We start from the raw sequence: 72,089 nt of genomic DNA, 5'->3' as shown, positions 1-72,089 counted from the left end.
ATTAACCGAGACGAATGCGATAGGCTATACGACTAGCAGGTAAGAAAGTTAGGCTGGATATCAAACCAGCTCGTTGAATAAATGTTTTCAGTCCGCGATAAGCATAATAGTGTCTAGAAAAATGATTAAATTCAAGGCTTTGGAAATCTTTTCCTCCGTGACTGACAGTGGAGACCATAACTCCGATGTTTATTTTTTACGTTGACACCCCGACCTAAAGCGCTACGCGATGTGCAGGAAGTATTGAACGCATATGCAATGAATTATATTAGCCAACTGCAATGCCCATTATTTAAATAATACAATTCTATAACAGAAGATAAGTAAGAAATAAAGGCCTGCCCCTAATACAAGCCTGCCCCAAATAAAGGCCGGTGCGCTGTGCAGCCAATGCAGTAAATACAAGCCCCGGCCACTATTTGAGGATTTACGGTAGTCCTTCTTCTGGGGCCGGTATTTCAAAACTTGTAATCCAGATCAGAATGATCCGGATAACCAAATCCCCCTGTTCTCATCCACGGATCAACCTGATCTATCCCGGTATTTCAAAACTTTGCCAGATTGGATCAGAGTGATCCTGATACCAGCAGATTGGGATGTCCAAATCCGTCCCACCCCCTGGATCACAGACAGGAAACAGGAAATGGAGCGAAGATTTGAGCAGAAACAGGAGAGCTAACACAACTATTGTCTCTAAATTAAAGTATAATCTTGGTCAGTGTTGATGCGTCCTTAGACTAGATGAAGGGCAATCATTATATTGAGTTAACCAGTTACGTAAATCATCACAAAGTTGAAAGAAGAGCTCGGCGATCTCTAATTGAGCAGAGTTCGCGCTAATGCGAGCTAACGCTGCTCCATTGACTCCTGTGTTAAGGAGCTAACAAATAGGCTAGCGTCTGTATGTTGCGGTCCACAGACCAGATTTGAATGCATCCACTCGCAAGGCATTGCGTGTAGATTTTAAATGTGTTGTACATATCTTTTTATGAAACAGTTGTCAACAAAAGGGACAGCCCTAAAACCTTAATATTAGTTTTTCTTTTCAGATGTCTGTGGGAAGAGAAGACATTAACACAGACCTGCTCCAATTGGCATAACCTTTTGAGTTTTGGCTATGAAAATTAAGTGTGTGTGCTGAATGCATGTTAATAAATAAATTTGACTGATTTCAGTGGATTCTTTTATCGGTAAGTATAACTTAACAAAAAACTGTTACTTAAATAAGGCATTCATATTCAAACTTTCGCTGTGTTTTCTGAAAAAGAAAGGAAAGTGCAACGAAAATAAACATTGATCAAACATCAGTGAATTACTGTATCAAACAAATAACTTTTGGAGCAGTTACACCTAAACTGTTCAAACCTTTACATGTAATCTCCCTCAAATCCACCTCTGAGGTGGGATCAGGGTGATCCTGATTTTAAGGATCAAACTGATCCAGATTTCCCACTTAAATTTTGAAATACTCAACAGCAGTGTTTAATCCAGATCAAAGGCAAGATTGGATTCCCAAATCTGAATCTGAATATTCAGGATCAGATTTGCTTTGAAATACCCGTTTTTAGGATCTGATCAGGATTTAATCCAATCCAGGAGGATTAATCCTGTTGGATCATTTTGAAATACCGGCCCCAGGGGACGGTTACGAAGGGAGGGGACAGACATTCTGAAGTCAGCACTAATGAGAGACACACTTGAACCTAAGTCCAGTAACATGGGAACCATCGTGCCTTCAATCACACCTTGAACATAAGATATTGGCGTCTCACATTCAATGCTGTTAACAGAGTTTTTAATTACAGGGTCACTGTCGCCAGTGTTGGTCGGGGAGTCCAAAGAGAGTGCAGCTGGCGTTCGGCCCGCAACATCAGCTACCATCCGTTTCCCTGGCGGTTGTGCTGGTGGTCACCGTGAGGGGAGAGGAAGCGCACGCCCCGTCTCCTAGGTGTCTCCTCCTCATAACGTGTGTGGCGGCCTGGGCTTGAACTGCGTCTCCCAGGTGACCAGGCAGGACCAGGACTTCCATGGCCGCGAGATGCCGCGAATGGCCTTCGGTTCCCACCAGGTGATGGGAATCCCCTGTCCGGTGATCGGCCTTGCTGTAGCTCGTGGGAAGCTTGTGACTGACATCCGTATCCACCACAGGTGCAACGACATGGGCTCCTCCCTGATGGAGAGCCACGCCACCCGCATGTATTCACCTTCAGCCGCAGCCGCTGATTATCCTCAGCTATCAGTTTCATTTCAGTTTTCATATCCCTCATCTCTTCAGTCAGGCTGTGTATCGCTTTGTGTAGGCCCCCATAATCAGTTACTGAGTGAACAGAGGCTACCTGTCCTCCAACACTGGTCATGCAGCCAGTGACTTTAGCAGCATGGTCTTGCTTGACTGCCTGTCTGCCATTCTCACACCGCTCAGCAATAACCAATGCTTCTTCCATATTTGTAGCTCCTTGTTCGTGACACTTTAACCTCAGATCGGCATCTAAACCAGCGAGGAAACGGCGGAACTTTTCCTCTCTGGTGGCATGTTTTTCATAATCTGAAAATGCCTCCGCAACAAGCCGGCTGATATCGGCAGCATAAACTACGAGACTCTCATGCAAAGCACGGGGGCGGGCAGAAAGATTGGCTCTGAAACGGTCCAAATACTGCTTTCGTCCGAAGGCTTCTTTAAGTCTCTCTTTCACAGCACCGTAATCAGCCTGGACTGCAGTAGGAAGGCTATCCCACAATAAAAATGCAGCTCTGCTCAAACGAGTTGGAAGAATTCTCACCAGTTCGTAGTTATATGTTCTCTTCTCATCCCCTTCCACGAGAGTGTGGACTGCCACTTCAAACTGACGTGCCCAGCAGAGAAAACTTTGCTTATCATCCTCTCCAGAAAAAGGAGACGGTAAGTCAATCTTCACCCTGGCTGCCTGGTAATCTTTGACCCGTCGGGTGTCAAACAGCAAAGAATCCTCTTCTACTTTGCACCACATGTTAGCTATTATTATATATTATTATTATAATTTTTTTTGTATTCTTCTTCTTGCCGTCTGTATTAGCCTAAAATGGTCGTGCTAAGCCAGACAACGGTTAGCTAATTGCTAGCAGATTACACAATACAAATCCACTACACTCTAGAAAATAAAACGACTATTGCAAACAAAACGAAACTATAGACTTCATCAACTTTTTTTTCTTTTTTAACCGCTGTTATTTTAGTTCTTTCTTATGTAACCACTAGAGTGCAGTAGGCAGGGTTTTCAACCGGTGGTCCGCGGCGGTATTGCAGGGGGTCCGCGAATAAAAAAAATAAAATAATAATTGCTCTGATATTTCAACACATTTCCAGATTACTCTTGAAAATGTCTGAAATAAGAAAAATATGTCTAAAATAATATAAAGGTGATTCACGCTTACAGAATGTAGCCTTGCACCTATCCAGTCTATAGCCTGTGCTAAGTTCTGGATAAGTTGCCAGACCGAATTTCCAGAGCTTGCTGCAAAAGCAATGAGGTGCAATTTGCAAACTTTCAAACTACCTGTGTGAGGGCATTTTTTTTTTTAAGAATAAGTACAGTGCAAGAGAATGATATGAGACTGTCGCTGTCTACCATTTCGCCACAAATAGATAGGCTGTGTGGACTTCACCATGCCCAGATATTACACTGAAACGTGTCCCCTCTCCCCACACATGCACGAACGAACGCAAACACGCGAGCGCGCAGGCACATCAGTGGGCCGCGGATTACTTTCTAGTCAGAATGGTGGTCCCTGGGACAAAACCAGTTGAGAACTCCTGCAATAGGGCATTGTTGCGATTTCACGGAATCATGTGGGAGTGTCTTTACCGCAACAAGACCAGGAAGCTGGGCTCTTACCTGTCAAATTGCATAGGTTTCTCACGGATTTAAAGCTGGCCACCTGGTTTGAAGAAGTTGGGCTATTCTATTTGTTTGGTAAAGACATATTTTAAATATAATAACGTTATGTTGTTGTATCGACTGACATCATAGTACGTGCAATTGGGCTATTTATGGTGTGCATGAAGTGGGCGAACTCGGTTATGAGTTAGGATAGTTTGTCTGACGTTATATTACTTAATGTTTACACATCATGCTTAGGCCTCCTCCTTTATTCTTGAGTGATAGAATGAATAAAATCAGAATCTGACTGATTATGATTATTTCTGTGCAGAACAATGGCTGTTTTCATGAACTGCGTCGTGGTTTTGGAACTGAAGAATTTGCCTTTCAAGGAGAAGCAGAAAGTCCGTTTGGCCGTTACAGACAACGGGGGCAGCCTGTCCTATGTGGTCAACAAGCAGGTCCGGTCTCTTTCTGTGGCGATACAAACAAAACGGCTGTTTAACTTGCTAACCCCCCGTCATAACGTGGACATAAACATATCATAACCTGGATATAAACAAGCAGGACCTTTGTCATGGCTTGTGCCATACAGGCGTACTGTCTTAATCATGATTAGTAGTTGTTGTGAAACTTCTCATGTGTTGGATGCCAAATCAGCCAATGATGCACGCTGTTATGTTATCAAAACTTCTTGCCATGACAGTTATTATAATGAGCATTGTCATTACTGGAAATAATATGTCTAATACAGACAGAACTACCTGTTGTATGTTTATACTTCTGTTGTTGTTTTGACAATTTAAACAGTGTAAAGTCTTCTAACTGTCAAAAAAGTGAATGTCTTCTCCATCTGTCTGTAAGTTCCCTATCTGTCTGCACATATGTCTCTCTCTGCTATCACTTACCTTACAGTGTACCTTCATAGTGGTGAGCAGCCTGGAGAATCTGAGCAGCAACCGGCAGCAGAGTGCTCAGAAGCACCAGGTCCCTGTGGTGGGCCTGGGGTACGTGCAGGCCTGCCTGGAGAAGAAAGCCCTCCTACCCGCCGTAGATCATGTCCTGGTCCCTGTGACCCCAACACCCTACCCAGCACCCACCATCCAACCAGGTATGCCACTGCCAACTTAAACTCTCTTTGCAGTGTGTGCTGTATGCAATAGCTAGGCATCGCTATTCGCTTAAACTCTCTCTGCAGTGCACACTGTATGAGCAGTCAGGCTTTAACTCTCTTCGCAGTGCACACTGTATGAGCAGTCAGGCTTAAGCTGTCTTTGCAGTCCACACTGTATCAGCAGTCAGGCTTAAACTCTCTTTGCAGTGCACACTGTATGAGCAGTCAGGCTTAAACGCTCTTTGCAGTGCACACTGTATTTGCAGTCAGGCTTAAATTCTCTTTGCAGTGCACACTGTATGAGCAGTCAGGTTTAAACTTTCTTTGCAGTGCACACTGTATGAGCAGTCAGGCTTAAACTCTCTTTGCAGTCCACACTGTATCAGCAGTCAGGCTTAAACTCTCTTTGCAGTGCACACTGTATCAGCAGTCAGGCTTAAACGCTCTTTGCAGTGCACACTGTATGAGCAGTCAGGCTTAAACTCTCTTTGCAGTGCACACTGTATGAGCAGTCAGGTTTAAATTCTCTTTGCAGTGCACACTGTATCAGCAGTCAGGCTTAAACGCTCTTTGCAGTGCACACTGTATTTTCAGTCGGGCCTAAACTATCTTTGCAGTGCACACCGAATGAGCAGTCAGGCTTAAACGCTCTTTGCAGTGCACACTGTATTTGCAGTCAGGCTTAAACTCTCTTTGCAGTGCACACTGTATGAGCAGTCAGGTTTAAATTCTCTTTGCAGTGCACACTGTATCAGCAGTCAGGCTTAAACGCTCTTTGCAGTGCACACTGTATTTGCAGTCGGGCCTAAACTATCTTTGCAGTGCACACCGAATGAGCAGTCAGGCTTAAACTCTCTTTGCAGTGCACACTGTATCAGCAGTCAGGCTTAAACGCTCTTAGCAGTGCACACTGTATTTGCAGTCGGGCCTAAACTATCTTTGCAGTGCACACCGAATGAGCAGTCAGGCTTAAACTCTCTTTGCAGTGCACAGTGTATTAACAGTTAGGTTTAAACATTCTTTGCAGTGCACTCTGTATCAGCAGTCAGGCTTAAACTCTCTTTGCAGTGCACACTGTATGAGCAGTCAGGCTTAAACTCTCTTTGCCGTGCACATTGTGTGAGCAGTCAGGCTTAAACGCTCTTTGCCGTGCACACTGTGAGCAGTCAAGCTTGGCAATGCCAGAGTATGGAGGGATGAGTTCCCAGTGCTCTGGGATTGTTTTCTAAAAGCTCATTATTATTTGTTTAGGGGGGAAGTCTTTGTATTGCCAGTAAACAGCCTGGGGGGATGTGGTCGACATGGAACTAGGGCAGGTTGGCCACATTTCAATTCCATTTTATAGCAATCATGTAGATCAGATCATAGAAACAGAGCAGAAAATCACAAAGGCCTTTACCAAGAGGAAGGATCTTATGGTTCATCTCTGGCTCTGGGTGTGAAGTATGCATAATTACAAGATGATATGTGGTGTGTGAACTCATAATTGTGTTTCTGTCTCCCAATGTTTATGTGTGTGTGTGTGTGTGTGTGTGTGTGTGTGTGTGTGTGTGCGTGTGTGTGTGCGTGTGTTTGTGTGTTCTAGGATGGACCCAGTTGTTGGTGTGTGCTGGAGCTACAGAGTGCTAGAGGAGAGGAAGGCCAGTTGTTCCGGGTTGTGCGCTCCATGAAACAGGTCAGTTCAAAGGTCACCTGACCTTCATCACTGTCCTGAATTCAGTGTTTACTCTTTGGGTTGTGGACATGTCTGTTTCTATCTGGAGTCTGTTCATATTCATTCATTGTCTGTCTGTCCGCCTGCCTACCTAGACTGTCTGTCTGTTCGCCTGCCTACCTAGACTGTCCGTCCGTCCGTCCGTCCGTCTTTCTGTCTGTCTGTCTGTCTGTCTGTCTGCCTGCCTACCTGCCTGCCTGCCTGCATGTCTGTCTGTCTGTCTGTCTGTCTGTTTGTATGCCTATGCGTGTGTTTCCATTGTGCATATACTTGTTTGGTTTTGTGTGAAGGGGGTGTGTGCATGTTTGATCTTATTGGTGTGTGTGTGTGTATATGTGAGTGTGAGTGTTTGTCTGTGTGTGTGTATATGTGAGTGTGTTTATGTGAGTGTGTGTGTGTGTGTATGTGTATGTGAGTGTGTGTGTGTGTGTGTATGTGTATGTGTGAGTGTGTGTGTGTGTGTGTGTGTGTGTGTGTGTGTGTGTGTGTGAGTGTGTGTGTGTGTGTATGTGAATGTGTGTATGTGAGTGTGTGTGTATATGTGCATGTGTGTGTGTATATGTGAGTGTGAGTGTGTGTGTGTGTGTATATGTGAGTGGGTGTGTGTGTGTGTGTGTGTGTGTGTTAGGGCTGGGCGATAAAACGATAAAAATAATTATCGCGATAATGACTTCCCTCGATAAAGCTATCGTAACATTAATTCATTTTCAATAATATCGATAATGTCTGTAATGATATGTGATATTTGACTCCCAACCACTAGGGATGCACCTGGGGCTTTGTACATAAATAGAGCTTGAATGATCTAGAGAGACAGAGATAGTAGGAGAATGAGAATACCTTGTTTAATGAAGGCACGTTTATTTGAAAATAAAAAGTACTTATATAAAGTCAGTTGTTGCTTGAATAAGTAACATCACATGTGTAGATCTCAGTTTTAGTTAGTGTTAAACTATAGGTATTGTTTAAATTCTAAATTAATTACAAGAGTCATGTGAGCCCATGTGAGCCCATGCGCTTAACCCCGTGTTAGGGGATTTCTCTTGACACTGCTAGTATCATGAACAATTGGCTTAGGCTTGCTGTAATAAATTAAGTTAAGGTCTGGTGTCTTTTAGAATGCTAGATGTGCAGAAAAGGGAGTTAGACTCTTAGTCGCCATGTAAATGAATGTCTTCTCCTTTATGAATATTACAATTTGATCATTCTGATTGGATTTGGCCCAGAGCCAGTAAGAAATGAACAGATAATATTATAGGATAACTGAGGTCTATATAAAGGGTTACACACTTTTGTATCATTAGAACGACTACGCGGGTCCTTCTCTTATTGTCTAGACTTTGACAATAAAAGCTTCCAGCTCTTTTCGATCAAGCCTCTGAGTCTTCCAAATTACTTCGCAGTACCTTTTTTGGCCACCACATAATCTTTGTCGACCTATCGAAGGGACCTGATCAAGAACAAAAGCCTTGGGGGGAGCTGTTCGCCACGTGGCTCTCGCTGGCCACAGCGCGCAAATTAATTAGGTAAGAAATGCATATTTTTTGCTGATTAGTGTGGCTAGGGAGAAGCTGGGTGGGGAACAGCGCTCTTCGGGTGACGTTCTCAGGCAAGAATCCTAATTAGTAAGAGGCTCATTGGAAAGAGCTGGAGGTATTTTAGGAATTATATGTTCTATGTTGTATAACGTGTATGTTTTTTTCCATAATAGGTTTTGGTATGGGCGAATGAGTGTAGCTCATCGTGGTAAAGGTAAGGGGAGAAGCGTGATGTGTTGATAGTGTTTAGGCCTCCACTTCGCAGTAGGAGTACAATGCTACATACATAGACGGTAGTGTTAGTCTAAGTTGGGATGACTTATATTTTTCTTTTATGATAATGTTTTGGTAAGGTTGTGGATGTGCAGGTTGGAGAAGAGCTCTCTGCGAGTAAGAATGTGCAGATTGGAGAAGAGCTCTCTGCGAGTAAGAATGTGCAGGTTGTAGAAGAGCTCCTTGCGACGTGAGAAAGTGAGTATGAGTCACGAGTGAATGATATAGCCAGTGGAAACATATGCGGATAATATAAAATGAGAGGATCTCTCCGTGGTATGTGCGAATTGGAGTCGGGATCTCTTCGCGAAATATAGTGTTGATATGTGTGATTTAAGCCTAGCCTATATAAAGTATACCGTTATGATCTCTTCGTTGAATAGTGTGGTATTTGTGTTACGTGTTTTTTCAAAGAATGACGATTCTGTGAAATATTGTAAATTGTGATATTAAGCATTTAAACTGAAAACAAGTTAAATACATTCAACACATAAGGTACAAAACACAAGGTTGCTGGGAGATAAGATTGATACATTTCCTTAAGCAACAGACATATAAACACCACACGCAGTTGTTCAGTTTTGAATTGTCAATATATCATATGAGAAATTGTCATTGAATATTCCTTTAAAGGTAATTTCGTGACTGGTAAAGAAAACACGTAAAAGACGTTGTTGTAATACGAAGGCCTATGTTACAGTAATTGTGAGAGAATTTGGGTATTTTGTCATACAGTTTGAAGGGGTATTTGAGAGGTGTTTTTTTTATTAGAGTTAAATACACAAGATAAAAGAATAAATTAGGAAGTTAAATTGATGATTTAAGTCAGAGGACTTGTATGATAGTATTTAGAACATTGTAGGATGTTGTGATTATTTCAAAGTTGGTAAGAGAAATCGGGGAGTGGGAATAATGAATTGTATGTTAAGAAAATTGTATGTGGAAAAACATTGTAATTAATGTTATTTGAAATGTTGTAGGTTGGCCTTCCTGCAATTCATTTTGGTTTCTTTAGAGTTAAGTATTAAGAAGTTAAAAAGTATAAGACTGTGGTTATTGGGATTCACTTTTGTGCGTGCGTTGAGAGGTAGAGAGAGAGAGACAGAACTGTAGGGGAAAAAAGGTTGGGGCCATATCAATCATACTGACACATGAGTCTGTGAGAGAGAGAGAGGAGAGTAGCGCATAGCAGAAGCCGAGGAAGGAGGGGTTGATAAAGCCCACTTGTGTTAAGGAGCAGAGAAAGGAGGGGCTGGAAGAGAGAGTAAAATCATTGAGCGAGGTCTAAGCAAGACTTATTTCTCAAAGTACAGTAGTATAGTTTAAAGTATACGGTTGTAGTCAGAAAAGAGAGAGAGGAATAATTATAATACATAGATCTGTGGTAAAATTTGAATTCAAAGAATGGCTTTGGTAGATGCAGGACAAACTCCTTTGGAAGAGATAAGTAATTTGTATTAGTCGGAAGCAAGTGTAAATGAGAAATTAGGCGTTAGCGCTGCATTTTGGTCTCTGGCTGATGACAATGATAGCGGAAGAGGATTATAGACAAAATTGAGACAAAAGATGAGCGCACCACCAGATAAGACTAGAGATAAATTTGAAGAAATGAACAGAATCTGGTTGTCCCGTCATGTATCAAAGAAAACTGCGTCATTGACAAAGACTATGAGAAGTTTTGGGGTAAGATAGATAAAAGAATTGATTAGTGGATTTGTGATGGAAACAATAAAATAGGATTGCTCGAAGGCAGGCATAGGCAACTTGATTAAGGAAATTGTGAAGGAAGAGACAGTGATTTTTAATGCTTTAAGGCCAGGAAAAGTAGGATTAGGACAAAAGATATTTGATATAATGATAAGGCAATTAAGAAGTTTGTGGAGAATGCGGTGTGAGGTGTGGAGGTGTCTGAATGTCGGGAACAGTCATAAAAGGGAACACTAAGTAAAAAACAGTATAAGTTAAAGTAAAGAGTATTGATGAGGATCTGTAAACAGAGTACAGATTTCCACAGCCAGAGTTGTTAACACGAGTGCTGCCATTAAGGTTTTAAACAGCAGTGAAAGGGACAGCACACAGTCCAGTAGGGAAAGGGTTGAGATAATTCAATAATAGAGTAAGGACAGAGGAGGCAGTAATTTAGAAAAGGGGAATAACCAGACATAGCAGAACAATGCTTTATAACAGAGCTGAGAAGAAATAAGTTCTGAGGGAAGTGTAGATAGAAAGGAAAAATAAAAGTCTGCACACATACAAACTAGTATCAACTTTGGGGACATCAGGTTGTGGCTGGGCTGACCTCTATTACCCATTTTTTGCAAGAAAGTGCTCCAATAACTCGTCTGAAAAGAGAGATGGAAAGAAAACATCTTGCTTGGATCTATGCCTAAGATCTGAATTCAAAACTAACTGAACTTTGTGAAAGGGACAAAGAAAGCCTGTTCCAGTGTCTGCTCAATATCCCAACAGCAACCCCTCCCAAAGAGTTTTATGGCACCTCAGCCTATGAACAATCAAACTGGACACAGCCATCTCGACAGTGGCAGCAGCCCTCGGAGGAAAGGGCCTCAGAGGAATAAGCAGAGGGAGAGGGGGTGAAGGGAGATGGCAGGTTAAAGGACTCCGACATGACCACACTTCTGACAAGGCTCAAGGACGCACCTGGATGTGGTAGGACGGGGAAATGCTCAGCCATGAATTGGTGAAACCGGGGGTCTAGTTTCCCTGTAAGGGGGTGTGTAGTAGGCCTATTAGAGGGACCTGGGGTATTCTACAGTTCCAGTATCAATTAAAATGAATGGGAGGAAGTAAGGATGCCCATATTAATTTAAAATCATACTCCTATTAATTTGTTAGAGAAATATGTGGTTTTCCGTATGAGAATTCAAATTGAGTGTACCTAGGCTGGACTTTCTTTGACTAATCGGACACCACGCCTCACCATAGTTCTCCAAGCACTTCCCACACAGCAAAATGTAAACAAACCAAGCTGATAGAGAACTGTACTGCAGGTAACACTATGGTCCTTCAGACTCTTGTTACACCAACAAATACACAGGTTTAGAGTAAAAAATCCATATTGATAGTGAGTATAGCCATAATATGTCATATATAGATAGGGTTAATAAGGGGTTTAAAGATGAGGTGATGCTCGACATAAACACTTAAAACAGATTTAACCAGATATGCATTTAGAGTTTGAAAAATAGACGTGGTAAACAGGAGAGAGATACAGAGAGAATAGAGAGATGGAGAAAAGACGAGTAGAGTATTGAAAGTTTCTCTTATCAGTATTCTTAGTTATACAGTTGGGTGGAGAGTGATAGAGAGAAGGGGATCCTCTGCACAGGCATCAGTGAAACGTAGAACTAGGCCATTGTGGATATGGAGTTATATGGCTTATGTTAATGAAGAGGAGGTTTGGAGGAGTTTAGGATGGCTGGCTTGAGACAAAGGAGGATGTCAGTGAGAACACATGTTCCAGTCAGGAGTCACAGTTCAGGGTGTTTATTGGGAGTTTCGGGAATATGAGTTGGACTGTATGGATGTGTGTAGTAGGAAGGTTTGTGGATTGAAGGAAAGTGTATGTGTAAGGAAGGCTTGTGTGAAGGTGTGTGAGGAAGGTTAATATGTGTGGTTTATTGGTCAGATAGGCACACAGGATAAGTACATGCAGCAGTATTCAAGTTGCTGTGTCTCTGAGTAATATGGAGGGATGTGGCTGTGAGTCTGTGAGGGAGCAGGGAAAATGAGAATCTTCCAAACAGTAAAGGTTCGAGTGAGGAATTGTGTTGGTTTTATGTTAACACTTAAAAGTATATTTGTAATTTATGTGGTTTTAAGTGTCTTGTACAGGCTTGGCTGTAATATCTACACTAAGTGGTTTTGGTTGAGGAGCAGAAATGGCATCAAGGGAAGGTATGCCACGGATAATTGTACTTTCAGTGTGTGATGGGGATGAGGAAGAAATGCCATGCCCTGTGAGATATTGGTTTACTAGTGATATATCTTGGTAAAAGTAGGGTTGATGTAGTATGAGGATTGTGAACATCAATGTAAGCCTTTGGTTATTATTATATGACTAAGGGGGGTCAGCCTTTATATTGTTAATCAGCCATGTGGGCTTCGGTTGTTTGCCACACAGGATTCAATAATTACTTTGCAGTCAAACTTGTACTTACTGTGAATATGTGATGAAACTAGTTTAAGACCATTTGACAAAAGGGGATTAACTGCGGGCATGATACAGTATGAATGTACTATGATGGCCACATGGTAACTTCATACATGTTAATAGCCCTGTTGTTTTGTACGCACTTTGATTTTAAGTGCGTAAGGGGGGGTATACGAGAACATTTTGAATTTGGGGTTATGGTCACCCTATTTATGGGAGGTTTTGGGATTCAAATTTGTATAATGCTATGTTTGTAGCATCTTTAATCAGAGAAAAGGAGTACGGATAAAATGTTTGGGTAATATTTTAAAATGGAAGGTGTAATAGTATAGGTAGTTATGTACTACATAGATATGAAAAGGTATTGGAAACATGGATGGATTCATATGATGGATTGAGGAATGACTAAGGACAGGACCAAAATTGAGAGAGGGTAAGTATATTTTTTAATATGTGATATTATTTAGTTTTAGCATAACAGCAATGCTTTTGGTTGAACAATAAGAAATGTATGGGAAGCATAGAATAAAAGTACTGCAAATCATCAATCATATTACACGTTTAGAGCATGTCTAGAGGGCATGTAGAAATGATGTGTATCTGTCATTTCTAATTTTTGGAGATTATACATACACAGGTGGATGAATATGGACTGATCCAGTCAGGAGACTGGGTATAGGTGAAGATTGTAAACAAAAAGAGCTTCCAGCCTATGGTGATATCAAGGTTCTACTGTGTAGTAACTTTTTGTAGAATTTCAGGACCACAAGGTGGTGGGACTACCACAATTTATTGTATCAGGGTTGGAATGAGAAGCATTCTGTTGCAGCAGCTTGACCTGGGCGAGAGGCTGTTAAGGTCATGAAAATGCTGCAGTGAATGAATGTTTCTTGTCATTGGGGGAAGAGAATTGATGAAACACATAACATGTTCATAGCAGTGGTATGATGTGGTTTTCCCTGATTCAAATTATTTGCAGTTTGAGCAATAACCTCTAGGTTTTAGTAAAGATCCTGACCCCTGCACCTGCTGACATCCAGAATGATGCCCCTCCTAAGATTCGGAACAAGGGGAAGGTAAAAGATGTAAAACTGGATGAGGGTAAGATCTCCAGAAAACGGTAAGCAGCAGATGGAGGTGGATCTGTGAGTATGAAGGCGTCTCCTAAGAAATGGAGAGGTGATAATGAAGCAAAGAAAATCATCGCCAGAGGAATCAACCTGGTATAAGTGGGCAAAATAAAGCTTGTTTGAATGCATGAGATACATGGGAAGTCATTCGCATAGAAATAGGATTTTTCATTTTGAAAAGGGTGTTGCATACACATTGCGAGACCATTGTAAATTAGACATACACAATTGGCCAGAAACTGATTTAGGGGAAATCCGTGATTACACTATAGAAGAATATTTCAATTACGAATGTTTTGATATGACTGATAAAATGCATGTTGGGGAAAATGTGAGTATTTTTGGAGGAAATTGAAACAGAACTTGGACACTGGTTACCAGAGGTCCTTTTAACATTTCAGGTGAGAAATCTGTGTTCTACAGGCAAGCGTGGGAGTTACGAGGACTCGTTTCCATCAGATGTGAAGCGGGCAAAGGACATTTATGTCACTTGCAGTCAGAGCAATAGCTTCTCAATTTACCCAGATGACGGTGTTGGTTAATAAAAATGAAAGCAGAGTGGGGTTAACAATGTCTTATGGTAACGATGAAGCACTTGAAATGTTACAGGTCATGAGCAACTGAGTATGTATGGGTCAGGGAGGAAGTCCTGACTCCAACGGGGACCTGGAAAAAGATTCAACACACCTGCAGCCATATGTCATATACAGAGTACAAATTGCAGCAGTTTATTTATTGATGAGAAGAATGCAGTAACTTAGAGAGAATGGAATAATGTATGATGTAATCAAAGGGGGGTTTTGATTATTTTTTGCATACATAGACAGGCCTCTCAAGGAATTATAACTCCTAGAGATGAATTTAAGCTTAATGCCAAAGTATAATGGGTAAAAATAAATTGAATATATACATTGAAGTTAACTTTTTTATTAAAATTGTCTGCGTATTAATTTAGATAGACGGAGAGTGCCTTAATAAAATAAATAAAATGTGCTTGTAGCTTTTTAGATAGAGCTGTATTTCTATACTTTTGTATTTTTTATTTTTCGTATGACAGGCCATATGGGAATGTTCCATGGTCTGTGTGGTGTGAACTCTGCTAGGACTGCCCTAGAGAGGTATTATTTGTGTGTGATGTAAAATACTGGAAGCTGGTAAAATGGCTATATTAACTGTTTAGATTCATGTGATGTTTAGAATAAGGTTAACTATTGGCTTTGCTGAATAACTAAAACTGTGCTCATTTGCTGTATAAAATAGTGATAAATGTTATGTTATGAAATGAGCAAGAGCAAGGTGTGTCTTAATTGACAAAGGGGGGATTATGTAGATCTCAGTTTTAGTTAGTGTTAAACTATAGGTATTGTTTAAATTCTAAATTAATTACAAGAGTCATGTGAGCCCATGTGAGCCCATGCGCTTAACCCCGTGTTAGGGGATTTCTCTTGACACTGCTAGTATCATGAACAATTGGCTTAGGCTTGCTGTAATAAATTAAGTTAAGGTCTGGTGTCTTTTAGAATGCTAGATGTGCAGAAAAGGGAGTTAGACTCTTAGTCACCATGTAAATGAATGTCTTCTCCTTTATGAATATTACAATTTGATCATTCTGATTGGATTTGGCCCAGAGCCAGTAAGAAATGAACAGATAATATTATAGGATAACTGAGGTCTATATAAAGGGTTACACACTTTTGTATCATTAGAACGACTACGCGGGTCCTTCTCTTATTGTCTAGACTTTGACAATAAAAGCTTCCAGCTCTTTTCGATCAAGCCTCTGAGTCTTCCAAATTACTTCGCAGTACCTTTTTTGGCCACCACACATGGTACCAGGAGTGGTTCAACAGAAGTCATGGAAGGTTTGAAGCCGCCTGAACCTCTGAATTGGACTGGAAACGTGGATTATGAATGGAGAACGTTTAAACAACGATTCAAACTTTACCTGCAAGCCCTTGGATTGGATACCAAACCAGATGCACGGAAGATTGCACTGCTTCTTACCGTCGCCGGACCTCAAGCTGTGGAGGTATTCAATACGTTTGTGTTTGTTAGCGAGGATGACGGTGAAAAGTTCGACAAAGTCGTGGAAAAATTTGATGAACACTGTTCGCCAAAGAAGAACGAGACATTCGAACGGTATGTGTTTCGCACACGCACACAAGGGGAATTTGAGAGTGTTGATGCCTTTGTCACGGACTTGAAACTAAAGGTTAGAACATGTAACTTTGAACATCTTAAAGATTCGATGATACGGGATCAAATTGTCTTTGGATGTCATGAACCAAAAGTGACAGAGAGGTTGCTTCGAGAAAGTGATCTTACTTTAGCTGGAGCTATGAAGATTTGCCATGCTAGTGAGGTGGCCCAGCAACATGCAAAGACATTCGGTGAGCGTACAAAGGAAGACGCTGCTGTGGCAACAGTGGCAGGGCGAACACATAAGTATAACGCAGCAAAATATGGGCAACAAAAAGAAATTGAGAACTTTATGTGCAAACGATGTGGCTCACAGCATGGACCTAGACAATGCCCAGCATTTGGAAAATCTGTAACAAATGTAAAGGAAAAAATCACTATGCAAAGCAATGCTTGTCTAAGGGGAAACAGAGTGGAGTGCATACAGTAGAAGAAACGGCTCTAGAAGATTCATTCTTTGTTGGCATGGTAAAACAGGAAGATTTTAAACAAGAAGAAACTGAACAAATGCTAAATGTGAACAGTGTTGAGCAGGACAAGTGGATTGTGCCATTGCAAATAAATGGAGCTGTCATTCCTCTCAAGCTGGACACGGGGGCCAAAGCTAACTTGATGAGTGAACGTGACATCAGAGCCATGAAGGTAAAACCGCATATTCATTCCAACTCTGTGAAACTAAAGGCCTACAATGGACAGCAAATTGACACAAAAGGCATCTGCAGACTGACAGTGAAATTTAAAGACAAAGAGCATCACCTTATGTTTGTTGTTGTTCCAGATGGACATGACTCATTACTAGGTGATAAAGCATGTGAAAATTTAGGCCTAGTTAAGAGGGTGTACTGCATTAACAACGCCAGTGCACAGCATAGTGTAGCTTCAATTGTGGATCAGTATCCTGACATCTTCAAGGGGTTTGGTGTCTTACCATTCACCTACAAAATACAACTGAAGGAAGATGCACGGCCTGTTGTCCATGCTCCTAGACGTGTTCCAGCGACATTGCGAGAAAAGCTGAAAGGAGAGCTTGACCGTATGACATCACTAGGAGTTATAAAGAAAATCGAGGAGCCCACAGAATGGGTTAATTCGATGGTGTGTGTCAGAAAGCCGAATGGAGACTTGCGTGTGTGCATGGATCCTAAAGATCTGAATGACAGCATAAAGAGGGAACATTATCAGATCCCCACTAGAGACGAGATCACGAGTGAGATGGCTGGTGCAAAGTACTTCACCAAACTAGACGCCTCTCAAGGCTTTTGGCAGTTGAAACTGCATGAAGAAAGCACAAAGTATTGCACATTCAACTCACCCTACGGCCGTTACTGCTTCCAACGGCTGCCTTTTGGAATATGCTCCGAAGTGTACCACCGTGCCATGGAGCACATCATTGAAGGCCTTGAAGGCGTACGGGTATATGTGGATGATGTGATTTTGTGGGGTGCCACACTGGAACAGCACAATGAAAGGCTCATCAGAGTGCTTCAAAGAATTCAGCAGTATGGACTAAAGCTGAACTGAGCAAAGTGTCAGTTTGGCGTAAAGGAGGTCATCTTTCTTGGAGATAAGTTGTCTGAGGCGGGTGTTGAACCAGACAAGAGCAAGGTGAAAGCAATACTGGAAATGCCCAGGCCTGAAGAGAAAAAAGGCGTGTTAAGAGCATTAGGGATGATCAATTTCATTGGAAAATTCATTCCCAACCTATCCTCTAAGACAGTGCATCTAAGGGAACTATTAAAGAAGAAATGTGAGTTTACGTGGACTGCAGATCACGAACAGGAGTGGGCAAGTCTTAAAACCACGCTCACTACAGAGCCTGTACTGGCATGCTTTGATCCATCCCAACCACTCAAAATATCCACTGACTCATCCAAAGACGGCATAGGAGCTGTATTACTACAGGCTGCTAGAAAATACTGGAAGCCAGTCGCCTATGCGTCACGAACCATGACCAGCACAGAATGCCGCTACGCACAGATTGAAAAAGAGTGCTTAGGACTGGTGTATGGATTCCAAAAGTTCCATGGATATGTTTATGGCCTACCCAAGTTTGTAGCTGAAACGGACCACAAACCGCTTATATCCATCATAAAGAAAAACCTCAGCGAGATGTCACCACGCATCCAAAGGTTGATGATGAAGGTACAACGCTATGATTTTGACTTGATCTACGCACCGGGTAAGCACATAGCGCTAGCTGATGCTCTGTCCAGAGCAACAACACTGAGTGAAGAACAGGGTGAGTGCATGACAGACACTGACATCACTCTTCACGTGAACCTGATCACCGAGTCTCTACCTGTGTCTGACAGGAAATCAAAGCAGATTGCTGCAGAAACACAGGCAGATGTAAACTTACAGAGAGTCATCAAGCTTCTGAATGAAGATTGGCCAAGAGGTGAGTGTCAACAGTACTATAACATAAGAGGCGACCTGAGTGTTATTCAAGGACTGCTGTTTAGGGATAACCGAATCATCATTCCTCATTCACTGAGACCAGAGATGCTGAAAAGATTGCATGAGGGCCACCTAGGTATGGAAAAAATGTAAAAGAAGAGCCCGCACAGCCATCTACTGGCCAGGAATCAATGCAGACATAGACAGGATGGTCTCCAGTTGTGACACCTGTCTGAAACATCAGGCAAAACAGCCAAGAGAGCCCATGACGATCACAGACCTACCTAATGAACCATGGCAGAAAGTTGCGACAGACCTGTTCCATTTAGATTGAAAGAACTACCTTCTGGTGATCGACTACCTGTCCAACTACCCAGAGATAGCACTGCTTTCTAACATGTCTGCGACTTGTGTGATCAAGCACATGAAGTCCATCTTCGCGAGACATGGAATTCCCCAGATTGTCTATAGTGACAATGGTCCATCATACAGCTGTAAAGAGTTCCAGAGTTTTGCAGAAGAATATGACTTTAGACATGTGACTTCAAGCCCTCTGTATCCTCAGTCAAACGGTAAGGCAGAGAAAGGAGTGTACATAGTTAAACAGTTGCTCAAGAAAGCACAAGAAAGTAATTCAGATCCATGTCTAGCTTTGTTGAGTTATCGAGCGTCGCCACTTGAACATGGCCTGTCTCCAGCTGAAGTTTTGATGGGACGCAGGCTACGTAGCACAATGCCATACACTGCAGGTCGAAAACAGAAAAGAGTAAAACAGAAACAAATGCTTCTACAGAAGAGACAAAAAGCAAACTATGATAAGTGCACAAGAAGCTTGAAACCATTGGCAAGACATGACACAGTGAGGATTCAAGATTCCAACACTTGGAGCACAAGAGCCGCTGTTCTGGAAGAAGTAAACCCAAGGTCCTTCACTGTCAGAACAGAGGATGGCCGAGTCCTGAGGAGGAATCAAAGGAGTCTGCGGAAAACAAGAGAGACATTGGCAGAGGAAGATTCAGCCAGCACCACATCAACTGAACCACCAGCAGTGATGGACACAGCCAGCACCACATCAACTGAACCACCAGCAGTGATGGACACCTGCGGGCCAGATGAGCAGAATGTCTTACCAATTAGGAACAGCAGTCCATTTAATTTCTGTGATGCAGAAGGAAGTTGCGGAGAAATGGTATCAGGGTGGCCGCGGGGCATTAAAAAGTCTTAAATCGCTGCGTTGTCTATTGTAAGGTCAGAGTGTAGACTGCGCAGCTAAAGCGTCTACAAACAAGTGACTAGATAGCCTACTAGCTGGCTAGCTCTCTAGTCCTGTCAGCACTATTTCCACACGCTACACCACGCCCGCTAGCAATGTATTCATTTTTACCTCACACGAACCAACAGTTTATGGAAATTAAACGGTGGTCACTTAAACATATTTATCACAGTGTGTGACAGATGAAAAAAAAAGGTTTTACAATTACTTTACGTTCTAATATGTGACCGTTAGCACACCATTCATTCAACTCCATTGTTAGCTAACGTTACCACTTATTAGCCAGCTGTCCTGTAATCTGCTGTTGCTCTGATTTTGGGAGGTGGTCTACCTGTTGCTTTGATCGCTAACTTGCCACTGTAACTCAATCCCTGGAATGCTTTGAGTAGTAAAACACGAACAATGTCCTATGTTTCCATTGAGCACTTTATTCGCAAATGTTATTTTCTTGCTGTCGTTCAAATGATCGGAACTTCTTGCTTTGTTAGGGCTGAATCTCGTAGCCTAGACTTGAGGGGATAACCCCACCCCCCGGATTACTCCACAGCCAGGGCTCCTGTTTATTGGTTTATCATCGTATTTTCGCATTACACACATTTAGCTGATGTTCTTAAACTCAACCGGACGAGCCGATTATTATCAGACATCAGTTTGTTTACTTGGAGAGATTACTGTAAATTTCCACTTTTGATTTGTTTTGAAGTTGAGAAATGTTGGGAGTTTACAATAAAAAAGAAACATTGAAACCTTTGATTTGTACAAGCGTTCTTGTCTGAAGCAAATGAAACAGACTTAATTTATATCGAATCAAAATATAAATATATATCGTGATCATTTTTTACCCACATCGCCCAGCCCTAGTGTGTGTATATGTGCGTGTGTGTGTGTGTGTATATGTGAGTGTGTGTGTGTGTGTGTATATGTGAGTGTGTGTGTGTGTATATGTGAGTGGGTGTGCGTGTCTGTGTGTGTGTGTGTGTGTGTGTGTGTGTGTGTGTGTGTGTGTATGCCTCCACACTCACTGTTTGAGTGTCCCTGCAGGTGAGCCGGGCGGAGGGTTTGCTCCTGCAGGTGCGGAGGACGGAGGGGGAGGCCGAGAGGAAGGCCCTGCTGGAGGAGGTGCGCTCTGTGCTGCCCCACACCCTGCCTGATACCCTCCCTACTGCCAAACTAATCTCACAGACACTGGACCTGTGTCAGGTACACACACACACACACACACACACACACACACACACACACAAACACACACCCTGCCTGATACCCTCCCTACTGCCAAACTCATCTCACAGACACTGGACCTGTGTCAGGTACACACACACAAACACAAACACACACACACACACACACATATATACATACACTGTAAAAAAAAAAATCGTAAAAAAACGTTTTTTTTTCTGGCAGCTGGGGTGCCAGAAAAATACTGTGAAATAACAGAAAATTACTGTACCATAAAAATACGGTTATTTCCCGTAATTAAAATACAGTTTTTAGTTGTAATTTTACCAAGATTTTCCCTTATTTTCAGGTTTTTTAACATTAAATAACAACATTTTCACATTTTAAAACAATTAAATGACCTAGAAAAATGGTAAATAACCGTTGTATTACGAACATTATTCGTAATAAAACATTTATTTTCCATTTTTCTAGGTCGTCATTTAATTATTTTAAAATGTGAAAATGTTGTAATTTAATGTTATTTTACGGTATTTTTTCTGGCGCCCCAGCTGCCACAAAATTACCGTTTATTATAATTTTTAGTGTATAGTCACTTACCTGATCTTTCAGCCTTTGAGAATATGCCTCTCTCTATCACTTGTTCACACACTAAATCCATTTATTGGTCTCATAATTACAGAAATGTGCTGTTAAATTAAATTACCCATGAAGATGGTAGATTAACATTGTTATACGAGTAATAATGCTTACATTTACAGAAATGTGCTGTTATTAGTTGGTTTTAATGGCATTATTTGTTTAAAAATCCTGTATATAATTTTTTATGAGATGTAATATAATAGTATACAACAATAATTTGATTAATCTTTGAAAACAAGTTAAAAAAAATGAATATTTAAAGCACTTTCAACTTAAAAAAAAACTATACTCACCTAATAACACCATAATTATTTTAATTTTAAATGGTTTAAACCAGTTTTTGGCCAGTCGGAAAAGGGCTTAAATGAATTGTGTTTGAACAAGACTAAGCTGAACAAGAACAACTGCAATTTCCCATTCTCTGTATTTTTATTCTGTATATATAAAAAAAATAACTAACAGGTAACCATACAGCAACTGGTTCTGAAACAAACAAAAACAAATTCAACTGAATTGGAAATGAAAGAAAAAAAGTAAAAAAAAACTAAACAAAAATCCACAGACTCTTGATATCTTCTAATATCATTTCCAACTCGACTGCAAATGTAAATGTTTTTTTCAATAAGGCCCAATACATCAGCCCTTCATCTCCAAGTGGCATAGCAATCTTGTCACTTCTTGCGACGATCAGATACTGCTGGGCAGCTCCGCTTGGGTGTCCAATGCACACAATGCTAGGCTGGTGGCCTCTCGATGAATCAGGATTCTCAAGCAATGATGAAATGCTCGTTCTAGGCTGTAACACAAAACGTTTGAATTACTACATTATTAAACCAGCATGGGGAGGAGACCACAACACAACATCAGGAGGTTCAGTGATGCAACCAATAAGTCATAAGACACAAACATACTTGCACAAAGTCCATGAGGTAGGAAATGGCTGATTTAACACTGCAGCGACTCCATCCAGCCCCTCGTCCTGATGGCATTGGTGGAAGAAGGTGTGTGAGCATCTGAAGTGCTTTGAAGCAAAGCATGTCTACATGAAAATATTAGAATCCAAATTAGATATCTACCATTACACAAGGTTAAAGTGCATATGACACCTAAAAAAAAAAGGTAAACGGCATATAATTATCAAGACTATACATAAAACATAGTACTTTGAAGTCATGTGTAAACCCGATGATTGAAAAATTAAGTTTGTACACGATTTCAAAGTGTGGTTTTCGCGACGCTCTTCGACAAGCAGTGCCGGCTTACCTGAAACCTGAAGTCTGTGGCAGAAAATTGCTCAAAATTGCTGAATTCTTCACCCTCCATCGATAGCTGTGTGGTGTGGGAACGAATGAAGTCTACCGCCACTGACATCACAGGGTCACCTGGCGGTAGACTTCATTCGTTCCCACGCCACACAACTAGCGATGGAGGGTGAAGAATTCAGCAATTTTGAGCAATTTTCTGCAACAGACTCAAGCAGAGATGAGATTGAGGAAGACTTCGATCCGGATCAGTTTGTAAAGGTGATTGTGAGCATTGAGCCGTATCTGGAAGACGAGCCAGCAGAAGAGCCGAGTTCTGACAGTGATGACATAGTAGCTAGCTAGCCTCGCTGCTAATAAGTATAACGCCCCCCTCATTGAGGCAGATGTACTGTTTGCCTCCAGTCTCTTAGCTCTTTCACAGCTGTTGTTTGTTAGGTCAGCCATTCTAAATAGGTTCTACACATACGTGAAATACATTCCCTATTTAATGGATAGAGAGCAATGCTCCCAGCATTACTTCACAGCAAATTACTTTAGTTGTCATTTCAAGCTTGCTGGAGAAGGCACTCTTGTGCGACACACATTCTGCACCCACTTCTCGCGTACTTCCTCGTCTTTTGGAAATTTGAAAAGGCTAAAAGAATGGGAACTGACGTTAGAGCAATATGCTGCAACACACCGTGAAGGCATATTTACAACTGATCCTTAAGAAATAGCCGGTGGCTCCCTGAAAAAATGTGTTTTCTGTCAGGAAAAATGGCGACCAAGTGCAACAGAGTACCTCCGTTTACGTAATTTAAGTTTTTTAACGCAGGGTGGAAGTGAGTCGCTTGGGAAGTCGGTAGCTCAGTGGCGCTGCATTCAAATGATGATTTTAACAAGTCAAATGTGTATATTTTTCCTCAACATATATATATCGACTGTGAAATACCACCTTCGTTCTATTTATTAAAAAAAAATAGTATTGAGGTGTCATATGCACTTTAAGTCATCTTGAACAATTAAACTGGCTTCAGTTATTATCCATTGCATAAAAGTTATAAGTGCATTTTCCCCCCTATCTTTCTGAATGCGAACCAACATACCATGACTGTTGTTCCTGGTGGTTGAAGGATTTTCCAGATCCTCAGACAACTCCAACGCAGCAACCTTCATTAGCTTAGGGATGATGTTCATCTGCCATTTGCGAAGGAAAAGATCGGCCTCAATGCGGGGGGGGGGGGGGGGGGGGAATGAATCCGCTGTGTGAGGCTGGATCAAAGTAGTGTTCCTTTTCATGGGTTGAAGGTAGAGAGTGGACATGAGGCATCAGTCAATAATACCAACAATACAATGGCCCTTATTTCTGAAACAATAAACATTTGGTACATCAGTAAAATGTGGGGTGGGAAGGTAAACATCATTTTTTTTCACATACATATCCCTCATTGTGTTCCTGGATTTTGACACTCAATTTAGGAAACGTGGTGACAACATTCTTGTCAAGACGCACCTTGTCATCACTGGATGGGTAACTGAAAATAACAGACAGCATCAACCAAACCATTTCTAAACACACATTGAAGAGTTCAGAAGTCCACCTGACCTTTTTTGTGGTAAATTGGAAAAAACACAGCTGGCATGATTATCGTATAGTAGGCACTGAGAATATTTCCCTTTATATCATACCTACATTTTCACAGAAGTGGTTTTTGCACCTGAACTCTTCAATTAGAAACATGTATTGCCATCAGTTATACTCACACTTCACATGTATTGACTAAAATATTAATTTTAAGTATGAGATATATAAGAACAAATTTCACTCCACTGTCAATACTTTTGAATCTCACACTTTGACAGTGTCGTCAACTTACAATCCTCATCTCTCCTCAAGATTGCTGACAGCAACCCTGACAAGTAGCACCCTGTTTTTTGTGCATATGGTACCAGATTTCTCATATTCTGTGAGTATGTTTGGAGCTTTTGATTGAATTAGTACTTTGAGTGCCTCCAATCCACTGTCGTCCAGCCTGTCATGGGAAGGTAGAAAATGTGTCTGTCTTGGCAGGGGAGGAGGCTGGAGAAAAACACAAACCAAAGCAAAAATGTATGAGCCATCGGTGCAGTTTAAAATCCCTAAACAAACATTTAAAACACATATTTTCAACAGGACTGCACAATTACTTAAAAAATTAGCAACAACTATTTCTGCATCCGCTAGCTCAGAACCCGTCCAGAAAAAAATAACTGAAATGTATCAAGTTCGTTGATGTCTGTGTTACGATCTGTATCAATAAACTCATTGAAGTCGGCATTATACATGAGAAATCAATCTATATATACACTTCAGAAGGTAGGCCATCTTGAGATTTTCATTCATCAAGTAATTCCTTCGCATTTCTTAGGTGGTAACTATCTTGCAGATCTCTCTGCCATCTAGGTAGATAGATGCCAGTATTTTTTTAAAAGCTAGCCTCCATTTGCTGATAAAGAGAAGAAAAACAAGGTTTTAGTCATTATTCACTACAGTAAAAAAAAAAAAAAAAAACAGACAGCCACTTCTACCATTGCCATTGTTTTGCTAGCTAATCAAACCATGTAGCAAAATTAGATTGATAGATAGTGCCGTATTTGAGTAATGAAATCTTACCGAACTGTGTTTTATTTGAACCGTTCAAGGCTGGTTACTCTGTTGTAGAATTGAACAGAAAAAGAAAATGTAGCAGGTCAGGAACAGACAATACAATGACCAATACTCAAGCTATGCATTCAAGTTCACAGGAGATTGCTCCCGATTCCATTGTGCCTTGTCTGTGGGGGGGGAACTCGAACAAACTAAACTTAAAAGGCATTTCACGGGGGTCACGTGATGCTTTGCGAGTGAGCGGTCGCCTTTAATCGACCTCCCGTCTAAACAGTTAAATATCTATCTTTTTGACCTATCAAACCATTACTTTCGAAGACATTTCGATATAACATTATGTCCGGAACAGATACTGCAACTTCTCAGCGACAAACAACGAGGAGCCGTCGTGCTGACACTAAAACAACCACTGCTAACTCAGGGATGGGTGAAGACGAACAGGAGGAAAACATGGCTAACGTCATTGCCGACATCGTGACATCTAAGATTAGCGCCCTCATGGACACTAAATTCGCCGAACTTCAGGCCAGTTTGAACACTCAAATAAGCCGCATAGACGACAACAGTAAGAGACTGAGTGAGGCTGAGAACCGTGTCTCAGAAAATGAAGATAGGACGAATTCCCTGGAGTCCAAAATTATCCTCCTAGAGAAAAAAGTTCATGACCTGACTACCCGGGCTGATGACATTGAAAACCGGAGTCGTAGAGACAACATTCGCATTATTGGACTGAAAGAGGGCACAGAGGGGAACCAGGCGGTTGAATTTTTTGAAAGATGGCTTTCTACTACGCTGGGGATACAGACCAAACGCGGGGTTATCAAGATCGACAGGGCACACAGGTCTCTTGGGGAACGCCGGCCAAAATATAACAGACTGGTTATCATCAAACTCCACAACTCCAGGGACAAACAAAGAATTCTCGCAGCGGCAAGAGAGAAGGGCGATATCATCCACGACAACAACAAGGTCCTGATTCGCCAGGACTTTTCTCAGTCGGTGAGGGAAGCACGACGCGAATTCAACTACATCTGCGAGGGGCTGCTCGAGAAGAAGATACGATTTCGGATGCAATACCCTGCCACGCTCTCCATCACAGTCCGCGGGAAAGAACACTCTTTCAAATCACCCACGGAGGCTGAAGAGTTCATAGGCAGGTGTGATTTCCCGACGACCACGAGAGATGGAATTGAAGAAACGGCTTGACGGCTGTGGTGAGATATAATTGTTATGGGAGTGCCTTCTTATAAGGTCATTGAACTTTCAAAAACATTGTGGCAGTCCTGAATGGCTGAGTATCTACATTCGTTCTAAGTAGACCCTTAATGGTTTGATTATGTGCACTACAATGACTGTTTGGACGGGAGGGGTGTGGAGGATTTTGCTTTGTTTTGTATCCTTCATAGGCAGAACAGTTGGGAAATGCTTCCTAATGTTGGTCTGGTCTTTCTAATGATTGGAGGCTTACCGTTTTGCTTCACTTGTCCCGTTTTCTCTAAGATTGTCTTTTGTGTTGGGTGGGGCTTGTTCAATGTAGGGGCATGGCTCAGCATTTGGGGCTGGAGCCATATTGACAGCTTTAAGTATTGTGTTTTTTTCTTATTTTCCCCCTTCTGTTTTACCCTCTTTATGTTTATGTCCTCAGTGTCTCACAGCGATTATCTAATGTTTAAATATTCTTTTATCATGTTGTTGCATTTACAATTGATATTTAGTTATGAGTGACGTTAAAATAATCACACTCAATGTCAAAGGCATCAACAACGTTGTTAAGCGTCAGAAGATACTCTCCTTTCTAAAAAAAGAAAAATGTCAAATAGCCTTCGTCCAGGAAACCCACCTCTCAGAGTTAGAAAATTTGAAATTACGAAGGAGCTGGGTGGGTCAGGTATTCTACTCCTCGTATAATTCCAAAAGTAGGGGGGTTGCTGTTCTCATACACCGCTCATTACCTTTTACCTTGGAAAAAAGCATATCTGACAAAGAGGGAAGGTATGTGCTCCTGTCTGGCTATCTATATGGTGAACTTATTGTTCTAGGTTGTGTCTATGCTCCAAATAATTATGAAGCATCCTTCCTCCCAAAACTTCTTGCTGATTTGGCATCATTCTCCTCCCAAAATATGCTCATTGGTGGTGATTTAAATTGTGTGCTCAACTCAGAGTTGGACGTATCTTCTCCTCGCCTTACATCTTCTTCAAAGAGTAACAGTCTGCGTGAATTTCTAAAAGATTTGGATTTATATGATGCTTGGAGAGTACTTCACCCCCTCGATAGGGATTACACATTTTTTTCATTCCCTCATCAGGTTCATTCCAGAATTGATTATTTCTTTTCCTCAAGACAATTCTTGGCCAGAATAAAAGATTGCAAGATTGGTACCCAGTCTTTATCAGACCACTCACCTGTAGTCATAGTCATTTCCCCTCCATACAAAGACCCCTCCTGTTATCATTGGCGTCTGTCTCCGGTCATGCTTAACAGCCAACGCTTTATCGATTTCGTTACTGAGCAATTGCAGTTCTTTTTTGCCGAAAATAAAACCCCCGAGGTTAGCTCTTCAACCTTATGGGAAGCCTCAAAGGCCACCATACGTGGGGCCATTATATCCTATACCTCTGCACAGAAAAAGGAGGCCTTAAAGAGACAATTAGAACTAGAAGAGGCTTTGAGAGATATTGAAATTCAATTTAAGCGCACACCGAACAAATATCTAGCTAAAAAATTAGAAGCAGCTCGCTCGGCACTTAATCAAATATTAACCCAAAAAGCCGAAGCCCAAATATTTTTTGCTAAACATAGGCTTTTTGAGTCAGGCAACAAGCCAGGCCGTTTACTTGCCCGTCTGGCTCGTGGAAGGGTGGAACCTAATATTATCGCCTCTCTTCTAGATAAAAATGGAACTAGGCATTTTAAGTCAACTGAATTGAACAAACTCATGAAGTCATTTTATGAGGAGCTTTATAGCTCAGATTGCACTGCCTCATTGGAAAATAGACAACAATTTCTCGATAAGATACAATTCCCATCCCTATCAGAAGATCAAAAAAATATGTTATGTAGGCCTATTACTGAGGAGGAGGTATCAGACACTATCAAAACACTCCAAAGTGGGAAGGCACCGGGCCCGGACGGCCTTGGACCAGGCTATTATCAAACGTTTAGGAAAACACTAGTGGGCCCCCTTACAGATATGTATGTTGACAGTCTTTAGAAGGGTTGTCTTCCCCCGACTCTAAACTTAGCACACATTTCTGTTCTTCTGAAGAAGGGCAAACCAAATGATACATGTGGCTCTTACAGACCCATTAGCCTTATATCAGTTGACAGTAAACTGCTTTCAAAGCTCTTGGCAAAACGGCTCGAGGACTTGCTTCCAATTCTTATAAATCCGGATCAAACAGGTTTCATACATGGCCGCTACTCTTTAGGCAATGTTAGGAGACTTTTAAATATTATTCATTCCTCATTCCAAAATAAACAGAAAACACTAGCTATATCATTAGATGCCGACAAAGCGTTCGATCGCGTCGAATGGCCTTACTTGTTTGACATTATGGAAAGATTTGGCCTTGGTGGAAATTTCTTAAAATGGACCCAAACTATATATCAGGCACCCAGAGCCATCGTCATAACCAATGGTCGCCGCTCTGAACCTTTTCCAGTGGCTAGGGGTGTCCGACAAGGGTGCCCTCTTAGCCCTCTTCTTTTTGCCTTGGCCCTAGAGCCACTTGCTGAGGTCATACGGTTACATACTGAAATAAAAGGAGTATATTTGGGAGACATAGAACACAAAATTGCTCTTTATGCAGACGACATTCTTCTGTTTGTTTCATCTCCGGCGTTATCCATCCCTGCAATTATGAATACTTTTAATGAGTTCAGTTTCGTGTCAGGTTATAAAATTAACTTTAATAAGTCTGAAGCTATGCCACTAGGTCACATGGCCAAATCTGATGTACCAATCAATTTTCCTTTTAAATGGTCAAATTTTGGTTTCACATATCTTGGGATTAGAATTTCACCGACTCTGTTGGATCTCTGGAAGCTTAATTTTGCACCTATACTTTGTGCAGTCAAAAAAGACCTGGAACGGTGGCATAACCTTCCTATATCTCTGTTTGGACGTATTAGTCTCATCAAAATGAATGTACTCCCCCGGTTACTTTATCCTTTGCAGATGCTCCCTTTGTATTTAACAAAAAAGACTAATAGGGATTTGGAGAGGGCAGTGTCCAAGTTTATTTGGCAGGGTAAAAAACCTAGGTTACGTCTTAAGGTACTTCAACTTTCTACAGATATGGGTGGGCGTGCATTACCCAATTTAATTTTCTATAACTGGGCATGTCATGCTCGCCACCTTTGGTCCTGGTTACATGCCTTTATAGATGGGGAGTCTTGTGTTGACTCCTGGGCTTGTTATCCATTTTCTCCTTGGAGTCTGGTTATGTGTAATCCAAACAATATTAACCCAGAGGTTAAACACAGCCCTATAATTTATAATAGCATTAAAGTTTGGCGTGATATTTCAAAACACTTGGGGATACATGGGAAATCTTTACTGGCACCCATCACTCAGAATCCTGATTTTCCTCCAGGTATCAACTCCTCTGTGTTCATATCATGGCGAGATAAGCAAATCATTTTCCTTGGCCATTTATTTAAAGACAATATTCTTATGTCCTTTCAGGAACTACAGGATGCTTTTGATATTCCTAGATCCAATTTCTTTGGCTACTTGCAAATAAGACATTTCCTTTTTTCCTTGCCTAACTTTCCTCCGACCATTTTTCTCTTTCATAATCCAGAAAACTTCCTTCTTAACCGTAAAAATCTTAAACAGTTCATTTCAGGTTTTTATTCCCTACTGCTTTCTTGTGGCACATTTGAGCTACCCAACATCTCTCAAAAATGGGAGGGTGATTTAGGGACCGAATTTATTGAAGATGACTGGCAGGAGGCCATTGCTTCCATCAGGTCAGCGGCTACCAGTAATAGACTAAGGGAAACTCAGTTTAAAATACTGCACAGGTTACACATTACTCCGGTCATATTACACAAAATAGACCGCTCAATTTCCCCCCTCTGCACCAAGTGCAACTCTGAAAGAGGGACATATTTTCACTATTTCTGGGATTGTAAATATACGTCAAGATTCTGGACCCAAGTGGCCAAAATAATTAGTGAAGTTATTGAGGTTGAGGTTAAAAAAGACCCTAGCGTCTTTCTGGTTGGGTTACCCTCTAAGGTACTACAGCTCCCAGCACCAAGATACACATTACTTGAGAAACTCCTCATTTCTGCACGCAAATGCATATTGCTGAACTGGATTAAAGAACACCCACCTACAGTCACACAATGGTACAAAGAAATCTTCAGTATTTTGCCACATGAAAGATTGATTGCTTTGGCCAAGGGGAAAGAAGGTATGTTTAACAAAATGTGGTCCCCCTTTATAAACTATCTTCCAGAAGATCTGAGTTCTCTTCTCTTAAGAGGGGAGTTGAGTGAGTTCTGGTCACAGACCAGGCCTAGATCTCCCTCATAACCCGATCACAAGTTGCCTGTATGTGTTTATGATAACAATGTGCTCCTGTGTTGTTGCTGTGGACACACCCCCTTTTCTTTTCTTTTCTTTTTCTTTCTCGAATGATTTATCTTTATGTCTATTTATTTGTGATCTGTTTCTTGTTGTTTATTTTGTATTTCATTTCATTACTCTGTTTTATTTAATGTGCTTTGTATTTTCTGTTTGCGCCATGAAAGCTGTCAAATGGGGGGGGTGGGGGGGATGGGGATGTTTTGTGTGATAAAAAAACAATAAACAGTGTGTTAAAAAAAAAAAAAAGGCATTTCACAACCAAACAACACAATAACATGTAATGCTGGTGTGCCGTGAGACTTTTTTCCCCATAGAATACATAGATTGTGCTTCGAGAGAAAAGGGTTTGGGGAAAACTGATTTCCACCACTGGCGTTGCCCCTGCTCTATGGTTATAATATAAAATGGAGCAAACTAGCCAACACGATATGCTAAATAGCTAGCCTTAAAGCTATGGCAAAAGAGTATCTATGATATGTGCTTAAAAGAGCCTTCGTCATTAGAAAACGCAATATGTTACTAGCCAGGTTTCTACTTTCTCTCACTCTGCATGTTTTCAATAGCAAATACAAAATGCCAACCCATTTTACAGATTAAATTATCCAGGTTGGCTAGCTAGCTAACTTGAACTGTTAATGTTACCTTAGCTAGCTACTATGGCTTACATTACCTAACGACTACGAACTGAAGGTTGTCAGTGCAAGCTAGCTAGTCAAAGTTAGCCAGAGCCTCATATGGTGTTGGCTACACTCATATTACGGCCCCCATTCAGCACACCAGCACGACAACCTTTACACAATGAGCCTTTCATCGTCAAATACAATGCCAGGGTATTAAGCTTTTTATTTTTGAGAACTCAATTAAAGTACAAAGACATTTACCTTTAGTCTTCTGCTGTCGTGTCAGTGTTGAAACTCCGTGGTAACCAGTGCAAGAATGTTCTATTTGGGCGCGCGCAGACCCTACATCGGCCTCAATGCGGGAGGCGTATGAGAGCATAGACATAATACATGTATATGTCTATGTATGAGAGCATAATCTGTATGCTAACGGTATACTTTTAGCAGAGAGGCTAGCTAGCTTAAGCTACTATGTGTCTTAATGGAGTTTTGGTCTACGCGAAATCAGCAACCTAAAATAATATTTGAGAGCTTCAGTTAAGACCACCAATACCAAGCACCATCCGTGTAGCACATAAACAACTAACCGAGTCAATGTAGACGTATAAAAAGTCGTTTAGATAGCTTAATTCACATAAAATATTTCCCACTAACAGGCTACACGCCGCCATCTTTGTTCAGTTTCGATATTTTTGAGTGACTCACTCTCAACCAATCAGAATGCTTGATTTCATCTACCCGTGTTACAACAGTAAATAAACGTATTTCTAATGGGTTTTTTCTGTGTAAAACAACAGAAATATTGTGTGTTTTCACAGTTACAGTGATTTCATGCTATTTTACATTTGTCATGTAAAATCACAGTCTCTTTTTGTAAATTGAATGGTATTTTAAAAATACAGAAAAAATATGTAAAATAAACAGTGAAATTCTGTTTTATTACATTTTTTTTTTACAGTGTACTGTGGTACCCCAAACTACCCTTGGGGTCCCACTAGAGCTAGGCGGCGACACAGGCCCCTAGGAACAGTTGTCAATGGCATATACTACTCCAGGGCGGTACTTGGCTGCCTTTAGGACCCAGGGGAGCTACCCAGGAGCTGAGGGAAGCCGGCTACACAAATTCAAAGGCCCAGGTATAACCAATCAGTCAAGGCTGCTACTGAGTAGCAACCAGATAAGAAGGGCCAGGGTAAAGTGGGCACGAGAGAGAAGTGAGAAGTGAGGAGGGAGCCACGCACTGTGGTTTTCGGTGACTAGGTTTGCTGTGTCTACTAAACCCTGTCTTTCCCTGCACATAGGACGACTGAGGAGGTGAGAGGACAGCTGTAGCCATAAGGGCCCGTCCACCCTCCAGCCTGGAGACAGAAGACTTTTTTCAGTTATCGTTTTGCCAATCTTGGTTTATGAGTTTAAAGTTAATAAAATAACCACCTGGTTAACCAGAAAACCCTCTCTCCTGTCTCCTGAGCCTCGTGGGAGTTCACAATACACACACACACACACACACACACACACACACACACACAAACATTGCCTGATACTCTCCCTCCTGCCAAACTCATCTCAAAAACACTGGATATACATACACACACACACACATACGCATACGGTTCACGGGCAGTAGATGTCTGCGTTTCAGAGGAATTCCCTGATGATTACAGGCCAAACCTCGCATGATCAGTTTGCTGATCAGTAATCAATAACTGCGGTGCCTCATGTTGTTGAGCCGTCTCCTCTCCCTCCCTCTGTGTAAACAAACGCGGTATAATCTTCCCCTTGTTTACGTTCTGGGTGTGCTATGTCCGTCATCAGCCCCTCAGTTGCTGGGTAACACACACTGTAAAAAATAACTGACCCTATTTACGTAAAAAAATTGTGGTAACAATTTCCACCTAACTTTTTCAGGTAATTCTTACACAGGATTCCCAAATATCCTTTACTACAATATATCACGTAAAGCTTACATAGATTTTTTAGGTAAATTTTGACCTTCAATTACACAGATTTTCCAAATGTCCTTTACTATAATATATTACGTAAAGTTTACACAGTTTTTTTTAGGTAAAGTTTACCTACAATTACAGATTTTTTTAAATGCACTTACTATAATAAATGACTGTATGGGGAGGAGGATCCAGTGTGGGTAATTCGTTGTGAACGTCGATTTCTTGTGTTTACAGAGAGTCAAGCTTATTCTGAGTCATTCAGTGCACTAGGACATGTTTGCCTGGGTATCGAACCTGTGACTTTCAGGTGATTTTGGAATTCTTGCTCTCGGCGGGATTTAAACCTGCACTCCTCACATCCGTACTGCTGCGCCCTCACAGCTACGCCACGGTGCTTGATAATAGCATTGTCATCATAGATAATCTTGTATTTACTTGTTCGAGAGTGTTGTTAGGCCCGACGTTCAGCGGAGTGCCGGCAAACCCTCGAACAATTACATTTTTGACGATAGCGTACTGACTCGAGTACCTTATTGCTTTTATAACACGGTTGCCAGCATATCAGCAAATTATAAATAGTAAGCTGCCGTTCAGCACAAAAAAGTTGAAGCCTCCAAATATTGTGTATCGCATTTTAGTAGAGGCTAGTTAGCAGCTACTATCTGTTTTAATGGTCTACGCGTTAGCAGCCACCCACAAATAATATTCGAGACTTTCAGTTAAGACTTACAATACTCTGCAACATTCGTGTAACACAGAAACAACTAACGAGTCAATGTAGACGTATAAAAAGTCGTGTAGATAGCTTAATTCACATGAAACATTTCCCACTAACAAGCTTCAAACACGTCGCCATCTTTGTTCGGATTTTTAGTTTGAGTGCGCACTGGTTGAGTTCCAGTGTCAAATGCATGTCTATTGAATACTAAAAAAAATTGTGTACATTTCACTGGGCACTTGCACCATTACTCTTTGCTTGCACATTCTACATAATATCTTGTATGGAGTTCACTAATAAATAACATGTATATTGTTTTACATAATACAATTAGGTAGTTCAGTGTAGTTTATCTAATATTATTGTGAAATTGACAAAATGTAGTAATTTCATGTATAATATACACATTTAAATAAGGCACATTTACAACACCCAAAATAATTTTTTATAGTGCAGGGATTATCATACCTCAGTATCATTTCAAACAGCACTCATTGTCATGTACTAAAGTTTCTATCGTCACTTCCACTGATTCATAATGGTGATTAAGCTTCTGGCCTGAGCTCATGTTTAGAGTATTCTAAAATATACAGTATTGTCCAGCCCATGTCCAGTGAACATGGTCTTAACAAGGATCTGTCTGTGTGTGTGTGTGTGTGTGTGTGTGTGTGTGTGTGTGTGCAGGTGCTGAGGGACACGCTGGCTGTGCATGAGGCCGTGATGAGGAGCTCCAGCCCCTCCAGCCTGGGGAAGTACAGAGTCCTGGGCTGCAGCATCCAGAGCCTCCTCCCACAGAGCCCAGACTACCAGACAGTCACACAGTGCTGCAGCAGAAGGACCAGCACAGGTGTGTGTGTGTGTGTGTGTGTGTGTGTGTGTGTGTGTGTGTGTGTGTGTGTGTGTGTGAGTTTGTGTGTGTGAGTTTGTGTGTGTGTGTGTGTGGGTGTGTGTGTGTGTGTGTGTGTGTTTGTGTGTGTCTGTGTGTATGTTCACTTACTGAAAGACAAGAAAAAATGTATATGGTATATTTGTATGTGTGTAGCACACTCTCACTCTCTGTGTCTCTCTTGCAGAGAGATTAAGATTCACCATGTGTTCCAAGTGAGGCGTGGGGCGGAGCTTCAGATGTTCAGGAAGGAGCTTGGTAACATTAGGCAATTCCTCCACTCTACAAGTCCGGCCAGCTTTGTTGGAATCCTCTCTCGGTGAGAAAACTCTGTTGCATATGCACACACAGACACACACACACGCACACGCACACACACACACACACACACAGACACACACACACACACACACACATACAAAAACACACACTCACACACAAAGAGACACTATTCTACACACCCTCTGCATACCTGAGAAATAATACCAATACCTGTATAGATATAATTCAACTTTAAGACTATGCATGTATAGTTAGTATAAATGATCCTTATGTTAGTGTAGTACATGTCATTAATAGTATAATGTATCCTAATGCTAGTGTCCATGTCATTATTAGTATAACTACTCATCCTAACGCTAATGTCCATGACATTATTAGTAAAACTACTCATCCTTACGCTAGTGTCCATGACATTATTAGTAAAACTACTCATCCTTACGCTAGTGTCCATGTCATTATTAGTATTACTACTCATCCTAACGCTAATGTCCATGACATTATTAGTAAAACTAATCATCCTAACGCTAGTGTCCATGACATTATTAGTATAACTACTCATCCTAATCCTAATGTCTGTCCCTCCAGAGGTCTTCTGCTGCCCCGGGTTGGTGTGGAGTGTCATGGAGTGGAGCGCACAGATGTGGGATTCCTCGGAGGCGGCATATACTTCAGCGACTCTTTCAGGTCAGTGGGTTTGGGTATTTTAGGAGTAAACAAAAATAACTTAAATGGAGTGAATGTTGTAATCTGACACTCCAGTCAGTGTGGACACAGAACCACTCATACTAACCACTCCTCGCTCCCACTCAGCACCAGCGTGAAGTACTCCAGGCCCGGCGAGACGGACGGCTCGCGCCTGCTGCTGGTGTGTGAGGTGGCCCTGGGACGCTGCCGAGAGCTCCAGAAGAGGGACCCCACCCTAACCTGCGCCCCCGAGGGCTACGACAGCGTGCACGGGGCCCGGTGCACCCCCAGACAGCACTCTGAGTTTGAGGTGCTCACTCTTCTGGGGCAGGCCTAGCTTAACTTTTTACTCATTACCGTGTTATTGTCACGCTGTGATGACTGTACCTCCCAGGCTGTGAACGCCTCTTCTCTTGTGGTTTCCAGGACGACGAGTATGTGGTGTACAGCCCAGAGCAGGTGAGGCTGCAGTATGTTGTCCAGTACACACTGCCAGACGACCAGGTCAAGGACTTCCAGCCGTCTGTCGACACATCTGTGGAAAATATCCCCCAAGCAGGGACCTCTGACATATGTGAGTATCCACTGATCTCTTACACAGATACACGCACACGCACACACAAACATACACACACGCACACACACAGACACACACACACACACACACACACACATACACACACACACACATACATACACACACACACACACACACACACACACACACACACACACTCTCTGTCTGTGAGTATCCTCAGATCTCTTTACTTGTCCCCGCCATAACAACTCATATAAGTCTGCAGACTGTAGAACATAATCTGGACCCACATGATATGAAGTGTTATGGGCTATGTACTAAGTATTCAATTAATTGATAAGATCAATATTCTTTTCATATGAGTGGATGTTGTCATATACTACATAGGGTTAGGGTTGGAGGTTTGTGCAGTGACATGTAATAATGTGTTTCATAATGCGTTATTACAAATTATTACATATTAAAGGACATTAGAGGTACATCATATTATTTAGGACATGAAAGCAGTGCAGCTGATACAATGGTATCTATAAACTCAAGAGTATGTATAGGAAAAGGGTATGTAATATGGAGTACACGAAACAGAGTTCAAGGTTTTGAAGAGGACCTGTTCTGTGTATCTGGTTTTTCCATTTCCTTTAGCGTGTTGAAGCTTTTTGGGCATGTAAACAGTCTGCAAAGTTTTATCATTGGTTTTTGAGACGGTGTCTCACATAGACACTGTGCTCTAACCTGTTAACACGGGCGCCAAAATGAAAATCAACAAGTAACACAGATGCATCACACACACAACGCAACCAGTGTATAAGGCCTAGTCGGATTGTGGTTGATGTTGATGTTAGGGTTAGGATACACGGACAGCATTTTAATAAGCTGTTTCGCAATGATAGATTGTGTATTACGTTGTACTGCATAGTGTTATTACAATGTAATAAGGTTGTTATAACACAGATAAACAATGTTACCATCCACAATGCACAATGTGACTAGTGCATCACACACACAACGTAACCAGTGTATAAGGCCTAGTAGGATTGTGGTTGATGTTGATGTTGATGTTAGGGTTAGGGTACACGGACAGCATTTTAATGAGCTGTTTCACAATGATAGATTGTGTATAACATTGTACTGAATAGTGTTATTACAATGTAATATGGTTGTTATAACACAGATAAGCAGTGTTACCATCCACGATGCACTGAAAGCACTCTGTACATGTCTCTAGTGGCCAGTGAAGACAGTGGGGGTTCGAGGACATCAAGAACCCCCTGGACAGCGTGACCGCTGGTCTCCTGGACAGCGCTGGCCAGATGCTCCCCCTGGAGGCCGTCCATGTGAAGTGCAAGCTGGTGGACCTGCTATCTCAGGTGCGGTATAGGGCTCACATCTGCATATTTCATTTCAACAAACATGATCAGATTTATGGAGGACCAAACCTGCCATATTTACAAATGAATGAATGAATAAATAAATGGCCACATCCATGCATTTAGACAGAAATAATTCCTATTCCTATTCCTTTTCCTTTTTCTTTTCCTATTTCTATTCCTATTTATATTTCTATTCCTATTCCTATTCCTATTCCTATCCCTATTTCTATTCCTATTCCTATTCCTATTCCTATTCCTATTTCTTCTTCTCAATATGTTAATGAGATGTGTCAATCAAAAATAGGTAGGCGGTATTTGACACACCATTGGCTAATCGTTTTCAATGCGTTGTATTCGATTATGTTAGGGGATGTTCTCTCAACTAGATAGTTAAGGCATTTGCATGGTTATCCAATTCACCTCGTACGACTTCACGAGAGACACGCCCTTTCTAATCTGATGATTGTACGACTCACCTCTACCTGCATGGTTCTACGAGGGGCTGTGGAGATTACCAACGCTTTAATATGATGTTACAAGGCCATTACATCATCAACAACAAACTATAAAATCAGAAATCGTTTGTTTTTATCCCGTGTATTTTTAGTTAATGATCAGAGGCTGTTGTTGTGAAATGAATTACTAACGACAACGACCAAGCTCGCGGTTATTGTCGAATATTTTCTATTATTATACCACACAAACAGTTCTGCTTTTTTACGTCTACAATTCAGGTTCGTTACAATTTAATCATTTACACTGCATGCTCTGCTAACTCAAACACAAAGAGGCTGTTCGAAAACCAAGAAATGTTTTTATTATTACTGTAATTAGACGACGTCTCCCTATGCTTTATATGCGGCGAGAGCCACGATGGAGCAAGGAAGAAGGGAGATGTCGGTTTTCCTCCTGCATCGCCGCTGGTGCCCTTCATAGTTTTTTTCATTTTTACAAACTTGTCCCTGATCTTCCTCCAACTCCTAATGCACTCCTGGACCTCCAGCCCCAGGTTCCCAGCGATCTCTCAGCGATTTTTTAAAAACGGAGGTGCTGTCATATAGGGAACGAAACAGGAAACGTCATTTTTAGCCAGGGGTGTCGGACAGCTCGGATCGGATAGTGAGAAAATTCAAGCGGTGCTCCAGAGGCCATCCGACACCCTCGGATGGCTCTCCGAGGTGCTCAAAGGTGTGGTCCCACTTCAAGGAGGGCGTTTAAGGGCGTGCCTCGTGAGATCGGAGAGCACGATCGGACAAGCATGTGAGCACCTTTAGTCATCATAACTAGCGAAAGCGCAGTTTGCTAGATAGATAGATAGCTAACTGCAAGCAGCTTCATTTGATTTATGTGTATTTTGCAATGTATTGAGTTGGGAGTGGGGTCTCACACACTGTTAATCCACAGCTGGCAACTTTTCTCCTATGTTTTGGGCTTTAGAAATGTGAACAAAAACGACGTGTCCCTCTAATCTCTCAGGGTACCTTGTGTCAGATCTACAAGTCCCGTAGGCACACTTTCGCCATGCTACTCAGATCTCAAAGTTGTCTGACCTTCTTTTCTTTGTAGCGGTTGCTAAGGTATGATTGGATATACATTTTAGTTTTCAATGAGATCGGCCAGCCTGGCCAAGTCTCTGGCAATTGCCCTTTTTCTGTCTTCCATGACAGCAAGGTAAGGCTAACATAATCGGATACAACGCATTGAAAACGATTAGCCAATGGTTTGTCAAATACCGCCTACCTATTTTTGATTGACACATTTCATTAACATATTGAGAAAAAGAAAAAGAAAAAGAAAAAGAAATAGAAATAGGAATAGGAATTGGAAGGAATAAATGAATAAATAAATACATGTATTCATTTATTTCTGTCTAAATGCATGGATGTGGACATTTATTTATTAATTCATTCATTTGTAATTATGGCAGGTTTGGTCCTCCATACAGATTATTATCAATATCAGCAGATAAGTCTTTTTCTTTCTCTGCCTCTCAGACACCGTGACTGTAATCACTGAACTAGACTGCTTTGTAATTCCCAAGTAAGTGCTTGTCCCCCATTGCCTCTGTTTGTTGTTCTCCCATCTCCCATAGGTCATCATCTTCCAGACGTACTCCAACCCAAACACTGTTCCCATCGAGGCCAAGTATGTGTTCCCCTTGGAAGAGTCTGCAGCTGTGTGCGGCTTTGAGGCCTTCATCAATGGGAAGCATGTGATTGGGGAGGTAAAGTAACTCATAGGCCTTCATCAATGGGAAGCATGTGATTGAGGAGGTAAAGTAACTCATAGGCCTTCATCAATGGGAAGCATGTGATTGGGGAGGTATAGTAACTCAAATAGGCCTTCATCAATGGGAAGCATGTGATTGGGGAGGTATAGTAACTCATATAGGCCTTCATCAATGGGAAGCATGTGATTGGGGAGGTATAGTAACTCATATAGGCCTTCATCAATGGGAAGCATGTGATTGGGGAGGTATATCAACTCATATAGGCCTTCATCAATGGAAAGAATGTGATTGGGGAAGTATAGTAACTCATATAGGCCTTCATCAATGGAAAGAATGTGACTGGGGAGGTATAGTAACTCGTATAGGCCTTCATCAATGGAAAGAATGTGATTGGGGAGGTATAGTAACTCATATAGGCCTTCATCAATGGAAAGAATGTGATTGGGGAGGTATAGTAACTCATATAGGCCTTCATCAATGGCAACCATGTGATTGGGGAGGTATAGTAACTCATATAGGCCTTCATCAATGGGAAGCATGTGATTGGGGAGGTATAGTAACTCATATAGGCCTTCATCAATGGGAAGCATGTGATTGGGGAGGTATATCAACTCATATAGGCCTTCATCAATGGAAAGAATGTGATTGGGGAAGTATAGTAACTCATATAGGCCTTCATCAATGGAAAGAATGTGATTGGGGAGGTATAGTAACTCGTATAGGCCTTCATCAATGGAAAGAATGTGATTGGGGAGGTATAGTAACTCATATAGGCCTTCATCAATGGAAAGAATGTGATTGGGGAGGTATAGTAACTCATATAGGCCTTCATCAATGGCAACCATGTGATTGGGGAGGTATAGTAACTCATATAGGCCTTCATCTGTCAGGGCCTCAGGGCTCTGTTCTTCTCTCCAACTTAGAGTTCTGTCATCGAGGAAGAGAGAGAAATACTCATTAGCATAAGGTGTTTTAGGGTGTGTGTGTGTGTGTGTGTGTGTGTGTGTGTGTGTGTGTGTGTGTGTGTGTGTGTGTGTGTGTGTGTGTGTGTGTGTGTGGTGAGGTTTTGTAGTGACTATACGTCTATAGTACCTTGTGCATTACAGCATTGCCCACACAGAGGTCACTTCTCTCCCAGTGTAGCTGACATGGTTCTGGTGGCGTCTCTGTTCCTCGGGTTCACCCATGTGTTGTTCTGTGTGTGTCCCTCAGGTGAAGGAGAAGGAGCAGGCTCGTAAAGAGTACAAACAGGCCATAGCAAAGGGCCACGGGGCTTACCTGATGGACCAGGACGCACCTGTACGTCATCACACAAATGATCTCTACCATACTCACTCATCAACATAGACATTGTTCAGATATGTAGTGTTCAATTTTACCTGTTTATATAGAATCAATAATAAAAGATATTTGACTCATGGCACTTTATAGAGCCCAAGGCCTGAACTCCCCTAAAGCATGTGACAATGGGACGGCGGCAAGGAAAATCTCCCTTTTGACAGGACGAAACCATTAGCGAAAGCCAGCTCAAAACTTTGTCATATAATTTTAAATTAACTTGGAAATGTTTCAAAATAATCAAATGTATAGTGATGGCATGATGTTGAAGGAACAGTTCCCTACGTAGAGTGTTATAATATTTAGCTGATGTTGAAGTTAGGAGATTTGGACACTTGACAGTTTGGAGAAGTTAGGACACTTGATATCTGTCAGTGTAATCGGCTATTTTTGATGATGTCCTAACTGTGCGCCCCTTTAGGACGTATTCACCATCAGTGTGGGGAACCTTCCTCCGGGCGCCACCGTCCTCATCAAGGTCACCTTCATCTCTGAGCTGCTGGTGAAGGCCGACTCCATCTTCTTCCAGTTGCCTGGTAGCGTGGCACCCTGGCAACAGAGTTCTGCACTCAATGAGAGGACACAGGTAGGAGGAGCATCCTCTGATTGTCAGCTGTCATCAGGGTTTTTCTATTCCGTGGTCATGGTTTTTGCATTATTTGTGAGTTCCGTCAGTTAAATTGAGTTTTTTGTAATGAATTAAACTATGTGTTGCACAGGATACAGTGGAGAAGGTGTGTGTGAGTGAACTCAATGGGTAAGGGTCTTCATCTGGTTCACATATCTCCACTAAACATTCCAGTGGAGTTTTGAATCATTTTTATTTATCCTAATCACATTCATTATTCTTCTTCATGTATCCTAATCTTTTATCAATACCTCGGTTTAGTTGTTGCACATTCAAAATGTTTGTATGTTGTACTGTAATATAATTTGATGTGTATCTCCTTACTGGTTCTTTATAGGGAGTTTACCCTCAGTTTGTCCATTGAGATGCCTTATGAGATCACCAGTCTGCGCTGTGATACTCACCGCATTCAGACCAAGGTATTTGCGCCTACATCATCCTACGCAGACAACACAGTGAGCCATATCTTTCCCACTCTCTCCAGCACTTCTCTACCTTAAAGAAGCTCTTGAAGACCAAACTCTTCAGGGAGCACCTCTTTTCCTATCTTGCACTTTCTCTACCTTCCTCTTCCTCTCCTTATCCTCTCCTCTAACTACTACTTAACTCGCTCTTACAGTTAGCTACATTCCTGCACTTTTATTCCTTATGTAAAGTAGTATTATTAATTGTTACACTATGTAAAGTTTTCAGGTACAGACAGGTTGGAAGCCAAAAGCATGACAACAGACACAGTGTGTAGCAGAAGTGTAGTTTACTTTGTAATATCAAAACAGGGTAAAAACCAGGAAATCCGTCAGGTATACAAACAATTCCACAAGGAGCAGGCAGGGTATTTAGAATCCGATGGACAGGCAGGCAGGCTCAGAACCAGGAGATCAATCAATCCAGCAGACAAATCCGACGAGGGGCAGGCAGGGTTTGCGAAATCCAAAGTACAGCCAAAAATGGTCAAAACCAGATGACCAGATGAAAACAAACTAGAATTCAGGGGGATTTGTGAAACACTAGGTCTATATTGCTTATAGCTTGATTGTTTTCTCCTTTGTACGTCCCTTTGGATAAAAGCGTCTGCTAAATTACTAAATGTAAATGTAAATGGTATCATTCCTTTCCAAAAGGATCTGTTTCATATTTCTGTTGGTAAAGTGGAAAGTCATACAATTTGTTTGAAAGACATACTGTATATAGACCAAAATATGCACCATGCCAGCAGTGATGGTCGAGGCCAAGGGTACACATGTTGTGTTTAGGGTTTAGTGATGCTCAAGGATTACTGTTTCAACTCGTCTCCAGTCGGATGTGTTTGGTGATGGACCCTTGTCTTGTTGCACCTGTTGATAAAATGGGGAAGGCGTTGTGGTGACGACTGAGTGAGAGTTGACCACCATGTTCTCTCCTGTGCGGCAGAGGACGGACTGCAAGGCGGTGGTTGGCACGTTGCCGGGGGAGACGCTGGGATCGGACGGGTTCCACCTCTACATCACGCTGTCTGAGATGCACATGCCCCGCATGTGGGTGGAGAACCACCCAGACAAGGACAGCCAGGTCAGACCCACACAAATTCACAGTCCTTAAACACCCAGACAAGGACAGCCAGGTCAGACCCACACAAACACACAGTACTTAAACACCCAGACAAGGACAGCCAGGTCAGACCCACACAAACGCACGGTACTTAAACACCCAGACAAGGACAGCCAAGTCAGACCCACACAAACACACAGTCCTTAAACACCCTGACAAGGACAGCCAGGTCAGACCCACACAAGCTCACAGTCCTTAAACACCCAGACAAAGACAGCCAGGTCTTACCCTAACAAGCTCACAGTCCAACGCTTTTAATTGAATCGTTCATAATTATCCACGGATGCGTACCGCCACAGTTCCTTCCTTAACACATAACTCCAAAACGTGCCCCTGCATTTCAGATGTTCACTTAAGAACTTTCAATTTCTTCCCCTTGATTCTCTTTCTAGGTTTCTGTTGTCTAACTCCACCTTTGTGTATGTGTGTGTGTGGGTGTAAGTAGTTTATATTCACTACATTCAAATTGCCCCTTCATTTAAGTTTTTATGGTAACCCTCTCTCTTGTCTTTGTTTTGGCAAAAATGGGTACCTCACACACACACAAACACACACACACACACACACACACACACACACACACACACACACACACACACACACACACACACAGAGACATGCACACACACACACACAGACAGCATTCAACCACTCAGGCACCCAGACGTGGGTTCATCCAGACTTTTCCCCAGGCCTGTATGCTGGTGTTTTACCCAGACTGCCCCTCTCTTCCCAGGCCTGTATGCTGGTGTTTTACCCAGACTTTGAGACCACCAGAGGGACGGGTGAGGAGTCCAGCCCAGGGTCTGGCTGCCTGGTGGAGGAGGTGGTGCTCCTGCTGGACTCCTCCGAGTCGATGCGGGGTGAGGCCCTGCTGAACGCCCGTCAGATCGCCCTGCAGCTCCTCAGCAAACTGGACACAAAAATCAAGATCAACATTGTGTTATTTGGTACAGGTGGGTACTGATGATCACTGAAGCAAGCCACAATTATTACGACACAGGAGGACTTTTTGAGATATTTTTGAGAAATATGCTTCAACTGCACTGAATAGTCTTTTTTTAAAGCCTACTTTTTTTTTGCAGATCAAAGGGATGCCTTCATCTTCTCCAAACGTCTTGGGGATGCGCTTGAACCAGCCAAGAAGTTCATCAGGGTGGGACTTGACACTGTGCTATCCAATGTCTTTCAGAGTTCACATGAAATATACGTCTGAGTTGTTCCAGTGGTTGGACTGGTATAATAGTAAATAAGAGTTCGGATTTGACATATTTTGGCATTTACCAGCTGTGACACCGTCTGCAACGTCTCAAAAGTGGATAAACGGTAGTTTGAGTTAATTATCAATTGTTCCCTGTGCTATTGGTTGGGGACTTCCCACAGTAGCCAAAACTCTTGCAAGTAGTAGCCACATGCAAGTAGTCATACCCAGCAACCAAGGCTATGTATTATAACACATAAGCGGCACCATAGCCACCATCTTAGCAACACTTAACAGCAACAGCAAAGAGATGTCATTGTGAGATTTTCATCCTTGTTGTAAATTGGGCAGCTTCTTTTGTCTATGTTTCTGTGTATCAGTAAGTTTGTGTCCTGCTGCTCTTGTCATTAGATCTCCGTACCAGTGGGGGGCAGCACTGAGCTGTGGAGGCCTTTGCGAAGCCTCAGTCTGCTGCCACCCTCCCGAGGCACCAGGAGCCTGGTGCTGCTGTCTGACGGCCACGTGCACAACCCCGCCCTCACCCTACAGCTGGCCCGCAGCAACGCCGCCCACACGCGCCTCTTCACCTGTGGTCTCGGGTGAGCTCTCCAGCACTGCGCCTGGACGACCAGCTACTGGGGTCTTGAATGAACATCATTCAAAACATTTGTGTTTGTGGTGTGTGGTTGTGTTAAATTATGTTTGTGTGTGTGTGTGTGTGTGTGTGTGTGTGTGTGTGTGTGTGTGTGTGTGTGTGTGTGTGTGTGTGTCTGTGTGTCTGTGTGTGTTTGTGATGTGTGCATGTTTTCATCTATGTTTGTGTGTGTGTGTGTGTGTGTGTGTGTGTGTGTGTGTGTGTGTGTGTGCGTGTGCGTGTGCGTGCGTGTGCGTGTGTGTACCTGGTTGGTGTGTTTGTTTCCACAGTAAAACTGCTAACAGACATATGCTGCGAGCTCTAGCCCAGGCAGGCGGGGGAGCCTACGAGTTCTTTGACACAAAGACCCGACACACATGGTCAGAGAAGGTAAGCTTTGTCTCCTCGCGGACTAACAATGGGCCTCATTCTCGAAAACAGTTGAGAAGAATTTAAAAAGGAATTTCTTCTGAACTCCACTTCCGGTGGATTTATGAACAAATTTGGTATTCATGAAAGTTTTCTCATCAGGGATTTGTTCTGAACTTCAGAAGACTTTCAGAAAGCGAAATAGCAAATCGGCCAGACATCCTCGGATTTAAATAATTATAGTAATAATAATAAATATGAGAATATTTGTATCATTAACAATTATGTTTCACATTTGTAGTCATGATTCTACAAGGCATCGTTATGTCCTAAAATAAATAAAAGGACTACACGAACACTGCAAATGAAGGTGAATAAATAAATTATCCATTGTGGAATAGAATGGATGCATCTACATCCTTTAACAGTACCTCCATTTCAGCACCAGTGAAATCGACCAGTGCTCGTTTTCCCCTTTGACATGACTCTCTTTCAAATTGCCCTTGCGTGGATTCGGTCAAATCCGACTGCACACTTCACAACGGTTGCATGCCCTTATAAGGAACTGTTGGGGCGTTTATGTATGCAAATTCAGGTGCACGAGAACGTGTTTTCAATTTGATAAACCTATTTCGGAGGAGCACAGCTTAGAACACTTCTGCTGCTTAAGAACACATTTTCAGGCGTTCATGAATCTGGCTGAGATCTTTTTTTTACGTTTGTTTTCTGAAGTCCGTCAGAAACATTTTAGAATAAATGTTATAGAAGGAGGCCCTAAGTCTTCACTCCAACACATTTCAACACCAAAAGCACAATGGGGAGCTTTGAGCCAAAATGTAAATTGCCTCCCTGTAGAAAGGTGGCTTTCAGAGACAGGTGTGCTTAAAGGTGCATGTCAGGTCAGCTGTGTCACTGCACTGCTGTTGTGTCACCTGGCAGGTGGAGTCACAGGTGAGGCGGTTGACGTCTCCAGGCTGCAGCTCAGTGGCGGTGAAGTGGCAGCTGTTCAACCCAACAGCGCCCCCTCCTGTTCAGGCCCCTGCGCAGCTCCACGCCCTCTTCAGCAACTGCCACACCTTGGTCTACGGCTTCGTACCCCACTGCACACAGGTAGAGTAACGAGAGAAAGGCTTTGTACCCCACTGCACATAGGTAGAGTAACGAGAGAAAGGCTTTGTACCCCACTGCACATAGGTAGAGTAACGAGAGAAAGGCTTCATACCCCACTGCACACAGGTAGAGTAACGAGAGAAAGGCTTCGTACCCCACTGCACACAGGTAGAGTAACGAGAGAAAGGCTTTGTACCCCACTGCACACAGGTAGAGTAACGAGAGAAAGGCTTCATACCCCACTGCACACAGGTAGAGTAACGAGAGAAAGGCTTTGTACCCCACTGCACACAGGTAGAGTAACGAGAGAAAGGCTTTGTACCCCACTGCACATAGGTAGAGTAACGAGAGAAAGGCTTTGTACCCCACTGCACACAGGTAGAGTAACGTGGGTATAGAGCGAGGGGGTGTCAGTGTTAGTGTATGAGTGTGTGTGTATAGTCTCTACTTTTCAAAGTGAAGGACAGTTCTCTCTCGCTCTCTCTTTCTCTCTCTCTCTCTCTCTCTCTCTCTTGCTCTCTCTCTCTCTCTCTCTCTCTGCCTGTCTGTATAAAATGGCTACATGTTCTGATTAATTCTGAGGATAGTTGTTTAAACGTTAATGCCTTTGTTCTTCCATGCCTCTCGCCTCTGCAGGCTGCTCTCTATGGAGACCTGTGTGGGAAAGAGATTAAGACCATGGTGTCCACCACAGAACTGCAGAAGAGTAAGGGCACGGTATGAACACCTACGGATTATTGCTTATCTAAACATTAAAGAACGTGGGTCCAACTGAAGCTCTGTAGAAGGAGTCTGTGAGATGTCTTGAAGATAACCTACTCTAATACATTAAGTTAGACTGATTTTAGCTTTTTTTGATGGTTAAAGCTAGTGTGATTGATTTTAAATGTATAGATTTAGTTTGTATTCACTCTCTCTCTCTCTCTCTCTCTCTCTCTCTCTCTCTCTATCTCTCTGTTGGTCTCTAGCTCCTTCACAAGCTCACAGCAAGAGCAGTTATTAGAGATTATGAGGATGGTATTCTTCACATGGATGAAGCTGAACACGAGGTGCGTCATTATGTCTGTGTGTCTGTGTGTGTGTGTGTGTGTGTGTGTGTGTGTGTGTGTGTGTGTGTGTGTGTGTGTGTGTGTGTGTTTGTGTCAGTGTGTGTATGTGGAGACTTTCATATGTGATGATACATGTGTGTGTATTTTGGTGTTGATGTTGTAGTTGTGTTGTGAGGTGATTTTTGTGTTCACGTTTTAGTTGTGTTCCATCATGCTGTGTTGACGTTGTTGACTTTCTAGTTGTGTTCAATCGTGCTGTGTTGACGTTCTAATTGTGTTCAATCGTGCTGTGTTATGACACATCTCTGCTGAGGACGGGTCTGTGTTCTTACTCTCGTAGGGAAAGAAAGCCCAGATGAAGTCCTACATCGTTGAGCTCAGCAAAGAGTTCTCCATCCTCTCCCAGTTCACCAGCTTTGTGGCCATTGAGGAGAGGGTATGTATACTCTTGACCTCACTGAGAAAGGTCAAGGGGTAGAAGGTCAAAAGCAGATACAAATGGCTACTGCCCTATTCACTCCATCTAAGGTTATTGAAAAGCCTACCTAGGTAGCCAATTCAGTACGAAACAAATTATAATAATATAGTCTACATATAATAATATTGTGGGAATGTGCAAATTATATGTTAGTGAAGTAGTTCACGTCCCTCCCTCATTCTAGGACGCCACGAAGCCTGATGATGGGTTCACAGACATCCCCAAACTGATTGCAGAAGAGAATGTTGACCTGTTACCTTATATGGGCTGGGAAGATGAAGAGGAGGAATATAGAATACTTACGGGCTGTTGAGCCAACTTCACTTTGCAGCTGAAACGGAAGTTGAAATGGATTATGGGTATGAAGATACAACATACTAGTTGTGTTGTGATGTGTTATTTAGTGTTGATGTTCTAGTTGTGTTGTGACATGTTATTTTGGTGTTGACTTTCTATGCTGTTCAGTTGGCAGGAGGGGAGATCTCATTTTGGATTTGATGAGGAGGAACATGAGGAAGATGTATACGATGAAGAAGATGTATACGACCAGGTAGGTGTGTTGGGAGTTAAAATGGAAAGAAATGTTGACATTCTAGTCGTGTTTAGACATGTTATTCTGTTATTGATGTTTTAGGTTTGTTGTGACATGCCATGTGAAGATGAGAAGGAAGATACAGATGAGGTAGGTGCGGTGGGAGTGAAAATGGACAGAAAAGTTTTCAAAGCTCCTGAACTTTGTTTTGTTGTTGTTTTTTCTCACATGCCATAATGATATCTGGTTGCTATTCTCATGAATCAGTGAATAGGAGTATAGAGGTGTGTGGTTTAATTCAAATTAGACGAGCATTTTAGCTCCATATCAGAAATAATCTCTGTTCATAATGCCACGCCTTAAAACAGAAAAACACCTTCCAGAAAAAGTGACGAATCAGGGAAAGACAGGTTGTGATTGATAAGACCCAGTCTGGAAGCGAATATAAGGGGTCTCATCATCCGTTTTTGCCCGTCCACGCTGAAACGAAACTCCAGAGTTTTCAAACTTAAAGAGCGGCCAGCAGCGTTTCCAAAAGTCTCCATTTAGGGAGCTCAGGCACTCCAGAGAAGTGGGAACCAGGACGTAAACATTCACCGTGGCAACGGTGTGCTGATTGGCTGAGGAGAATGGCGGACGGATGGATTGACGCGTTAGCTAGTAAAAGTGATGCTGTTTCAAACTAAAACGTATTGGTGTGGCTGTAGCCTAAGTGTTTAAGTTTACTGGTGCTACAGTGATGCACTGTCTTTATGATTCTCTAGACAGGAAGTTCATCTCCCGCTTACTTCCCAACCTCCCCCCATATTGCTTCACGTTCCCTAGAAAAAAGGGTAAGTCAATTATAACATAATTCCAATCAATCGGACCTGAATTCAATCGATTATGGTTCTCTGTTACCTTACCTGAGTTCCTTCAAATTGTGTGCGAATGCTTTCAATTTCAAAATTAATTTGAAATTTAAATCAAAATCATATTCAGTTCAATTGAAATTCCTCAATGTCTGGAGCAGTCTGTTGTCTGTGTTATCTACAGTTTTTTAATCCACTGAATAGTCACTATAAAAACAGTCCTACAGGGAATCAAATCTCCCCTCTCTTGTTTTTCAGGCCTCGGATGAATGGCCTGAAAGTTCTTCACCAGATGACATGCCCCTTTTGGAATCCATCATTTCTATGGCCCTTCCAGGGTGTATGGACGACTCTATCGACCCTATCTGTGGGTACCTAGGTGCCCCCTGCGTAGAAAGTGAAGAAGTGAATGACATTTTTTCATTCGTCACTCCGGAAGACCTAAGTCTTGAGAGGCGTGCTCTTCAATCGTCAAAGTCAATCGTCAGGAAGATGGCCCCTGGTCCCCGAGAGATGCAAGGAAGATCATTAAGATTGATGCATGGAAGTCCTGACCCAAGTCTTGAGAGGTGCAGAGAGAAGTCCATCTCCTCGAGGAGAACATCCTTGATGACCCATGGTCCCCGAGAGATGCAATTAGCATCAGGTCCTGTAGCAAATTCAGTCAGGTTGACGCCCTCTCTTCAAAGCTGCAGTGGCATAAGTAGAAGCAGGGGCAAGGGTAAAGGCGGCCCTACTCTTGCCCCTGCCCCTACTGTTACCCCTGCTCCTACTGTTGTCCCTGTCTGTGCCCCTTTCCCTCCCCTCGCCATTGCCCATGCCTCTCCCCGTACTCTGTCCCTTACTCTCCCTATCATTGGTTCTGCTCCTGCTCCTGCTTCTCCTCCTTCTCCGATCTTCTCTGGTCATACTCCAGACCCTCCCCCTCCTGTCTTGTTTGGTGCTCAGCGCTCTCATGGTTTTAGCTTTGAAGGTGGAGCTACATCTCCTGCCCCTGGTCTCCGAGAGTTACAAGGAAGCCAACGGCAGGACTTTCTTGACCGTGCTCCTACTCTTGCCCATGCCCCTGACCTTGCTCTTGCCCTATCCAGTGCTCTTCCCCATGCTTCTGCTTTTACGTGTGCTCCTGTCTTTGGAGCTCCTGCCCACTCTTTTCTCATAGAGCAGCAACGCACACTCAAGCAGCAGCATGGACTTTTTCGGGCTTTTTCAAGCCACTCCATGCCTGCTCCTCCTCCTCCTCCTCCTCAAACCTCTCACCTCCTCTCTGCTCCTGCTCTTCCTCCTCCTCAAACCTCTCAGCTCCTCTCTGCTCCTGCTCTTCCTCCTCCTCAAACCTCTCAGCTCCTCTCTGCTCCTCCTCCTCCTCCTCAAACCTCTCAGCTCCTCTCTGCTCCTGCTCCTCCTCCTCCTCAAACCTCTCAGCTCCTCTCTGCTCTTGCTCCTCCTCAAACCTCTCAGCAGCATGGACTTTTTTTCATGCCTCCTCCTCCTACTCCTAAATCCTATCGGCGCCTCTCTGGTCCTCCTCAATCCTCTCTGCACTTCTCTACTCCTTTTTTGAGCCCCCTCGGGTCAAGCTTCTCCAAGCATGCTGCTCCTCCTCCTCTTCCTCCTTGTCCTCAAACCTCTCTGCACCTCTCTGCTGCTCCTCCCCAGGAGTGTGACTATGCAGGTTTCTTAGAAAAATCTTCTTTGGACTGTCTCCTTGCTCCCTCAGATATTATCTCTGCCCCTTCTCCTCATTCTCTTTCTCCTCCTGTGGCCTATGTCTCCTATGTGGCTGCTTCTCCTGCCATTTCAGAAAAGAGATTCAGAAAAGCAACTGTGCAGAAAACTGTGCGTTTCCAAGACTTTGACGTGATGGAGGAGTGTTCTCTCAGCCGGTCCATGGCAGCAGATGCCGCACCTCGCAGCATGAGTGGTTGTTCCATCGGTCGTCAGAAGAAAGCAAAGAGGAAAACGGGGATGCCACGGTAAAGGAATAAATACATTCGCTTTTCTGTCATTTCTCTAGTCTTTATCTGTGCACACTCAAAAAACAGAGAGGCTTTGCACTTGATGCTTTTGTGACAGCATGTTGTGTTTTGGGTGTGTGAACACTTGTTATAAAACATGAGGGGTCTATAGAACATGTGAGCACACTCAGAAGTCAGTAAAACATGAGAGCACACTCAGGAGTGTGTAAAACATGTGAGCACACTCAGGAGTCTGTAAAACATGTGAGCACACTCAGGAGTCTGTAAAACATGTGAGCACACTCAGGAGACTGTAAAATATGAGAGCACACTCAGGAGACTGTGAAACGGATGAGTTCTCCATTGCAGGAAGGGCGACGGCTTGGGAGAGACTTGGGAGAGACTGGCATGTCTACAGAGCCCAGTAAGATGCCTGCTATTCAAAAATCATCCATCAGTTAGAATGCAAAGCGATAGTACTGTATACGTACCTATGACTCAATACAAAATGGATACCTCTTAATATTTTGGTTGTCATAAATTTTATGACACTATTCTTAATTTTTTTTGTAATCGTTTGCCGCCTTCTTCCTTACTTCTCTACTGCCTCGTTAGGAGGGATACTGGGAGTGCACTGAGGCAGTGGGATCTCTCCTCAGTGTGGATTTGAACTTATTTGCTTGAGTTTTCCTGAAAGAAAAGGGCATCGCGTCTCTGGGTGAGAACATACCCCTGTTGTGCACAAACTACACAGAACAGTTCCAGTCATATTTAAGGCTTCACTGATGAAGTCTGTTTTGCACCCGGTAAAAAAAAAAGGTCCACATAACAATCATTACACTTCAAATGGGTGAAGCTTGAAGTTTTGCTCGTTCTCAAGTATAATAGCTAGCCTACAAATATAGAGAAGACCCTTTTTTTGTTTACTCTTATAAATTATTAATTTCTCATCTGTATAGGTGCATGTGTCCCATTTAAACCTCTTTATTGGCATGTAAGACCTTTATTTAGATCTTGTTTTATAGCCATTGCCCTGTGGGTCCAAATGAAAGCAGGGATTTAAATGTGTGTTTATGTACGTGTTCGTTGTTTCTCTCTCAGGACCGAAGGCCCATGCTGACATCCTGAGGCTGGTGTCCACCCTGCTGATCCTTCAGCTGGTGCGAGTGAAGAAGCTGGTCAAGGGAGAGCTGCTGCAGTCACTGTTCCGCCTCAGAGAACCTCCTCAACACAGGTGAGTGTGTGTGTGTGGTGTGTGTGTGTGTGTGTGTGTGTGTGTGTGTGTGTGTGTGTGTGTGTGTGTGTGTGTGTGTGTTTTTGTGTGTGTGTGTTAGTGTGTGTGTGAAAGAGAGAAAAAAAGACAGCAACAATTGCAGAAGAACAGTTTATTTCCATCTCTTACTGTACATACAGTATATCTCTGTGTGCATTTTGTTGCATGTTGACCACAGCTGTCCAGAGTGGGAGGCCCTGAAGCGAGCGGTGGACTGGGTGTGCTGGGCAGACAGGCAGTACCCGTGTGTGTGGAGTTCGGCCGTGACTGGGAGTCGTCCACCCGGCAGCTCCTGGGATTTGACCGCCCGCACCCCCTATCCCCCCTAACCCCTCTGCTGAAGAGGAGCCGGCTCATACCGTCCTGCTAGACACAGACCCCACCCTTCCCTCCCCACCCTGCCTCTTAAACTGGCCTGCTAGACACAGACCACACCTTGCCTCTCATACTGGCCTGCTAGACACAGACCCCACCCTGCCTCTCATACTGGCCTACTAGACACAGACCCCGCCCTGTCTCTTATACTCGCCTGCTAGACACAGACCACACCCTGCCCTGCCCTGCCCTGTCCCGCCCCGCCTCTCATAGTTGCCTGCTGTTTTAGTTGAATAACTTTTCTGAATCTTGAAAATAATACCTTAAAAATTGCCTATAAAATAGGAAGATTAAAATGGCTTATAGATTTCGATTTCTTTCACTAGTGGAGGAAAGAAATTCATGTTTATTTTTTAAACAAAAGCAGCACCTTACTGTGTCAATCCATACATAAATCCACAAGCCCACTTGTTATTTTTATTGTGATCACATGTCTATTTGATTCTTACCAGTCAGTTTGATCCACACCACGATACAGTAATGATATTCTACCTTGTTGGAAGTAGCTTTACCGCTTGGCAAAGATAATGCTGAAGTCTGAATAAAAGCATAACAAAGGTATCGGGGTTTTTTTTCATAACGAGGCATTTAACATGAATTTGTGAAACTGAAAGCAGAAGAGAAAATACCTAAAACCTTAAAAAGCAAATGTGTCCTCCAAGCAGCCTAACTACAAGGTAATAGAACATACAATCCAATAGCAAGTATACAAACATTGCAACATTGAAATATAAAAACAAAATCACTTCAGGTTTAAGGATGTGATTAAACAAAGAGTTTTGTTGAATTTTAGACAGGGGTTTGTGTTTTTGTCAGATTAGCAGCAGATGCAGATGACCCTCATATACATTGAATAGCATTATCCAATTAAATATTGGATGGTACAATCACTGGAAATATGGTTGTAAATAAGGGACATTTTGTAAGGACCGAAATGGCACCATGTATTCCCAAGCACTGTCCATTCATGAACATACACAGGTGTGACATGGATAAATTCAATGGACTGATCTCTCTCTCTCTCTCTCTCTCTCTCTAAAAAAAGACCTGACAAATGCTACATCCAGGGGCGGCCTTTCCTACAGGCGGGTTAGGCGGCCGCCTAGAGCGCAATCTAGAGGGGGAGCGCCAAATAATGCGCCCGAAAGAAGAAAAAAAAAAACACTATAACAATTTTCTTTTTTTCCCCCGGACGCATACATTGGCGCCCCTTCTATATCTCCAATCAATATTTTGACATTAAGAACTAAATCTAACATTAGGGTGTAAGAGCCAAAAATCAAAAACGGAGGGGTATGTTCTTCATTGGTATTGACAGAACGGCGTGCATGATTAGACGGGTCGGATTACAGAACACACCAAATTGCTGTCTCTACCGTTGTAAAGACAGGTGAAATGAATGATGTTGTAACCTAGCGAGGTGCAGGCATATGTACTTATGATGTACAATACACATTAAGGGTTGCTACAATATGTTATCATGAAAACACTAATGAACACAGTATTTCAGAGATCAAACTAATTTTGGAGAAACAGTGTATAATGAGCAGATAGACAACACGTGGGAAAAAATTAATACAACTTCTTCAGGGGGTTATCAAACATTATTGTGAATGATGAACATTAACATGGATTTATGGGAACAGCAGATTTATGGGGGGGGGGGGGGGGGGGGGGGGCAGGAGTGAAGCTCGCCTAGAGCGCCAAATGTGCTAGGGCCGCCCCTGGCTACATCTGTAGAACTGATTATTTGAATCACTTTATCCATGCAATGACTTGTTTTATTGACCTACCCATGTTATTGTAGTTGGAGAAGGTGTTCATTTGATCATAGGTGAGACCAGACACCCTTCTCTTTGCCAACTCGCCCACGTTGACAGGGCCCAGCCACCCTGCAACATTTTCAAGACATCAGAAAAATGGTCAGTTAGTGGCATTTAGTTGCAGTCAAAGCTGGTGCTGCTGCTTCTAGGCTAGGGAAGAAAATGTTGGGCTTCTTGTAATCATTCTGATTGACTCACTGCGATCAAAGTTGTTGCAGTAAGTTTCTGCTTGGCCAAACAAGTTCATTCCTTGGGCCTCTCCCTGATCCTTGTTTCCAGTTGGCACTTTGTCTTCAAAAAGTGTTGGGATGCTTGAGCCAGTGCCCTTCATAAACACAAGACATCCATTCAAAATACATTTCAGATACAGCTTTGTTCCCATAAATCCTCAATTGAACAACCAAACATCTTGCCTGTAAACTTAATTCATTAATCAACTTAACTTCTTGCCTGGATAATTACCACTCATATGAAACAAGACTCAGTGACAGACTCCACAAGCAAAATACAAGTATGTGTCCTGTACATGTATGTTAGACTGCTTTCACAAATGGCCGGCACATCTTAAGAATACCCTTGTCTCTCTTTCTATCAGAACCCCTCATTTGCCAAATCTTTCTTCCTTCAATCTCTATTTTCAACTCACCTATTTCCACAGGGACAGGAGGTTCCTCTTGCTCAACCAGGCTCATCTCCTGCTCCTTCTTCTCCATACGTTCTTCCTCACCATCACAGACAGAGCTCTCTGATAAATGTAAAATATTTTTCATTATCGAGGCAGTCATGTACAATTAATGTCCTAGTGTTAATGCTCCAAAATGATAAATACTGGTTTAATCATATAAAGGAGGCTGACAAGTGTAACTTGATCATTCATATGTTATCATCACATGTTAGTAAAATAAGAACGTATTTTTGGCAAATCTGCGTATTTTCTATTTCGCTTACGCTTCCCCGTGTTGTCCTGGACCACTGGTATTCCTTCCAAGACTATGTCCTGCCATGCCTGGCTACAGGCCTTCTTGCCTGTCAGGGTGCAGTTTACAGGTACGCAGCCTACAGACAAAGGTCAAACAAAGATATGATCAATCATAGATTATGGCTTTAAGCATGTGCTGAAAAAGTGAAGGAAAATATGGTCAGCCATAGGTATATTGTAGTCTGTTCCATTCCTATTATTGTACTCTATTTTACTTACGCTTCCCCATGTTGTCCTGGACCACTGGTGTCCCTTCCAGGACCGCGTCTTGCCATTTCTAGCTACAGGCCTTCTTGCCTCTCAGGGGTAAGCAGGCTGCAGAAAGGGTTAAAGAAAAATATGATCAGTCATCCTTTCAATCACTCCTGAATTACATTACTTCCTTCTTCTATGTGTTCTCCATGTTCTTACTCAGAGTATTGGTCTTTGTGTTCCCAGGACCACTGCTTTTCTCTACTGGTGCCTGGACTTGCACCTGTAGGACTTCAGCAGTCGTTTCCTCCTTGGGCAATGTCTTGGTGTCATTCAGATGTTTTTGTCTCAGCTGGACCCTCTGGGTCTTACGGCTCTCCTGGAAAGCCTGGAGGGTGGTGTCCATTTTCTCCTGGACTTTGCTCTTGACAACCTCTCCCTCTTCCGCCCTCGGCTTCCATCCTGAGGCCACAAGTCGAGCTCTAGACCTCACCGCCTCCACCTCAGGTCTCACTGTCGCCTTCAGTCCTCTGCCCCTCTCCTGGTCCATCCTCTCTATGGCCTGCATCTTACTGATACGGTAGTTTCTCCGCCTCTGTTTCACGCCTCTCTTGCGGATCTTGTCCCTGATGCTGGAAAATGCAGCCCTCAGGGCATCCATGAAACAGCCACGCGACTCCATCTTCGGCAGTTTGATGAACTCAATTGATTACTCTTACTGTTAAAAAATTTACTTTTTTGTGCCTCACCAGATGTTAAAACACAAAATCTCAAGGTTAAAATTCTAAATGGTATTTCCAAACAGTGAATCACTCAGTGCGGGCACATGATGGCAGCACTCCGATCCTATCCGATTCTCTCCATGGGGTCTCCATGGGGGGTTAACTGCTCTATCTCAAAGCACATGGAAGTGACAAAACTAGATCAGTTCAAATCAAATGCGGAATGTTTACATCTGCTACCGTTGATTATACAGTAAATACGTTGTGAAATGAAACAAAACCGTTGATTATACAGTAAATACGTTGTGAAATGAAACAAAAACACACCACAGTTAAAGTTGTATTAGTATTGATTGATTCACATCGATATGAATGGATTACATGACTAACAACGGGTGGAAAAGTAATAAGAAAATATTTGTTCACTGAATTAGCGCGTTCTGTCCCAAACAGTTGCGTTCCAGTTTCTAAGTTTCACTTTCGCTTTCAGTATTTCAACGTGAATGAGAGGGAGCACAAGAACTGAGCGTCTAGCAGCGTTTATCATATCATATACATTATATATGATGCATGTATATGTCTGTGGGCACGATCTCAAGCACGTGCAAAAGTTGTTGTTGTCCAATTTGAATCAGATACGAGAGACACATGCGCGCCCAGTCCAATTACCAGCGGAATCGAATCGTGTGTCTGGGGGTTTACATCGGAGTCCAGTCGGACTCAAGTTGGACACAATGAATCTAGTTCTGGGGAGTCACATGTGTCCAATATCCAATTTAAATCGGACTGAAATCGGAAATTGGACGCATGTGTCCACACTGAATGTTAAATGGTTAAATAGCAGGCAGAAAGCTCTCTCCAATGTTGTTTCTTTGTCAGTAAAGTCAAAGTGAGTGAAAGTAGAATGTGCCAAGTAGAACTCTTCCCCCCGTCCCACCTTCCTGTCTCCACCCGGCCGACCTCAAGCAGATGGGTCCCCCCTTATGTGCCATGGTTCTGCTCAAGGTTTCTTCCTGCCTAACAGGGAGTTTTTTCTTGCCCCTGTTGCTGTTGTGCATGCACTAAGGGGGTTCAGGCTCTGGGCTCTGTTAAGCGCCGAGAGGCAATTGTATTGTTATGGCGCTATACAAATAAAATTGAATTGAATTGAATTGAATTGAATTGAATTGAATTGAATTGAACTCTCAAAGTAGAATGTGCCAAGTAGACCTGAGTAATGCAGATGAATTCTAGAATTTTGACATGTTTTCTGATCAAAGGGTTTTAATTACAGTTTTTATCCATTGCTTTGGGCAGATTCACAAAAAAGAAATTACATTCTCAAAACAACACGTGCAAACCTCAAAACCACTGAGCACTTGTTCAAAACTGATTGGCATTTCTCATTCCTTTAATCAAATTGCAATTGTTTTAGAAACTCCTTGCAAATGACAAGTACAATTGCCTACAGCTTGCACACATTTCAAATGATTTAGCACATCTGTGCAAATGGTTAGGTAGAATTGCCTTCAGTTAGCCCAATTACCAATTGAAAACATCTTGCTGGTCTAAACTGACTGTTGCTTCTCAGTCAAGTGGTTGTTCGCTGCAAAACATGTTGGCATAATTTCCTTCTGTACATCATCACCTGCAGAATAGTTCACTCCATTGTCACAATCGTTCAGGCACATAATACCATGAAAAACATCATGTATATACTGTAATATGGATCTCTTGGATCATCGGCTTAATTTTTTCAGGTGCAACTAGAACTTTACTAATCAAGGGGGAGTTTCTCACATCCGATCACCAATCACTCAGTAATTTTAGGTACCTGACAGGTCCTATCCAGGAGTATAAATGCTTCCATCAGACATTTAGGGCTTGACAAGCATGAACATGGAAGCACAAAATGAGCAAGGGCAACTGCCTGTTCGCGGAAGAGGAGGAAGAAGAGGAGCAAGGGTGCGTGGTGGTGGAGTAGGGGGAAGAGGAAGGGTGCGTGGTGGTGGAGTAGGGGGAAGAGGCCGAAGAGGACGAAGACAACCAGTACCAGATGAAATTCGGGCTACTCTTGTCGACCATGTGGTCAACCATGGCCTCACAATGGCAGAGGCAGGTCGGAGAGTTCAGCCCAATGTGCCACGCTCTACAGTGTCGTCAATAATTCAAACATTCCGCAGGGAAAACAGGTATGTGCTCAGTCAACTATTGAATTATTGGTGGTGGAGTTACTAACAGTAGTTTCCAAATGTATTGAAGTAAAGTTAAAGTAAAACATCTAAATACAAATAGTAATAGTGTCTATTTGTGAACTCTAATGTCTAGGATTGGAAGACAACCTGCTGCAGGTGGCAGAGTAACAATTTTCAGTGAACAGCAGGAACTGGAAATTGTCAATATTGTCGTGGCCAACAATGCCATTACCCTGCGACAAATCCGGACCACAATCCTGGAGGACAATGCTGGCATCTTTGAAAATGTAAATGCTGTCAGCATCTCCACAATTAACAGGGTCCTGATTAAACATCAGATGACAATGAAGCAATTATACAGAGTTCCATTCGAAAGGAACTCTGAGAGAACGAAGGAGCTGCGCTTTCAGTATGTACAGGTAAAGCATTGGTGTGCACTACGCATAGTATATTGTACAGTGTTATGAGTTGAATATCATTATGACCTGTTAGAAATTGAGCATAGAGCCCAGTTTATTGAACTTGCAGAGAACAGAACATTTCCATGTAATTTGTTGTCAGATTCTACTGCATAACCAATTTACAGTAATATTGTGTTAACTGTATTGTAGAGAATAATGGAGCTGGAGGCGAACGAGAACCCTCACACCCTGGTTTTTGTTGACGAAGCTGGGTTCAACCTCGCCAAGGGACGACGGCGTGGCCGGAATGCCATCGGCCACCGGGCAACGGTGGATGTCCCAGGACAGCGCGGGGGCAACATCACAATGTGTGCTGCGATATCTGAAAACGGGGTAGTCACACACATCCCAAGTATCGGTCCATACAACACCCAGAAGCTCCTGGTGTTCTTAGACCGCCTTTATACTGATCTTATCCCTGTACACGAGGGGGGTTTGGTAGGGCCTAACTTGCCGACGTATGTAATTGTGTGGGACAATGTAAATTTTCACCGTGGCCCGCTCATCAGGGCGTGGTTCGCTGCCCATCAAAGGATGGTGATGGTGTTCCTGACCCCTTACTCCCCATTTCTGAATCCAATTGAGGAGTTTTTTTCAGCTTGGAGGTGAAGAGTCTATGAGCATCGGGCTCTAAATCAGAGGTCACTCATCCAAGCAATGGATGCTGCTTGTGAGGATGTAACGGCTGATAATTGCAGGGGATGGCTGCGGCATGCACGCCGATTCTTCCCACGTTGCATTGCGAGGGAGAACATCAGGTGTGATGTAGATGAGAATCTGTGGCCAGACAGACGTGAGCGTGAGGCTGAGCAGGAGAGTGAGGAAGAAGACTGAAGACTTCCTTTTCTTTTGTTTGTTTTGTTACAGTATGTAGGCTATACTTAATTTTAGTTTTGATGTTCTTTTTGTTTGACAGTGTTTTTTTGCTGTACACATTTTCTGTTTCAGTTTTGCAATTACATACTGTACAAAATGTTACAAAAATGTCCATGGCATGAGTCCAATACAATTCGTCATGTGAAACCTTGTTGGCAGCTCTTGAATTTGTTTCTGTTTGATACACAGAGTATTCTGGAAAGAAAACATCTACTACAGTAACCATTCAGTGTCAAAGGACTAAGCCAAGATTGAAATGTGCACATGAGGGATATTTCTATGGTCCACTGCCATACTGAAAAAACATCTAAAAGTTTTGACCTGCAGTGCTTAAACAATGCCAAAGGGACTTTTCATTTTGGGGGCAAAGACTATTAGTATGAGAAAAGGAATTCGTTTTAATTGAGTTTTCTGTTTTGGGAGAGAAATGACCTTTTGCAGGTGTGCCATAGTGTTTTGATAAACCGTCTAGGTTATTTTGGCAAATATATTTAAAGCTTGGAGTATGTCCTTTTCTTTTTGGGAAGGAACTTTTCATTTTGGGGGCACTGACTATTTTTATGAGAAAATGATTTGGTTTTGAAGCTTGACTGAACTGTTTTGGGTGAGATATGACCTTTTGAAGGTGATCTATGTAGTTGTGCTGAACCATATAGGCTATTTTGCCAAATGCACTAAGAGCTTTGAGAATGTAATTTCGGTTTCGTGAAATTGCCCAAAGCAATCGATAAAAACTGTATTCCGGTACACACCGAGAACAGTACAGTACTGTAAACCAGCCTGCTCAATACTCCTCGGTAAGATTGAGGTATGGGGAGTAAGGTGATAAGAGCACCATCAGCATCCTTGGATGAGCAGCGAACCGGATGAAGCTAACATTGTCCCACACAATGACAAATGTAGGCAAGTGAGGCCCTACCAAACACCCCTCATGTAGAGAGATAAGATCAGAGTGCAGGCGGTCCAAGAACACCAGGAGTTTCTGGGTGTTGTATGGGCCAAGACTGGGAATGTGGGTGACTACACCATTCTCTGAAATGGCAGCACACATGGTGATGTTGCCCATGCGCTGGCCTAGGACATTCACCCTTGCTCCTCTTCCTCTTCTTCCTTCTCCTCTTCCTCGAGCAGGCAGTTGCCATTGGTTGCTTCCCTGGCCAGGTGCTTCCATGTTCATAAATTGTACTGAACTTGGTCAAGCTCTAGATATTTGATGGAAGAATTTATACTCCTGGATAGGACCTGTCAGCTAACTAAACTTACTGTGCGATCGGTGACCGGATGTGTGAATCTCCCCCTTGATTAGTAAAGTTCTAGTTGCACCTGAAAATTAAGCAGATGATCCAAGAGATCCATATTACAGTATAAACCATGATGTTTTTCATGGTATTATGTGCCTGAAGGATTTTGTCAGTGGAGTGAACTATTGTGAAGGTGATGATGTACACAAGAAAATTATGCCAACATGTTTTGCAAAGAACAACGACTTGACTGAAAAGCAACAGTCAGTTTAGACCAGCAAGATATTTTCAATTGGTAATTGGGCTAACTGAAGGCAATTGAACCTAACCTTTATCAAAGATGTGCTAAATCATTTGAAATTTGTGCAAACTGTAGGCAATTGTACTTGTCATTTACAAGAATGTTCTAATGCAATTGCAATTTGATTAAAGGAATGAGAAATTCCAATCGGTTGTGAACAAGTGCCCAGTTGTTTTGAGAATGTCATTTCTGTTTCGTGAAATGATCCAAAGCAACGGAGAAAAACTGTAATTGAGTACACACAACTAAGCATTTGCTGCACACTGCAAAGCATTTACAGCACACTGAAGTACAAAATTGAAAACACAATCATCGAAATGGAACACACCATATGAATGACAATGACTCTGGGGAATGAGCAATATCTTCTTGAGCAATATCAAATGTCTCTGTGAGGCCTACTTTTTCATAGTCAAACATAAAACAGCACACAAATATGCAGCAAAAAAAGTTTTATTTCAGTTCACACAGAGAACAGTACAGTACTGTAAACTGGCCTGCTCAACCTTCACAAAAATGAATTGGGGCATCACGCCTCCGGTTCCTGTCTGGCGAAAGGGCTTCATCCACATCACAGCCAACAGACCTGAATGTTTAGAGATTTTTACACAATTTTAGCACTTTACCCAGTGAACAGTGGATGAGATCTAGGAGATTGAGAGAGAGTAAAAAAGCTGAAAAAATTGCCATGAACACCAACTCTTTACCCATGTAAATACCTAGATATTTTTTCTAATTTAAATGTTCTTCCAGGATACTACTTGTGGGTCTTGCTGGTGCCTCTGCTGCTGCCTCTGCTATTGGTGTCTCTGCTGCTGCCTCTGCTGTTGCGATGCTGTTTCCATTTGTACGTGAGGGACATTTGAAGTGAAAGGTTGGATAAGATATCTCATTCCACAGATCAGGTGCTGCATCTGCATGGTTCGGCCAATGCTGGTCTTGCTGCTCTTGCAGTTGGCGGATACTGCAGAAGGTAAGTGCTCCTTCTCTTTCTCATACCTTTTCCTGCTAGGAATGAGGCATCCTTTCAAGAGGCTGCCACTTGGACTTAATTGGTCCAAACAAGCTAATTGGACCCAACCATTGTAGCGGGGGGAGTCCAAGTCTTTCTCCTGCTCTGGTAGGGCAACATGAGTTCAACTCCATTTTAGTGCCACGGTGAGAAGGGGGGAAGGAGGAACAAACACAGGGAGTGAAGGGAGTGAGGAGTTTATATAGTGGAGTGGTGGAGGATGAGACAGGTGCTCGTGATCAGGTAATCAGGGGAGTGGAAATATGACTGAGGCAGGTGAGTTGGAACAGGAGGGAGCGTGGCAGGAGTAGAGTTCAGAGCTGCTGTGCAAACAGTCATATCACAGTCACTAGTTTAGAAAGCCTATTGCTGTACTTTTCATGCAGTGGAAAATACTAACTTCATGTTAACTGATCAGCGAAGATGGTTAGGTGAAAGGCTCATTCTTGTTTTATAAACCACCTAATTATTCTGCTGCAGAACCGTGCTGGTCTTCAGGCTGCTCATCTTGAAACAGCTGTTTTCGGTCTTGCTGCTGTGCTGTTTTTAATCCTGCTGTTTTGAATCCACAGATCAGGTGGATTGTTTGTATTTGCGGATCCCGCCTCTCAACTAATAGGGAGTCACTATTCGTGAGTGATGGACATTACCAACAACTGCTGACCATTTCACCTAACTCTCATATTAGATTGACTACACACTCCACTATTTTAACTTATTACTGAAACTTTGTAGACATATGATTGCCAAACCATATCCTATTGCTTTATCAAAAGTTATTTAATTAGCATCTGTACACTTTAGGTATAACATCATTAATATAACTAGTGCAGTGCCCGTGGGAATTATGCATTCTGTAGTGTTAGCAGACGTAGGTGTAGCTGCTGGGTAGTGTAATAGCAAGACATATTTGCACTCCACATTGGTACAGGTTACACTGAAGTATTATTGTGATGCATGTTTCCTTTTCATTAAGAAATGTTTTAATGTTTATTTGCGCGTATTTCGTGGACTCCATAGCAACAGATGGGAAAGCAATGAACAATCTGAAAGCCTCCGAGGCTTATCAATATTATTTGTAGCGGTGTAGTACTCCACTCTTGCGTTGTGATTTTGATTGGCTCCCAGCCGTTTATTCATACACTCTGACAGGTTTAATGAACACAGAGCAAAGGCGTTCACACACAGTATCTTCGGAATGACAGCCTCTCCCAGCCAGGGTAAATGCAGACTGAGGTTTATAATATTGCAATAATGAGAAAACAAAGTACACACAAATTATAACAGATACATCGGGACACTAATACATCGGAAAACCTCTCTCATTGCGTCAGTAGATGCATGCCATGAACACATGGTCACTGGTCTAGGCTAGCCGGCAACGTTGAATAGAAAGCTAACTCTTATACAAATACATCAAACTACAATATACAACTTAACATGGTAATGAGAGTTGGTTACATGCCAGGCCCATACGCATCAGCTGGGGTAACATCTATGACGACGACTGTTCTATGACTATGACATAATTCACGTCGCTAAAATTCATGCGTTTTGCATATGCCATGAATAAGTGCTGTAATCACAGTTACATTTCAACCATGCTTATGAAATGAGTTTGCCAAGTTGTAAGTCGAATAAGTGCAGAAATTGACTGTAAAAATACGCTATAGCCTACTAATAAACAATATGAATATTTTGATGGATTATTATTCCCTGTCTGTTAGATGACTGTACAACTCTAGCTTTAAAATAAACGAATAGATAAAATCAATCACTGTCTTAAGATTACCTGAGCAAAAGTTTGTATCTGTTCACCAAGAAGAATTTGAATGCGGACCTCCTTATCGTATCCAACGCTATCCTGAACTTTGAGTGAAGGCAGGATAGTTTTAATACCGCTACGCGTATATGTTCGATTGTGACGTAATTTCGGTGCACAGTGGGACTTGCTACGGGAAACGATAACCCATAGTGCCTACGGGAAACGGTAAAATACAAATATCTCGCGAACTATGATTTCAAAAATCTTCAAAATCAAGGATGCACAGGTTCATGACATGCGTAAGCTACATGCGAAATCTCATAACTAACGTAACTACCGTCAGGGAGATACGCCCTAGACAGACTGACTGACAGACACACAGAGATTCCTGGATTTATAGATAGATAGCACTGCAATAGCCTCATGTTATACCTGGGCTTCAACTATATAAATGCCATCTAGATAGTAATACAGCTCTTCTCATTTGTTGTTGCTGCTGGTCAGAAAGCTGTTGTTTCTTCTTTTTCTGCGTCAGCTTCTCCTTTTCTCTGATACCCCTGAAGGGTTTTTCACAGATGCTGTGGGCTCTGTCTTTGCCCATGCTCTGCAATTGCTCCTTCACATGCAGATGTGTCTCCTTCTCTAGCCATTTTTTATACTTTCGTTTGTAAAATGGAGTCTTTATGGAGCTTAGGCAAAAGGATAGCAAACAGAGAAGTGAAATTCCACAGAGGCAGCTGAAACCAATAATCTGAAGAAAGTGAAACAAGAATAAACCAATAAGCCACAGACAACTCTTAGCAGTCTCATTACATTACTGAACACTCTATGTGTTGGAGGAACAGCCTACTCTAAGCAGTCTCATTACACTACTGAACACTCTATGTGTTGGAGGAACAGCCTACTCTAAGCAGTCTCATTACACTACTGAACACTCTATGTGCTGAGGGAAAAGGCTGAACACATGTTGGTCCTTTTAGCTACTCCTCTAGATATCGCACATGACATGGAAACATAAGTTGATAAATCAGAAATGGAAAAGTGAGAAACACACCTGGCAACCTCTAGATGCCTCTTACTGCAATTAAGGCTTCTTTAAAAATGAGCTAAGAATGTGGTGGAAATTGTGTGTATAGTGAAGCTGAATGTCATTAGTTACAGTTTCAATACCTGTGATTCACTCTTCAACTTTTTTAAAACTACAGTTTCTTCTCCGGTATTGGTTGCCTTGCAGGAGATGTGTGTATTATTGCCATTCATTGCCTTCACACAAATGAACCAGTCGCCATCCAACAGTGCTGTTATGATCCACATGGATGCGATTGTAAGCCCTTTAAAAAATTGTGTCCAGGGCCAATGGCAGGACCTTTTTAACCAGCAGTATCCCACAGCTTTCTTAAACTGTCTGTCTGTCAATAAGGCTACAACCAGAATGGAAAAACATGGAAGCACCAAATACATTGCAGTGAACACTCTGCTCTTCGTTGATGAAGAACAAGAACAGGCGAAGTCCATTTTGAAAAGATACTGAGTTATGACGATTAAGAGCACTAACACAGGAGCACGTCCTGAAGACATGAGCTTCCTCAGTATATCATCTGAAATCTTTACTTCTGGGCGCACCATGATTCTTCTTCTTCTTTTTGACACAACAGACAAAAGAAAACTCTGTCAGTCACACTTCATCATGGCATAAACAGTTTAGCACAACAGTGGTACTGACTCTGAAGTACACAAAGAAGCATTGCCTTCACTGCTGGCTCTCTTAGATACATATGTCAACATGTTAATTCATCATCAAGAAAACAGTTTTATGTACAATTTAGCCTCATTAGTTTTAAATTACAGTTTTTTACAATTGCTAAAACACTAAAAGCCATTGGCTGAACAAAGTTCTAAGTTGCCTGAACTCATGAAGCTAATTGTGCAGTCTGTTGTCAATACCTAAAACTATTTCACACGGAAAAAAACACTTTTTGCAGCTCTCACTTAGACTTTTCAGCAAAACTCTAAACACATTCTTAGTCTCAAAACACGTTCTGCGATCTGCGATAGTGCTTGAAGATGAGGTTTTGTGTTTAGAGTTTAGAGAAAATGAGTGACTGTTTCAAGAATGTGTTTTAGCAATTGTAAAAAACTGTAATCAATGACATTTGTTCTCTATTTGTATTTGATTGTTGCCACTTGTGTTTACCAGTATGGATGGCATGTGAATTAGAGTGCAGAATGTGTTTTAAGACTGACAATGTGTTTAGAGTTTTGCTGAAAAGTCTAAGTGAGACCTGCAAATTGTGTTTTACCGTGTGAAATAGTTTAAGGTATTGACTACCTTAATTGACTACCTTAACTTGTATCAAATGATGTGACACAACCAATATAAGCCAGTTTAGAGAGCAAACAGGTTGTTGAAGGTGGGAACAGGGGCGGCCCTAGCACATTTGGCGCTCTAGGCGAGCTTCACTCCTGCCCCCCCCCCCCCCCCCCCAGTATGTATTCTCATTATTTGTTAAATTTAGCTTTGTGGCGAAATTTACTTTTTTGCTTCAATGTCGTTAAAAGAATAAGTTAATTTGCGCTTAGGCCTACGTGACATTGTTGGAGGAAGTTTGTTTTGTAATTAGTTGCAGCAGACGAGGCGCTGTTGAGCGGCTGTTCCCATAAATCCATGTTAATGTTCGTCATTCACAATAATGTTTGATAACCCCCTGAAGAAGTTGTATTATTTTTTTCCCACGTGTTGTCTATCTGCTCATTATACACTGTTTCTCCAAAATTAGTTTGATCTCTGAAATACTGTGTTCATTAGTGTTTTCATGATAACATATTGTAGCAACCCTTAATGTGTATTGTACATCATAAGTACATATGCCTGCACCTCGCTAGGTTACAACATCATTCATTTCACCTGTCTTTACAACGGTAGAGACAGCAATTTTGAGTGTTCTGTAATCCGACCCGTCTAATCATGCACGCCGTTCTGTCAATACCAATGAAGAACATACCCCTCCGTTTTTGAATTTTGGCTCTTATACCCTAATGTTAGATTTAGTTCTTAATGTCAAAATATTGATTGGAGATATAGAAGGGGCGCCAATGTATGCGTCCGGGGGAAAAAAAGAAAATTGTTATAGTGTTTTTTTTTTTCTTCTTTCGGGCGCATTATTTGGCGCTCCCCCTCTAGATTGCGCTCTAGGCGGCCGCCTAACCCGCCTGTAGGAAAGGCCGCCCCTGGGTGGGAAGGAGAAAGTCTGAGAATGGATAGAAGAAACAATGTGAGAGGACGAGGACAAGTAAACACCACGTTGACTCCTTTGATTTTTGTCCCTTTTACTGTAGTAGTGTGTACTGTAGTAGGCCTACAGTGCAGGCTGTATAATGTACAATGTAAACAAGTTGTATGGCCGTGAACATTGTGCTTTCTATTTGGTACAGTAACAGTACTGACTGCTCAATAGATTTTGACTGGTTGCAGGTTCATATCAACAAAGAACAAGACTGAGTTGTGAGTATAGTGAGATGCAGGGTACAGTACTATAGGGGTACAAGAAGGAGAAAGAACTAACACAAATTAGAGCAAAGCAGAGTAGTAATTTCTGATACATTTGTATGGCTACTATGAGAGAACATGTTTTCATTCATCAAAAGACAATGATAGATAAACATACAATTTGTTTTGAGATAAAAAAAAAGTATGTACTTCTCCCTGAGAACTATATGTTTTGAACAATGTGTTTACTGACTGCTTGAAAGTGTATATAATTTTGATCACTTTGTTTATGATTTGAGAGCAGTGTTTGATTTTTAGCAGAGGTAAAACTGTTTTGAGGCGACAGTTTCATTTTGCAAGAGGATTCAGAGGTTTTGTAAATAGTGCTTGAAGATGAGGTTTTGTGTTTAGAGTTTAGAGAAAATGAGTGACTGTTTCAAGAAATGTGTTTTAGCAATTGTAAAAAACTGTTAATCATTATATTAAAAAATTGTAAGAGTTACATTCGATAGCAATTTTTTTCAGATTTTGTATTCATTACAATTGTCACCTTCCAATAATCGGAAACATTGCATTAAAGTGTACGTTCAAATAATTGTAAAAATGATTGACTTACTTATGTAGGTCCATTCATTATTATGGATGTTTCCAAATGTACTTACCGGCGATGAATAAAGCAGAAACACAGGGGCACTTAGATCAGATGGAATTTTTGAAGATAAATGATTAACTGTGTCTGACATGCCCACAGTTATCTGTCTCGCAGAGGCAAAGAGCAGTGTCTGAATGTCACAAATTGCTATCTGTCCTGTTATCATGTCTTTGACGAGAGATCATTACCCTGTGTCACAGTGTCCTTGACTTTAATACTTTGTCCTCTTACCTTACAGTTTTTTCCAACCACATCCCCTTTAATACTGATAAATGGATGTTCCAACTGTGTTGGTGGTGTTTGATAGGCAAGTCTGTTGAATGTGTTGGGAGACCCACCAATCACAACAGCCCAAGTGAAGCAGTGGACTGCGAAATATGAAATATTATCACAAGTGCTGTTGTGGTGTTTGAACGGCTGGCCAAAAGAGGTGACTTCATATTCAAGACCTACAGGCACAGAAGGCTTGAACTCAGTGTCAGAGATGGCTCTGGGGAGCTAGAGTGGTTGTTCCATGGGACTGCTGCTGCTGCCTCTGCTGCTGTTTTGGGTCTTGCTGCTGCTACTGCTGTTGTGGGGTTAGCTGCTGCTGCTGCTACTGCTGTTGTGGGTTTAGCTGCTGCTGCTGCTACTGCTGTTGTGGGTTTAGCTGCTGCTGCTGCTACTGCTGTTGTGGGTTTAGCTGTTGCTGCTGCTACTGCTGTTGTGGGTTTAGCTGCTGCTGATGCTACTGCTGTTGTGGGTTTAGCTGCTGCTGATGCTACTGCTGTTGTGGGTTTAGCTGCTGCTGCTGGTCTTGCTGCTGCTGATGTTGTGGATCCAAAGTTAGATGGTGTTACCTGGGCTTGCTGGCTTGCTAACTTATGCTATCTCTACACAACATTGGATGACCCTGATACATACAGAGGTGGGGGGGGGGGGGGGGGGGGGGACAGATCAGTGTCATGTTATAACATGAAAGGTTTATTGTTTTAGCCAGATATTTTTTACATTAAACGTAAAAGTATAATTTCATGTTATTTCAAGATAAGACATCTTTACATTATTTCAAGATAAGATATTTATTTATTTATAAACATAATTTTTCTCCCAAAATCCAAATTTAAATATTGTCATTTAGAGCATTTACGCAGTTGCACAACTGACCAAAACAGAGAGAAAAAAAAGATACAGTGTTTTCAAACCTCGAATAATTCAAAGAAAACTTGTTCATATAATTATCTTTAAACAAAACAATACTAATGTTTTAACTTGTTGAGTTTATAAATCAATATTTGATGAAACATCCCTAATGTCTGCCATATTGACTTTACACCACTCCTGGTGCAAAACATCAAGAAGCTCAGGGATCCTAATAAATCCTAATCCTAAATCATTGGCGGCAAGGAGCTAATTCTGACACGCATGAAGTAAAGCTATGGTGTAAAGTGTAGGAGCATTGTGCTGACCATATTTGCACATAGGATCTTGCTCATATTATTAAATTAGCAAAATTATTTTGCCATGTTATTAAAGGTACAGTGTATAGTATTTAGAGGTGTCTATTGGCAGAAATGGAATATAGTATTCATAATTATCTGTGACAGAATAGCAAATTCAGCCAAATAAAATTGCCAAATATCTTTACATTGTGCAATAATGTGTTTTGTTTTCAACAATTACAATATTTCAATTGTAAAGGCCATTTACAAAATCTTTGCTTAGTAAAATAACTAAGACTAAGATTAAGACTAGTAAAATAGTTTTGTATGTGAAAAATGAGAGAAGAATTGGCAGGTATGTTATACTCAAAAATGTTATGAGCGTATTTAGTACAAAGAACTGAGCCACTGGATTTCATCAAGAGACTTTGGACTTTGACCCTTACTTTGGTTATGAAAGAGTCGTTTATGGCGAATCTTTGATGAAACGCCATATTTGTTTCTTTGGTTCAAGTTAGCTGATCGTAGATGGAGTGAGTAAAGAACTTGGGATGCCGGCTAGTGAAAGAATCCATTTATTCGAAAAAAAGTATAGCCTCGGCATTTCAAACAAAGCAGAGTAATTTCAGGTCATAAAAATACAAGTTACTTAGAATACTCTTCGTCGTCCTCACAGAAATTCGTAGCTCTCATAGGGTACAATTTACATCTTAACGCAATGGCATAAAATATTATCCACAGGTGTCCATCTGGGGGGAATGTTTTGGGGGATGTAAGGTGTGGCCTACTCTGGACCTTTTTGGCAAGGGGATGACTCTCTGGTGTTTTAAGTTAATGTGTGGAGGTTTCTGATGTGTGGGTGTATTTGGATGTAAATGTGTCTTTCTGAGGGGGAAGAGAATGTGGACAATAGGTCCTAATGTGGTAGGTGTGAAGGTGTATACAACCATGGTGATCAGAAAGACCTCATTGGTCACAGAGAAAAGGGTGGGTTTCTCTGGGGCTCTAGTTCAAGGTGTAAGGTGGGGGCGCATACCGGGGGTCAAGGGTGCAAGTTCTAGCTGCTGCAGCTGCTGCTGTGGGTCAACGGTTCTAGTTCTAGCTGCTGCAGCTGCTGCTGTGGGTCAACGGTTCCAGTTCTAGCTCCAGTTGTGGTACTATTACTGCTGCTGCTGCTGCTGCTGCTGCTGCTGCTGCTGTTGCTGGTGTTGTGGGTCCTGCTGCTGCTTTTGCTGCGCTGTTGTTTCCATTTGTTCGTGTGAGACATTTAAAGTGGAAGGTTGGATGAGATATTTCACCCCACGGATCACGTGCTGGATCTGCATGGTTCTGCCCAC

The 72,089-nt window shown here is 42.1% G+C and overlaps 1 protein-coding gene and 1 long non-coding RNA gene across 2 annotated transcripts; both read left to right on the top strand.

Moving 5' to 3' along the window:
* Positions 1 to 34,993: 34,993 nt before the first annotated feature.
* On the top strand, positions 34,994 to 48,970 carry LOC308366100 (protein mono-ADP-ribosyltransferase PARP4-like; the record flags this gene model as incomplete). The annotated part of the gene is made up of 21 exons (XM_080839736.1): positions 34,994 to 35,094; positions 35,347 to 35,478; positions 36,027 to 36,125; positions 36,252 to 36,435; positions 36,552 to 36,703; positions 37,901 to 38,030; positions 40,126 to 40,257; positions 41,476 to 41,562; positions 42,023 to 42,187; positions 42,321 to 42,358; positions 42,567 to 42,684; positions 43,640 to 43,777; positions 44,553 to 44,772; positions 44,902 to 44,972; positions 45,429 to 45,616; positions 45,942 to 46,041; positions 46,960 to 47,130; positions 47,767 to 47,847; positions 48,099 to 48,179; positions 48,520 to 48,615; positions 48,842 to 48,970. 21 exons carry the CDS (start codon positions 34,994 to 34,996, stop codon positions 48,968 to 48,970), a joined length of 2,613 nt encoding a protein of 870 aa, XP_080695862.1.
* A 154-nt stretch (positions 48,971 to 49,124) lies between these two features.
* Positions 49,125 to 50,010, top strand: LOC308365472. The gene is made up of 3 exons (XR_013968656.1): positions 49,125 to 49,207; positions 49,292 to 49,339; positions 49,954 to 50,010. It is a non-coding gene; the product is annotated as an uncharacterized lncRNA (long non-coding RNA).
* Positions 50,011 to 72,089: the final 22,079 nt, after the last annotated feature.

The sequence above is a fragment of the Sprattus sprattus genome (assembly GCF_963457725.1).
Source record: "Sprattus sprattus genome assembly, chromosome: 5".
In the NCBI taxonomy this organism is placed as follows: domain Eukaryota; kingdom Metazoa; phylum Chordata; class Actinopteri; order Clupeiformes; family Clupeidae; genus Sprattus; species Sprattus sprattus.
Note: the sequence above shows the minus strand (reverse complement) of the source record. Positions and strands in the feature narration are given on the sequence as shown.